Genomic DNA, 57,734 nt, shown 5'->3' with positions numbered 1-57,734 from the left:
AGTTTCGTTTGCGCCGAATCGCGTTAGATGCCTGCGTCCGAGCGCGAGGCGTGTTGTGACTTCTCGATTGCTTGAACGCGATCCTTCAGCATCAGGACCTTGAGGTGCTGCTTTGTTTCTGAACTCCTTCATGCCATCGTCGATTCGTCTGTATGACTGGGGTGTCAGAGCCGCTCAGTCTTCGTTTCACCTCCGAGTAGTAGCATCGATCAGAGAGCGCTTTCGATGCGCTCTCCAAGACGTTTCCGATCATGTTTATTCTTCACAGCGCTTGAAATTAAATACTGTACTGTAGTATCATTTTGACAGGTGTAGTGACCGACTCCATGATCCACAGTCAAAATGACCTGCGTTCATTTGTTCAGCTGTTGTATCGAAAGTTTAAGATTCCTTTCAAGACCATCATTGAAAATCAGCAAAATTTCAAGAAGGAGCTTCAAGCAACATTTTGATTTCCTACATCGCGTATACTGTACCGGTAGTACTTTAGTAGCAGCGCACGCAGTCTTGTTGTAGTCGCTGCGTTGCAGCAATATTTTTTGTGGTTTGTTTTCAGAGTCAATGATGGCTAGTGCTGCTGTGGGTGCAATGGCTGAATTCGCTGTGTCGGAGGCAGCTGGTTCCGTGGGCAGTACCGAGAAGACACTGCAGTTTCCCAGGCAGTTGGATGAAACCTGTGTGTTTTGCCAACTCTCCAGTGGCACAGGGTTGAAAGTGCTGCGATGTTTACACATTGCGTGCAGTCAGTGTATCAAAGAACACACGAACACAGAGAGCTCGCTAACCTGCGCTAGATGTCAGTTGATGAGCGAGGCAGCGAGTCCAGGACAGCCACTACCGAACAGCTTAGCAGACTGGCCAAAGCCAATCGATTCGGCGTCTCGCAAAGCTACACATACATGTATGTGCCAAGACAGTGACTGTGTTGATTCTCAGGTGAGTGCATTTTCGCACTGCGCAGATTGCGATCAGCACCTGTGTGAGCCACACTCCCTGGTTCATACACGCAGTCGGCGACATCTTGGCCATCGTGTGACCGCTCTTCGCGGTGATCCAATGGCCAGCTCGGCCAAGACGTGCCCTCAGCACCCAGCACAACACGCGACACAGTTTTGTCCAGTGTGTAAGATAATTCTGTGTGAGCACTGCAGTAGTCACACAGAACACAGAGTGTTAGAGCTGGCCATAGCTGCACATGATGTTCGACATACCTATTCCAACACAACACTGCTGGCTGAAGAAAGTCACTATACCAGGTTAACACAGGAACTGTCTGCAGTGGAGCAAGAACAGGATGAACTACAGCACAAAGTCCAGGCCATTAGCGATGGCATTGGTGAGGAATTTGAGCGTCGACACGAGGAACTACGCACTGCCGAGAAGTCTCTTCGTGATGCTGTTGATAATCTGCATTGGAAAGAGACCAAGCCCATTGAGGTGAGAAAAGAGAAAATTGTGGAGAGCATGCGGCAGTTGCAGGTTGCTCACCATCTGCAAGCAAATCTCAGCGACGCTGTACTTGTCAAAGCATCGGCTACGCAGTGGCCAGAAATGTACGTACGCACACCTATTGCCGCAGAACTGGCCTCAGCTGCTGAATCACCGACGGTCACATCCATCCATGAGATCCACGAGACGGTAAAGAGAGACGCTCGCGAGTACGTGCAAAAGCACCTGAGCGCCTGTGTGCTCTCTACTCAAGATGTGGCCACAGTGCCTGAAACGCCACAGATCGATGGGTTCATCCAGGATTATTCTAGCAACATACTGGAGCATGGATGTCTTCTATTTGACGAGAGTGATAAATCGCAGAATGTCCGCCTGACTGATGAGTATCGAACCGCAACAGCTCGCATCACCCAAAATCCCAAATATCGGTCGGTCACTGGTGGTTGTTTTTTTTACTGGGAGAGAGAGTCGTTCGCCGTTCGCATTCTCAAGGCCTTCAATCCACTGCTACTAGGAATCGCAAGAATGTCGATACCCACAAAGCGAGACAATGGTTGGAGTCACGCTTCAGGATTCATCGGTTGGTCCAGTGTCTTTCCACACGATGATCGAGTATTAGGCGAGCGACTGGGACAACCATGGATAGAAGGAGATGTGATTCGTATCATTGTGGACTCCCCGAAAGGCAGGATTCGCGCTTGCCACGTGCGTAGTGGTGAGGAAGGCAGCCTGCCAATTGTGCGGTACTGCGATGAATATACTTTCCGTGCTGAGCTTATGGATGGCACATCCATTACCCTGATCACATGATCCATCCGCAAAGCCAGCCGGTATTGATTGCAGCTGCATTCATGAGTGCTGCCTGCTCTTTCAGTAACCGTAGCAACCATTCGTTGTGCTTTGTTACCATGACACTGGCCATGCCGACTGGAACCTTTGCTGCAGTTGTTGCCCTAGCAACGGTAGACGTCGTAACCGTCTCCAGTAGGGTCGCATCCCAAGAACGTTGTTTCTAAGGGATTAGCCTGGGACGTTCTTAGGCCAAAACAAAAAATAGGCTTGTTTCCGGTCGGCAACCCCTCAAAAAAGAGACTCGGTCGGCCGGAATGAAATTTTTTTTGGATACTTTTTTTTGGTTCCTCAATCGTTGTGGCATTGATGGACAAGAGCACCTACACATGTACATTGTACATTATATCATGGCAAGGATCAATGTCAGAGTTGACCGACTCACTGTTCTTGTACAGCATGTGGTGTATTCCTGTTTTCGTACATCCTGAGAAATCAAGCAAACAGTTCGAGTCCTTCCAGCTCCGTTATTCTAGCTCGTATCGACCCCGGAGGTTTTCGAGCCGACAGCTGAGAATCTCTGCTACCTTGTAGGTGTTTCGATTGTGGAATTCGGTTGAGACTTGACTGAGTTATGACTCGTTGAGTACTCTTGCACACATGGCATTGCCACCGTTTGTATACATTTGGAACCAAAAAAGTCTCAGAATTTGGGAAAAAGTGGCCCGGTCGGCTGACCGGAAACAAGGTCATTATTTGTTTGGGCCTAAGCAATCTGCCTGCATTCTTATAGCACGTTCTTAGAAACAGTACATACTGGATTATGTATGTATCGTACAAGCTGCCAGAAAACCAACACCGCCGTTCTTAGCTTTGGGCTGTGGTGTTCTTAGTATTTCAGGCTGGACGTTCTTGTGTGCCAAGTTATTCTGCGTGGGACTACTGTGCTATGGCCCAGTATGGGTGAGAAGCAAGTAAGTTGATTGACCCCCCCCCCCCCCCCCCGAGTCCCCGACTGCCTGTAGAGCCAGAATTACCGGCGTGCCCAGGGCATGCTAGCAAGGCTCAGTAATAACAAGAAAAAGTTGATAAGATTTCCGATCGTACCCCCCCCCCCCATCCCCACCCGCCATGTTGCTTGTTGTGTACGCCGATCCCGAGACCCTTGGTCCGGGGAATCCACCGCACCTCACCAGCATAGCTCGTGTAGCGCCCATAAACACTCAATGTTGTATCTCTGTTTTGCTTTCATTTTTGTTCCCCTTCTTCCGTTGGTACATGTTAAAGGGGAAGTTAAGGCAAAAATTAAAATTTCACCAGTTGTAGTCTTCGGGGTGCTGAGTCGAATGGTCTTGGTCCGAGAAAGCTGAGACGCTCCCTTCCTACTTGAATCCCAATCGAACTCGCGCACTTCCACCGAAACTGGGTGACTGCGCCCTACTAGATGGGGATTTGTATGCAAAATGTCACTAAAAGCGCCATTTCGTTCTTATAAAAGCCCGGATGACCGCGATTGGCCCATATGTTGTAGTCTTTTGGACGCTGAATCGATTGGTTTTGGTCCGAAAAGACTGCGATGCAGCGTTCCTCCTTTATTCCTAATCGAACATGGTTGAACAAGCGGTCACGTGCTCCTGCGTACACCAGTCACCTGGTCACCGTGCCTGCAGGGTACAACTTACTAGCCTGTTTGACCTTTTTTTTGGGTGCAGTCCTGTCACTCGAGTTGAACCTTGGTGTGAAAGTTGTCACCTGCTGGCGTGGTGACCAGGTGATTTGGGCACCCAGGAGCACGTGACCGCTTGCTCAACCATGTTCGATTGGGAAAAAAAAATTTGAAGTTTTTGGGGACGGTTGGCGGTTTTCGTGCTCTGAGGATCAGCCTCAGCGGCACTCCTACAGCATCCCTTAATAGGTAGCATAATTCGTGTTGTCTAGCATCCAAACTAGCATCTTTCTGAGTTGTCAGCTAGCATCCCAAAAAGCATCTTGGCAACATTTAGCTAGCATCTGCCGCTGGGGCCTACCTGCCACCATCCGACTATTTGGAAGGTTATCAAGTGTTTGAAAATGGAGCAGGCCACCACGGAACTAGAGCTTGAGCGGCTTGTGGCAGGAAACTCTGGTCCGAAGCGGAAGAAGAGATATCAGCAATGTGATTAACGGCTGAGGGCTCTGCTACAGTCCGTCGAGCGGCGACCACCAAGAGAGTTCCTCCGTGGAGTAGCACATAATCTGGCGTTCAATGTTGTCGAATAGGCAGAACGGCTGAGGGCTCTGCTCCAGTCCGTCGAGCAGCGACCACCAAGAGAGTTCTTCCGTGGAGTAGTGTATAATTTGGCGCTCAATGTTGTGTATAGTAAATACTCTCATATTCTTCATATTTTGCTTTCTTTCGAAACAATGCATTTTGGAGTGCATGCCTGATCAAATTCGGTGAAATGGGCTGTCGATGAAAACAGTGCTCTGTGAACTGTCTTTCGGTGAATTGGGTATCCTGTGAAATGGGCTGTCTGTCAAAAAGGTAGTCTGTGAAATGTCATTCAGTGAACTGTCGTTCGGTGAACTGTCGTTCTGTGAATTGGGTTTCTGTGAACTGTCAGGACACCGTCTAATAATGAAATCGCGAAATTTAGACAGCGCGAAAAGGAGATCCATGAAAGGTTTAGCAAGAATGCCACAGGTTTAGCAAAAATACCATTCTGCAATCGCAAAATTAAAACCTCGCAAACCTGTCCGGGTTCTGAAAACGCGAACTAAAAACGCCGCGAAAATGTCACTGTCCGGGTTCTGAAAACGCGAACTAAAAACGCCGCGAAAATGTCACGCTTTACAGTATATTTTTATCACAGTGTACATACACGTGCATGTACATACACGTGCATGTACATACAGTGCATGTACATGTACATACACATACACGTGCATGTACATGTTAACAAAACCCACATAGGTAAATTAGAAGTTCTCCATCGCCGTATACTGCGAATCATATTCCGTACTGATCGTTATACCTCAAATCTAGACTTGTATGCTGCTGCATCCATTACCACTCTGCAACATTACCTTGATGCTTCCAAGTGCACCCTGGCGCATTCAATTTTCCTTGACCAGCACCCTGCTCATTTACAGTCCCTTATGTTAAGTCCCGGTTTCGCTCAGTCGGCAGAGCAAGCGGTTACAGTAATGGATAAGGGTTATCATACAGAATTGCACATTTATTCAGAGAGAGAGAGAGAGAGAGAAAGAGTTCTCAGGTAATACACTGTAGTCTAGCATGAAACTAATCTACAGGGAACTGATCTGCGGAGAGCTGGTCTTAATCAGCAAGAAACTAATCCCCTAGGAAACTAGAAAGGCGGCAGCTTTTATAGGGTGAGTAAGTAAGCTAGCCTATGGTCAGGGGATACGTAGAGCAGAGAGAGGTAAGAAGAAAGGTCAAACTACAAGGTACATGATTGTGTGGGCAGAAGAATGGGAAAGGTCGGGACATGGCACCTGTGCAAGAGGAATACGTTGTAGAGGAAGAACTGAATAGAAGGGTGTACAATACATCGTATACATGTAGGCGTGCAATAATACCAGGAGGACAACTGTTGAAAGGGCATTAGGATGTACATGTACAGCTGTTAGTGTAGATAACTAAAAGTGCGGCTGAAAGTGAAATGCATCAAAAGGTCTCCAGTGTGCAGCTACTGTGCTATCTAAGGTCAACCTCGAAAGTGTGTGGGAACAATAGATGAATACAGCGCATAGTATAGTATTAGTAGTGCATGTAAAAGAGGATAGAAGGTGAGGCTGGTGTAACAAGTCAAGTACATGTGCATGTCATATAATGTATGTATTCCTATCTAACACTTAATTGGTTCAATTCAGGTGGCACCACCCGAAGCTGCGTTCGTCTCCCCCTAGCTAGGTCTACCCTATTCGTCAATTCCCCTTTCTTTTCCTCCTACTCCACGTGGCTCCAACTGCCTCCCAGTGTTAGACAAGCTCCAGATATGCCCAAATTCCGTACCCTCGTCAGACAGCACTTCAGTATCTCCCAGTAAACAAAGTCACAGTCACCACTTCCGCTGCATAGCTCGCTGAGCATCCCATTGCTTTGTAAGTTGCTAATCCCTTCCCACTTTGTGTACGTGCTCTTAATTTTCTTTTTTTTCTCTTCTTCCGTGGTTGGTCTCACCCTCTCCTCAATTCAATTGGCTGTCTTGACATGCCACGAGGTGCAGAAATAAATAAATAAATAAATAAAGGAGGAACGCTGCTTCGCAGCCTTTTCGGACCAAAACCAGTCGACTCAGCGTCCAAAAGACTACAACATATGGGCCAATCGCGGTCATCCGTGCTTTTATAAGAACGAAATGGCGCTTTTAGTGACATTTTGCATACAAATCCCCATCTAGTAGGGCGCAGTCACCCAGTTTCGTTGGAAGTGCGCGAGTTCGATTGGGATTCAAGTAGGAAGGGAGCGTCTCAGCTTTCTCGGACCAAGACCATTCGACTCAGCACCCCGAAGACAACAACTGGTGAAATTTTAATTTTTGCCTTAACTTCCCCTTTAACCGACCATCGCAATAATTTCACGGTTTACAGTAAATATTTTAACGGATGGCGTGTACTTCAAACGGAGTAGCCCTTGCATTTGGCGGATTATTGCCGGCATAATATTTGGCATAATCTTGGGATTTCGTCAAAAAATTATGCTCCGGCATAATATACGGATTCCAACGTGTAAGGTCGGCATAATCTTTCGGTTTAGACAAAAATTATGTTTAGGGCATAATACAGCTTTGTCAAAAAATTACGGATTCCAACGTGTAAGGTCTGCATAATCTTTCGGTTTAGACAAAAAGTATGCTTAGGGCATAATTTATTTATTTATTTATTTATTTATTCAACATCTCCTGGCCCGTCCGAAGACTGCCAATAAACATGAGAGGTCAGGTGATAGCCAACCACGGCAAGCTAAAAGGGAAAAAAAAAAAAAAAAGATGCTGTCAGAGAGGGAAAGGAGATAGGGAGAGAAAAAGAAAGGGAGGCACATTAATAATACATGGGATCACTTCGGATGAGACAGTGTGGAAAGCTGGACTGTGAATTTCCTGATATCCTGGCATGTCTTAATGCTATAGTCTGTTTCAAAAAGATTAGCAATCAGGTTTTGGTCTTAAAAAGTATGAAGATAAGGGAAAATTGGACAACGAAGTACATAAAAGGGCTGGTTAGGGCACGGCAAATTGTTCTGTGAAGGTTTCGGAACAATTGGACCAGCCGTTAAGGAGTTAGAATTTCGGCCAGGTTTCCGGCCTTTTCCCATGGTTTACAATTTGCCCTGGAAGCCAGTATCGATTTTTCTATCAAAACCCACGATTTATCTTTTCCTTTCTGGCCTTGTGGTTATGGATGCTGTCTGCTGACCATGAAGTTGCGAGTTCAAATCCCAACCTATCTTCAACTCACACTTTTTTCATTGTTTTTTTGGTGATCAAGCAGACTTGTTGTTGTTCACGGTTGTTGTTGTTGGAGCTCCCGCTTCCTCTCGAACTGACTGACACTTGATTGGCTCACGCCATGTGAACACACCCTCAACACTGAAACGGTGTGAGTGAATACGGAAGTCATTGCGCTGTAGCTACGTGTTGAATACACCGGCACATCGATCGATCGATTTCTTTTTGAGAATTATTTTAGTATTTCAAGATCGCCAATTATTATTTATTTGAATTTAGAAGTCAACGCCGTCTTCTATCAGCTTCCACAGGCGTCTGCTTTTCTCAAAATGTTGTCGAAGTCGTTTTCGTCACATGGTGAGAGTAAATTGCATCGCAGCTCAAAGAAACTATTTGGTCACATAACATATTGGGACCCATGCCGCTCGTCAGCCTTGACATTTACTACACTTTCGACATGTCCTCTCTGACTCCAGTCCATAATCGATACGAGGAAGAACTCGTTTGTTGTGAACCAGACGTACACGACTGTACCGACATCGACCTGAGTGAGTTGTCATTTTTCATGCTTTCGCGCGGAATATTTCTTCGAGTTCACAGTGAGTTTTTTGCAGGCAGCGCTCGAGCGCTCATACGGTAAGACGGCAAACTCCCCGGGCGATCACCAGGATTGCTAATCTTTTTGAAACTGACTGTAGTAGGCAGGTTAGACCAAGAGTACATAACCCCCCAGAGTGTGCAACGCCTGATCCAGCTCTGTGTAGGGTCTTGGTCGAGCGGAATCGGATCTTCTGATGTCATGCGTACACTTCACACCAGCGCAAGGCCGGTCTCGAGGCAGGGCACCATTGTTTTTGATCCTAGAGTACCCGCGACTCCCCGGGTTCCCCTCAGATGTGTACGGTATTATGACGCAAAGATCCGATTCCGCTCGACCAAGACCCTACACAGAGCTGGATCAGGCGTTGCACACTCTGGGGGGTTATGTACTCTTGGTTAGACCAAAGGGAGTATGCTGAGAAGAAAGGGGATTTCAAAAACAGAGAGGAACTAGCTCGGGGCAGTGATAAGGCATTGCGTGTTGGTCTAGTGGTAATACAGCTTCGTCAGAAAGCACTGGGGCCGCGTGTGTGTATGCGTGGTTTCCCAATCCTCTATGTACAGCGTGAATACATAGTGGAACCGAGCATAATTCAGCATATTTGTTGGCATAATTGTGGCATAATCAAAAGCATAATTGGACGATTGGCCGAGCATACTCCGCCAATGGCTAATGAGGGGTGAATTCCCCGAAACACTGTGTATTGAGCAGGGAGTGGTGCTTTCTTACAGGTTTGCCGAGTCGAAGGTTCGATGGACTTCTCGTGTGCTCTGGATGGCAGTCGTGAGTCAGTCAAGTGTCAAGTAAAGTCGGTGGAATAGCGCGAGCTCCGGTGTGGGGAGCAAACCTTTCTGAATAATAATAATCCTCCGTAATATTGGTCGCTTGGTGCTGGTATGGTGCCATTGGTGGCAAGCCGCAGTGAGTGGTGGTACGACTCCAGCTCCCCTGTCACCACTGGTCACAGTGCCAATCTTCTGTCAAGCCTGTGTCCTGGTGTCCTGCCCTCGTCCTACCTCCGGAGCTCCAGTGACTTCCTGGACACAATGGCTGAATGGGCGATCAGCGCCGTGTGTGGTTAGCATCTGTGCACGTCGTGTGACTCACCATCACAGCATGTCTACGTCTACGCAAGAGCTACACGGACGTGAGAACTGTGGGCGTGTCGAGGGTAGGACTTGTTTGTGTCATTGCTGTGTGGTATCACTGGCTGTCTGGCTCTGTTCACTGCACATACATGTACAGTGTAGAGCACTATGCAGCCTGAGGATCAACTGTTCATGTACATAATCATTATGCACGGGTGTAGTTGTAGTTGTAGATCGAGACTGTGCCAAAAAGGCAACATTATTACCGTCCAATCTTGGTTTTCCGTTCCACCTGGTAGCGGTGGTGCGGGAGAGTCTGGAGACGGCGTGAACACTACTAGCAATCCCGGTGTGTCATACCACAGTCTCCACCTGTGACCGCGTACCGGGGAGTAATACTAATACAATCATGTAGTACCCGTATCTCTACCAGGCATAGCAGGAATACGAGTGCAGTTTACGGACTGTGTCGGTCTTGGCCTCTATAAAACTGCAGTTCCACCGCCGGGTTGGAGGGTCTCAACACGTCGTTACATCGGCACCAGCAAGGCTTGCCAACAATATCACGTCCGTGTTCATACCGCGTCGCATACATGTACCATGGTATACGTCACTGTATCGAACACTAACTTAGCAATTACTTGAAGTATTATTATCATGCTTCTAGCATTGTCATTAGTGCCAACAGTCAGACATGCACTGGACAGTCATGCAGAACTTCAATACCTCGCAGAACTGTGCCAGAACACCTTCCAGAACTGGAACTGGCTGGGTCTTCCGTGATTGTAGATTGTGGTACCGACTAAATTCCTTGATGGGTACATTCATCTGTTATCTTTGACAACCACTGTCATCACAAATAGCTGGTCACGGGTCTATGATGTCATGGTGTCCGTTTTCTGTCACCAAGTAAGTAATTACGGGAATGACAACCCCGAATGGCACGATGACAACCCCGCTGACAACCCGATGACAACCCCAAAGACCAGTATTTTGGAATTTCGCGCGCAAAAGCGAGCATTGCGGAACACGAACACAATGTACATGTATTTGTACTAGTTTGAGTTTGACTGAGCCTGGGCTCTGCCAATTACTACTTCAAGGCCATAATCTGTTCCATACTGTTTCTTGTACATGTAATTCCGCGAAAGAACTTGAGAAAACAGGTGCCACAAAAACACATCCTTCTTCCATGCGCTTAGCCTCGGTCTTTGCACGTTGCCCTATGATGCTATGCCTATGGGCATGGCCCAGGGAGTCGTGGGCTTTCACTACTCCCTGGTGTAGACTAATCTAAATGTCAACACAGAGAAACCATGGGACCACACGGGAACTTGCCATGCTCTGGTCTTGGAGCTGTCTTCTTTCTTCCCGCACCCCTTGCCAACAAAGCTGTCTACTGACTCAGATAAGCACTAACATCGGGTGAGGAAACTCCTGCGGGATTGCACACACCAGAATCAAGCCCATCCACTGCGGAAATCCATTAGTTGCCTGCGTCGGGCGTGGCACAGCCAAGACGACCGCTCCGCCCCAGCTATCTGCTTTACGTACGATTGCTGTTTGAACACCAGAATGGCGCTAGAGCTACATGTACCTTCTAGATCCTTAGCCTAGGGCAACCGCGTGCCCCAGAAGAACTCTGCGTTCCGTGCCGGCGACAGAACAGGAGTCGACAACGTCGGTGGCAGTACTAGTGTCTCGAGGGAGGCGCCTGGGCACAGAGTACAATGGTTATGTAGTCTATTGTCTAGTATTGAGTATTGTAGGTGCACCCTGCAGTGTATACCAAGGTATACCCTGGCTCTAGCTCCCCCTCCTCTACCCACAATCACGCCATGTATACATGTACTAGGTGCGACAATTGACGATGATCATGTGGCTGCATCATCTTGATCAAAACCCAGCCACTTGCACTCTTTACAATGCACTTTGGCCTACAATTATTACAAAGCTACATGTAGCCTTTGAGGCTTTGTACTATTGTAGGCCGCCGCGCCTCGTCCCACGACAACGCGTAGACCCGAGTACAGCCCAAACGACAAGTACAAAGACTACTAGTACTGCGTATAATTACACGTAAGAGACTTGAAGGCCGCTACTACAGTATTACTACAGTGTACTTGACACAATCTTTATTAGGAAACTTGAAATGGAGATGTGAAACACAAATACACCCATGTAGATGGAGCAGCAATGCAATACAATGTCCAAAAACTCAAGAATTCATTATCATGGGACAATGTTCGGACTACTACTAGACTAGCTGTAAATCATGGTAATTACTAGTTCAAAAATGTTGGGGTGGGAATCTCGAGAGTCAGAGGAGGCGCAACGCGTTAATTAACGTCGCACCACCCGGACTGCGGGAGTCCCATGCCCAGACGCGCCTCTGCATGCATTTCACAACTGGGACAAAATCCATTGTACTACAGTACATGATTGTATGTCATGCAGTGTAGTGGTGGCAATGGTCTAGCGCGCACTTGTGCATTTTATTGCGTGTATTTTGCCGGTAAAAGAGGCTTTGTTTTGGAATTTGGATATGGTTGTCCGTGTCGTCTACGTAGTTGTTACTAAATGTTTGTAGATTGTTGTGTGTATGCACATACTCATCGTACAGTACATGTGTAGTTGATTTACAATCATGTACTGTAGTGTACATGCACAGTCACGACATGACGTACATGATTGTATTATCGTGGCCAAGTAACACGTTATGCATCTACAGTTCCAGGCATGCATAGATTAGAATGCCTACAAAATCTTCGCCTACAAAATGAGCATAATAAATTAGTAGGCAGTGCCGCAGGGATCACGTCCACATGGTTCACGATCTGGCGCAGAACAGAAAGAGTTGATCGTCGGCCTGAGCGGCGTGAGTTCTTCGCACTGGCAAGCAACCGTGTGCCACCGGTTTTCATGGCTATCACAGTATACTAGTATCAGTCTCATATCTGGCATAGCGCATAGAATCTACGCAGTGATTGCATGCTTGGATGTGAGTTCGCACACATGGCCGCTCTGGCTCGACAATCAGTGCTGACCAGTCTGTCCATGTATGACGTCCAAGTGTCGGTCTCTCGCACTGGCTTGCCAAAAATTCGGGGCATTTCGCACATGTGCATAGCTATCGGCCAGCGTTTGAATCACACCATGGCAGACCCGTCGAAACCATGGGAGGTCTTTTGGATTGTTGGATCTCTACTACTAGTATTAGTACTAGTGTAGCTCTCAGTACCGTCGACGTCCCTCTTACTCTTTTCTTCACATGCTTGTGATAGTTGCTCGAGTGGCTCTCTCTCTAGAAAGTGCCCAGAACTACTTGGTGAGTATGATTATGAAAGGCCTTACACAGCGACGGCGTGAAAGTAGGAAGGCCTAGCGCCTACGCTCAGTGGCCGGCTCTCGGGTTTCTGCAAACATCTGCGCGTGCTGCAGCTCTACGGCGAGCGCCACAAGCCAAAACTGCGTGTTGCGGTGGCAGCGGCGGAGAACAGGAACCCTTGTCGTGGTAGGAGAAATTCTAAACGACCTAGATCGCAGGTACTAGGTTGACGCTGTGACAGTTCTGCTTTGGAGTGAACGCCGAACTGTGGACTGAAGACATTTTTTAGTAACGAACGTCAGTTAGCCGTGTGTCTGAAAGGGAGAAGATTAATTTTACTGCTGAGTAAGCTTGCTGTCGTCCTGAGTGGATTGTTAGAGCGATGGCGCAGCCACCGAGTGATTACGTTCAGTTGAAAGAAGGTCCTGTGCCCACGGAAGCCGTGGACTACGTTGAGTACGTTCCTGTCGGAGAGGATAGCCATGGATACACCGAAATGATTGGAAAGCAAAAGCAACAGCAGCTACAACAACAACAGCAGCAGCAGCAGCGCTACGTGAAACCCAGCAAGCCCGCCGAGAATGTGTTTGTACCAGTTCACCAGCGCCAGGCTTCACACAGCAGCAAGCATAGCTCTGAGAACGGTCGCTTTGACATGCCGGAGTATATGAACGCTGCCAGTGAGGAGAAACTGCCGCTGTCGACCACCACTCCCGTCAGCGATATTCTTACCCGGAACGGAGTTGGAGGCACGACTTCTTTCAATCCAACTTACGGGAACCTACCGACCGGCAAAACCGTGCAGGGTTCCCTTCAAGCTGACGATCTACCTCCTCCACCACCACCGAATGTTTCGGAAGACGCCGAGCTCCCCTTCTATTCTGGCGTATGCAAAGGACCATCACCCCAACCCAGTCCAGACCTGCCCCCCGCAGTCGTCAACAAGAAGGAAAAGCGCTTGGCCGATAGCGTGCTGTACACACAGCAGTCCGTTCCCAGTAAGGGCCACGGTAGCAGTTTAGTCAGCAGAGAAAGCACGACTACGACCGATTCGTCGGACGAGTACCATCAGCGCAAGCAGTTTGTCCGGACTTTGTTCTGCGCGCTGTTCGTGCTCTTTCTGATGAGTGCGGCGGCGATCGGTCTCTGCGTGTACCTGTTGCTTAGCTGGCCCAGTGATGGGAATAACAATTGCTCGCCGTGCTCTACTGCCACCACTCCGCCTGCGCCACAAATCAACAACCGTAAGTGAAGTGTGGTTTTTGCTGCTGTCATTCTAGCAGGCATAGTGCCAGTGCAGTGCAGTGGTTGTCGTTTGTAGTCTGTGTCCCCTGTTTACTGGTGACTACATGATTGTAGTGCTAGTGCAAGTGGTGTTTAGCCTTAGTTTAGGTGAGAGGCGCACTATGAGTAGGTCTACGAGGCGGGTCACTGTTCCGCAAGAACATCACAATGGGACAGGTGAAGTGTGATGGTTTTGTTCAAAAACCCGTTCGCGTTTCTCTGTTTTTATCGCACGGGGGTATCGTGTAGTGCTATGGCGTGAGGCACCATACCGGTGGTTCGATGGCCTGACACGCAGCGTTGTTCACCCGGAGGTGATGCGCTCGCCGGCAGAAGTACCATGTTCGAAGTCACGCTCGCTACAAATAATTGTACAATGGCTGGCTCGCTCCATTGTGTGTTACCGTTAGTGGTGGAAAGTCGGTAGTTGCCTTTGCATTGGGCCGTTCGCGATGAACTCGTCACACCACCAGAGGCTGGAAGAGATAGCAAAAATGACGCACTTTTAGAAGGCGATCGGGTGGATCTTCTCCTAAAAATAGGCGTGCTCTGAATCCTATAAGTCCTATCTCCAGATCTCGTATGGAACCACTTCCAAAGCTTCTGCAATCGATTCCCGTGCGCAGCGATTCGCACCAATGAAAATAGTTTTAGGTGCCGGTTATCACTACGATCGGAGCTAGCTGGGCATTTCCACACAGTCACAACTGATGCTAGCCGTCACGTCGGTGAACACCTTCGCTGTAGCCTGCATGCTTGCTTCCAGCACCAAATAACAGTTACTGATCTCGGAAATCACACTTCATGTCAAAGCAAAGTTATGGACTGATTTACTCGATCTGCTGACAGCAGATTGTGCTGTTTCGCTCGTTGTAAGGGAGCATCTCATAAGTTCGCATTTTGTTTCTAAACGTAACGCATTTCGAAACGGGGGTAGGGGGGTAGCGCCCTTTTCGAATAGAAAAATGACTGTTCGCACATTTTCTGGAACTGTACAATCTGCTACCATGCTAGATCCCTGCAGCAAATGAGTGTGTTTAGGTGGAGATCTACCTGTGTTTGCAGATCAGCTAACCCTTGCACTGCATGCATGCAGGCTACTCAGAGGTGTCAAATGTCACACCAGCCTGATCAAACCATGTACATGTACCTGGCCAGCGTTTACAGCAGTACAGTTGTTGTGGAGGAACTATGTTTATGTGCGTGTACATGTCATTGATTCTACTTGTACTCAGTAAATGCGGTACTACTGTATGCCATTCACGGCCGCTCTAGCAAAACATTCATATCCATGTACATGTACAATCATGTACATAAGCATACCATAGCATGGGGCATGGACGTGTACATGTAGTGTACAGTAGATAAACACAGAAAATGTGCGATAAGACTTTCAAATAGAGGGGGGAGGTAGGGGGGTAAAGTCTATTCGAAATGCGTTACGTTTGCAAAATAAATGCGAACTTATGAGATGCTCCCTAACTGTTTTTTTGTGATCGCTTGTAGAGTCGTGTGATTTTTGTACATACCTGTGCTCGCAGCGTATGGTTGTAGTTTGAGTGCCGCCTTGTGAATTAGTCAGTTGTGGAGTGTCAAATAGCCTGATTGTCATCTCTGAAAACTCTTTTTGTCACCACATGAATCAGACAATCCTATCACCAGTCTGTTGCTGCACTAAGTACCTTCAGCAGCAGCAGCAGCAGTGGGGAGACCATACATGGGATAAAAACTGTGAACCTGCATTTGAAGCAGAGGGGAGTTGGTCACGCCATGGGAAGCTGTTGTCCATGGTGGCATGTAAAGAAGCGTTCCTGTGCACTGCGTTTCATTCGGTGGGCTTCCCCTGGCCTGCTTGTGTGGAACAAGGACAGACTCTGGAGATACGGTCCGCAAATGCCCGAGCTAGGATGTGACACATCACGAGCATTGCTCCGAATACGCTCGGCGTGTGCGCAAGCCTAGTCTTATCCGGTGTTGAGAACTGCTGCCGCCTCTATGTTGCCCGTATACTGAGTAACTCATCATTTTAGTGTTGCATAGAAGGCAACTTCAAGTAAATAGTAGTAGTAGTAGTGGATATTCGTGGCAGAGCTAGTGAAAACACGGAAGTACAGGACTAGCTCACTGTACTAGAACATATGGGACAACGTCAGCACATGGGCCACAGAGTACAACACCTCTGGTCGGTTGTGACTAACAGTTTCACGCTGTATGGAAATCTGCAGACGACTAAACCGGACGATGTCAGCAAAAGACCTTTCTCGTGACGGTTTCGGTTGGCCATAATAAAATGATTAATAATGCACCGGGCTCATAGCGGACTGGCTGGTTACAGGCCTTCTACTCAAACTTGGGCAGTTTTTTTCTTCAGCCTATTGGCGAGGCTAAGTATTGCATAGGAAACTGCATGCCCCATTGCTTGGGTATTGATCCAGTCAGTGTGCAGGCTGGGACCGTCAGGACAGACTCAGGGCGGATGGCACTGCTTGGCGTGAAGGCAAAGAGACACCGTGATTAATACTGTGCAATAACACAGTGGTGGGTGTAGTAACATTTGTACTTCATATGTATTCTAGTAACATTTGTACTACATATGTATTCTAGTGCATTGCAACTATCATTGCTGGGCGACAAGATCAAGAGGGCCAGGGAATGTGCTCATTGTGGGCAAAACTAATGAACCAAGTTGTCCTGCTGTGATTGTTTTGGAGTATTCTTGTGACTCTTGTCTACCATGCATGTTGTGTATTATTTATTTCACTTTCCCGTGGCCTGGGAATATAGGCCAACATGGAGGGAGGGGGCTGATATAAATATATTAGGACAGCTTTAGCTGGTCAAGTGGAAGGATATGGGTATTTTGGTCTACTCTGTGCATGCAGCACTCTTCTTTTACTCAACATACATGACTCACACATAACGGGGAATAGATGGTATTGGAGAGTTAATTTTTTAGTACATGCGTTGAACGGACTGGCCCAGTGTTCTTTAGTCTGCGGTTAAAGTCAAGACTGACCATCACCAGCATTCTTTGGGTTTGACAGGGATTGGTAACTTTCCTAGGAAGTTTTACTTTGGCAGATGTGTTGTGCTGCTGAAACATTTTCAGGCACTCCTTAAGAGTCCTTGCTTCCGTTTGACTCCAATTATCACCATACTGCCACTGGTGCCATGGTCAAGTGCAGCCAGTGGAGAGGCAGGACTCCATTCTGAGAAACCTGTTGACATTTTGCATCCTAGATCAGCCTCGTGATCAGGCCGCAGCATTATACACTGAGGCCTTAGCTTAGGGAGGTGAGTGGAAAGGGCCCTGCATGGCTACTGATATTAAAGAGGCTATGTGATTACGTCATCATGTGTGGTGTTTGTATGTAGTGACATCACAAGCACTGGTTTTCTACTCTATACAAAGCATAATATTGTACATGATGATGTCATTCCTTTACATCATCATTTGAGGTGCGTTGTATGCAGTGGAATCATACAGAATGTGTACTTCGAATTATGATGATGTCATTTCAAGTTGTCCTGTTCTATTGTAATACATGATAATTATTGTAGCTTTTGCCATGGATTTGTACTGGCAGATCAGCCCATTTTAAAAGTAGTCTTTCATGGCCCGCAATCAGTATCGCCGTGTGGGCCATGTCAGTGTGGGCCATGTCAGTGTGGGCCATGTCAGTGTGGGCCATGTCAGTGTGGGCCATGTCAGTGTGGGCATAGTGTTAGTGTGGGCCATGTCAGTGTGGGCCATGTCAGTGTGGGCATAGTGTTAGTGTGGGCCATGTCAGTGTGGGCATAGTGTTAGTGTGGTACATGTCAGTGTGGGCATAGTGTTAGTGTGGGCATAGTGTTAGTGTGGGCCATGTCAGTGTGGGCATAGTGTTAGTGTGGGCCATGTCAGTGTGGGCATAGTGTTAGTGGTAGCAAGGTTTACAGAGGTTTGTGTGCATTAGTAAAAAATCAAAGAGAGAAAAATCCCATCCATGTTCAAGCCATGATTTGACTGAGTGTTTCCAAAGCCATTTAGCTGCAGCCAGGCACATGGCATTATGTTTTCCTATGGGGTACTTCAAGGAAGTACTTGTGGACAACAGCTCCCCGATGATTGCCATTGGACATGGCTAAGTGGCAGCCAGCTGATTCTCCTGATACCCAACTATTACTTGGCAGAGTCTGGTTTCCTGCGCACTTGTAGCTTATTACATTGTAATCCTGCTAGCCTATCGGCATGTGTATAATGACTTTAGCAAGATTTTGGCGGGAACGTGGAAATAAATAATGATATCCCATGTACAGTTGGTTCCATTGATGCTGGTCCAATGCATGGGGCCCACTTCAAGTGGATCTTAAGTAGAGCCATTCTTATCACTTCCTTTCCTTCAGCTGTCTCCTAGAACTCTTTGCCTGCTGTCTACTATCACCAACTACATGATGTACTAGGAGCCATAATAATTATGATCAATACAGCAAAGTAGTTTCCAATGAATGCCCGGATACTTTGGGACCAACCCTAGTTGAAACCATTCATGGCAAGCACACCAAACATCGAAAGGCCATCAAAAATACTTTCTTCAGATCCCTGACTAGCCCCCCCCCCCCAAAGCTTGTCTTCTCACCAACTTGATCAGATAAACAACACAGCCCGGAATGTTGTAAATCAAGAATAGTGTTGCCTGATGATTGCATAAGTATGAAACTCGGACGGTAACGACAAACTAGCCTTGCTTGCCCTTGTTGTTCCGTGTAAATCAAGAATAGGGAGGTTTCGCTCTACGTAATTACGTATGAAAATCCGTATGCCGTATGCGCCTGGGAGCGAGGGCAACTTTCATACGTAAATCTCTCTACGGATTTCCGTAGGAAAGCCGTTTCCTACTTTGGGTCCTCCGTAGGACTTAATGAAATATTTTTCGCACGTTCCGAAATTATCCCGGCAATTTTCAAAACGTCCCTTCTATTCCTAGTTTCCTATGCGACCAGTTTAGACATCCTACAGTACATTTCAAAACTATAGACGCGTAGGGTTTTTGAAATATTTCAAATCTGGCTGGAACTTTTTGAGAATAGTTTTCGGAATATTGCTCAAGATCGCTCCACAATTACTCTCATATAGTTTCTAAAGGATTGGATAACAGACGCCCAATTTGGAAAAAATGATGCACAAAGTGATCACAGATTTTATGTGGTATAGATGCTGGCATAACGGTTTTTGCCTAGGTACGCGTCTATAGTTTTGAAATGGACTGTAGATCCTGAAGTCTGGGCCATTTTCGATTGTATTTGTGTCATGTCAATCCAGTGCCTTCGTCTGTACTTGATCAAACCCCGGTAGTCGATGGGAAAAACGACTCCTTGGCTGTTCTGGCCGTGGAAGGCATGCGGTCGTTGGAGGAGAGGCTGGCACTTCTTGAACGGACGGTGAGTGCTGAGGTGGATCCCACGACGACGCCGGGGCTTGCTCGACACGACAGCAAGTTGACGATGCACGTGTGTGTGTGTATGTGTGTGTGTGTGTGTGTGTGTGTGTGTGTGTGTGTGTGTGTGTGTGTGTGTGTGTGTGTGTGTGTGTGTTTGGACAAGTATCGTAGTGCGCATGCATTGGTTGCACACACACAGAGGGCTCTCCTCGCTCAGTGTATTCACAAGCAGGTTGTGCATGCATGTACACTTTCTACACACAGGCACACATGACAATGACAGCTGTTTTGTCAAAACTGACTCTGCCTTCGTATATCAAAGACCACATCAGAAAGGGTAAGACAGCCCCGCTATGTTATGGGGTAGAGGTGGTGGAATGGTGTACTCTTTACACGTTCTGCTCTGCTTATAGCTAGCTGTTGCGCATCTATCACATGACCATGCAGGGCAGCCATGTTGTTTACAACTCCACTCAACCCCTGCACCCATGGGTCACATGATGTTGGCCGTGTTGGTTCCACTGTCCACATGCCAGTGCACTTTCTACACATATGCAACCGTGTGGCAAAGTTATTGGAAACCACTCTATTGTTCTGTACTAATACCGGTATGCACCTGTGATGATGTCTTTTGTTTCTTCATCCTTCCTCCCCTGTGCAGGTAATCCCATCCGAGGATTACGCGCTTGACAAGGGGGTCTTTGACAATAAGGTGCTTAGTGTGTGCTGTTGTGATACCTTGCTTAATGTGTGCTGTTGTGATACTTTGCTAACATTAAACATGAGTACAGCCAGACCTCGCTTAACCGCACACACACACACACACACACACACACACACACACACACACACACACACACACACACACACACACACACACACGCGCGCGCGCGCACACACACACACACGCATCCGTTTTCCACAAAAAATATCCTGATAGGCGAGGGAACCGGGTAACCGAATACCGGGTATGCTGGACGCACCACGTATGCTGTAAACCTGTAACCAGCTATTTTCTGCCGGATGGCGAGGGATCCGGATAAAAGAGGACCGGATAAGCGAGATCTGACTGTACAGGAACATTCGATACAAGTTCACAATTGTGTAAGGGGGGGGGGGGTGGGAGGAGAGTCTCCCCAAACCAGGCAAGTATTAAACTTTGCTATGCTGATCCCAATGCTCACTATGGCAGTTGTGCCCGCCGTGCATTCCGAGAACTGGGTGCGTACCGGCGTGTGGCCGATTTCTCAGCTGCATTGGCTTTGTGTGGCCCGCTACGCACTACGCACACCCCGCTGTATCTCATCAAAGTGCGCGCACGCACACGCACACACACACACACACACACACACACACACACGTAGCTACTTTGCTGGCTCGCGACGTAGGTGAGCTTTCTCGCAGAACTAGGCCCATGTGCACATTACTGGAATAGCTGCAGAGTTGCAGATAGTGACGCTCCACAAGAATGCAAGGCTCACAGTGTGTTTGAAGCCAGAGTAATATTGCACTTGTTTGAAATGATTGTTGATTGGGTGATGGCGGCGGCCTTCCTGCGGATGCGGAAAACTCTGTCTTATGGCGTCTCGCGCGAACCGTAATTTTTTTGTGATTGTCCAATTAAATTTGGGCTCTGGAGAATGGTGTGTAGTGTAAGGTATCCCGGATTAGCCGTGCGTGTTTACGGCCGGTTTGGTACTTGTACTACTTGGCAGTACATGCTTGTTGTATGCAGCTCAATACTGCTCTCCTTTTCATTCTGCTCTCTTTTCATACTGCTGTCCTCTCGTACTGCTCTCCTTTTCATGCTGCTATTCGTAGATTCAAAACGCGGAGGCAGCGCTTGCATCGCACCAGTCGTCCCTGAGAAACTTCAAACAGTATCAAAACAGTGTAAGTGAAAGCGAGAGTGAGTTGCGCAAGTGATGTATGATCTGCTGTCATAGTTTGGTGGCTACGTCGCGTCCTAAAGGTTAAGTAGTGTGTATGTGTGTGCGTGTGTGTGTGTGTGTGTGTGTGTGTGTGTGTGTGTGTGTGTGTTGTCGTAATTGCTCTGATTTCCTTGCACAGACGGTACAAGTCCTGGAAGCTATGTCTGCAGCTGTCAGTGAAGTGCATCAGAATTTCACAGAGGTATGTATGACCTTGACCACATTTGCACTGCCTGGACTGAATCTCACACTCTCACTGAGATTGGGTGGCTGAATAACCGTACCCCTGCAGCTCAGGACCTGATCCCCGAGACCTTGACTTTGTATTTTTTTGTAATACCTATCTGAGACTTTTTCTCCCTTTTCAATACCCTCACGGCTATAAAATATCTAAAATTTGATTATACTTTGGAGTGCTTCCCTTTACACTGTGTTGTCGCCCTAGCAAGTAATGAGGGATGGAGATATAAGCACCATCCGTACAATGTTGAGCTCACTGAAACAAGAGGTCTCCCCAACACCCGTGACCCGATGCTCTGCATTGATTCAGGTCTATCCTGACGTTTTCGCGCGGACCTTGATGCTCATATGACATGCTACAAACGCTCCACTAGTACTCCTTTATATCTGCATCTGGCTCAGCTCTCGGTCAGTCTGATAGCTTTGTCTGGTCCACATGGTCATGGTGTGAATGATGTGATGGCTGCTAGTAAATAGTGTTGTGTACAATTTGTGTGTGATTGTGTCTTTGCGTAGGCGGTGGCGGGCTTCGACCAAACGCTGCGTGACAGCCGGGTTTTCAGGGTAAGTGAAGTTTAGCGTTGGCTTGACGGGTTCTGTTATGCACATTACCAAGAGTCCATAAACAAGAGTATGCAACTGTGATCTCTTTTCTGTGGGCCAGATGCGCGGCGCGCTGCCTTCATTACATCATTCAGCTGCAGTCCGCGCACTGCGGAAAATCAAACACCGCACTTTCCCTCCAGTTTGAAATGAACTTTCGTACGGAACTGGAGTTCACGCGCCAGAATTCAGAGATTGTGTAGGTACTGGAACGAATCGAGCAAAAACGGATGGGCTCGTGCGAGAAATTGAGAGTTTGAATGCATGCTTTCAGAGCGAGATGAAGGCAAGTTACGTAATGAAGGCAGCGCGCCGCGCACTGACCCATAACCACAGTTGCATACTCTTGTTTATGCACTCTTGACATTACTGCTATCAAGAGTGAATAAGCGACCAAGGGAGTGCTATTTTATTACTCCGCTGCTCTCTAGAACTGGCTGGAAATGCCCAATGGGAACACTACACCGCGTGATATGAGTTTTTGCCGTTGGCGAGCCCCACGGAAAGGGTGTCGGGCGTTGAGATGTTCTGCTCTACGTTATAAAAACGCGGCGCAAAGAATCCTGGGAACTCTCTTCACGTTCCCGTAACGTAAAGAAAATCGATCCTGCTCTCCGTTCACGTGGAGAAATCACGTGGAATGTGTACTGGGAATTTCCCCTTCCATATTCGGCAGTTTTCTGCCTGCACTTGAATGATACCCAATACATCCGTACGCATTTTCTTTGCATGGGCCACAACATAGAGAACCTCATTTACGCGTAAAAATCCGGACCTAAACCATGCGAATCCGTAGACTCTAACCCAGACTCCTGCTCTCTACGCGGTTTCTCTACGTTTCACGTATAGCAGAATCTCTCTACTCTTAGGAGCTTACGTGTATATACTTTTGCTGCTATGCACCGCACTGCTCGATGAAATCCGACTGAGTACGTTAAGGGACCATCGCAAAAGTTCGCAGAAGCCCCTGAAACGAAGAGCATACGTTTGGGGGGGAGGGAGTCGGTGCGAAAATCGCAAACCGGGCTTCAATTCAAAAAAGTATTGACGACATAATTATAGGAGCTGTAGGATTAGCATGCCATCACAGCCGGCGTAGATCGCTTGAATGTGAAAGCAATATACACCAATCAACGTTCATTGTAATGCTCAAAGGATACAACTGCATAGCTCTAGCTGTTCTCGTTCTTAGATCACCCACTGCAAGGTGATCATCGTTGCATTTATAAAGTGCTGTACATTGTTACACACTGATACAACAATGCTTGTGTAGTATATTATAATAATAATATTATTATGTGTGAGCATCCAAGTGAAAAAATGAAGCCCATATTGTGACTGTCGTTTCGTTTGAGGGGGGAGGGAGGGGGTCAGGCCCGAAACTCACGGTCTTCGTTTCGGGGGCTTCTGCGAACTTTTGCGATGGTCCCTAAGCCTGCGCCCTGCACCAGTGCAAACGTCCAGTGCTCACAAGCCTGGAGCTACATAGCGCCCCGGCTTTACATGGGCTGGCATGATCAGATTTCACTGAGCAGCACTGTGTGATTAAGATACAGTGCGTACTGACATTGTATGTGAAGTAAAACCTGTGTTTGCCGTACCCTGTGCTAAGCGAAATCCCCAAGAGTGTGCAACTCCTGATACCCTTTCTATGGGGTTCGCCGACGGCGAAAACTCACATCACGTGGTGCAGTATCCCAGTTGTACGTTTCCAGCCCGGTTCTAGCGAGCAGCGGAGTAATAATAAAAGCACTCCCTGGCAGAAACTCACTGTGTGTATGCAACTCGTCCCGGCATAATCATGGCAGATTTTCAGATTGCGCACACGCTATACTTAGTTGTACGTAGTACAAAATGTACCTGAGACGCGCGATGCGAGTTTTCGCCGTCGGAGACCCCATATGCCGAGTTGCACACTCTTGGGGGGTTATTATACGCTTGGTGTTACTGACACTAACTGTACAATCCACTGGATTGACATAGGGTTTCCAGCGTGTTGTTGCTGCGAAGCACATGCTGTGTACAACAATATCATTGCTCCAAGCGTGCCTATATAAATACATGTTTGGCATCCGGCATACAGTACTGTGTACCTGAATGCTCTCTGTCTCTCTGCCTGTCTGTCTGTCTGTCTGTCTGTCTGTCTGTCTGTCTGTCTGTCTGTCTGTCTGTCTCTCTCTCTCTCTTTGGTTCCTACTGACTAGAACTGCAAAGCAATGCAGAGTAGATGTGTTGGTGATGCGACACCGTCGACCCTTGCTGAGTACGACACGGTTAAAGGGTGCTTGATGTACAAGGAAGAGGTGCCAGCGGTAAGCTCTCTGCCTGTCTCTGTGTCGTGGTGTGTGTGTGTGTGTGTGCGTGTGTGAAATTGTGCCAGTGCATCTAGTGTCTGCTTCTATCAAAGCAGCGTGCTGTCTATACTGGTTACCCCAGCAAGTGTAGGGTGTGCATAGGTAACTGTCTTGGCCGTTTTATGCTGATGTACTCCGTGTGGTGTAGACCAGGTACACATTGGTGGTCGATTAACATGGAATCGCCAGTTGTGTGGATTACTACCAGGATTAGCCAGTTATCTGGCGCTAGTCTTGCTCTTTCTCATTCAGATCTTGTTCGCTATCGTTGCCATAAGAGAAAATCTGTGGATGCACATCCAGTGCATTTGCAGATTTGCGTGCTTCTCTTGTGACGGGCATATACGTGGTACACTCATACCTTACTTATCCGGGCGCTTCGGGACCGGACACTGCCCGTAACTTCGAGGGTGCCCGTAACTCTGAATCACATACATTTTGATTGGGAAAAGGCCATCGATATGGCATATGACGTCAATATTTCTACGAAAAGTGACAAAAGAGTAGTAATATTTCCCCTGAAACTCGCCCAAATAGTGCCCGGTAGACCGAAGTGCCCGTAACTTCGAAGTCCGGATAAGCGAGGTATGAGTGTACATGGTGTGTGTGTGTGTGTGTGTGTGTGTGTGTGTGTGTGTGTGTGTGTGTGTGTGTGTGTGTGTGTGTGTGACTATGTTGAGTACGGTGGGACGATTTCTATCCGCACCGAGGCTTCAAGCCTCCCCAAAATGGAGTCGGGTTGAAAGTTAGCCGGTCTCGAAAGCAACGCGTCAAACTAACTCCACTGTCATATTCGTGCCATTGATTGGTGTACAGGCAACTGTTCTGGATCAACCAATGATCCATTCTCGTGAAAGGCATCGTATGTTGTGACACGTGTTGATGTGTTTTGAAGTAGTAATTTCACACACGAGGTGCATTTCATCGCTCTTTTGTACTTCCACTGCCTCCGTGTTGTGCACAGGGTCACGAGCTGATTTCAGTGAATTGTGAGGCGGAACAGTCTTACGTCGTTCCCATGCTGAAGCGTGAGAGCGACCTGAAAAACGTGACCGCCCCACTGGCGTACTCGTGCCATTGCTACATCCCAAAGGACCTGTTCCAGCCACGCGTGAATGTCGCGTGCTCGTTCCGTATGTACACATGCGAGCTGGCACAGTTGGTAACATAGGTATGAGCAGCTAACTGTTGGCGTCTTCAGAACTGCTGCTCGTGGCGATGATGGCCATGATCAGCAGCGGAAGCAATGGTCTAGGGCCAACCAAGATTGACCGGGTTGTTGACTTGTCTCGACCTTGGTTCGCTCGGCAGTTTGGACATGAGGTCAATGCTATGCTGTCACCACCGACACCTGCTTTAGGTAAATTCCTGGATGCTGCCCAGGCTTGTGGAGTTGAGATTGCTAACCGTGAACTTTTCGTTTTAGTGTAATGCATCTGGCGCAGCGGAATATGTGCACGAGGCAATCATATGAGGCTGATACTCGCAAGACTGAGTGCTATAATAACACCCATTGTGTTCTGCAAAGACTTAGCTCAGTAGGTTCAACTTTCAATCATTTGCCGCCAGTAGAGAAAAGGGTCTATAATTTTCATACTGTGTAAATAAGCCTACGATTCCTTTCAAAGCTTTTGTTTACTCTGCTGCTGTTGAAATCGAACATACATGATTATACAGGTACCAACACTTGAGCGATAGGTTTTTCATGTTGCTTGTCCTTGTTTCAAACTAAATTATAGTTTTTTTTTCTCTGTACAATGAATAGTGTAGTATATTGTATACCTCAGTTCTAGGCGTCTTACGGGCCAGGAATGGATGACTTATGGTTATGGTACTCCCAGCTTTCTGTTCTTTTGCATGCGAATCTGTTTGCAGAGCCGAAAAAAGACTTCACTGGCATATGTTGCCCAGCTTCAAGATTGTGCCCTGCAGAACCATGGTATTACAGTGTGGGCTGGCTGCTAGACCAGTATGGCATTTCCCTGGCATTGTACCCAGGCCAGTAGGGAGTCAGTTGAAAGGAGGGGGTCAAATGACAGGCAAAGGATACCGTAGTGTCTTGTATATAAGCCTTTTTCTCATTTAGAAGCCTGATTTTTCAAGATGCACAGTCGGCACACAAGCATGGTTTTAGTGTTGACATACATAGAAATACTTAGAAGCCTGTCTCATATAGAAGCCTGCAAAATTCCCCCAGAAAGGTCATAAACCGCGGCTTATAATATACACGACTTTACGGTACATAATGATATGGTCCTAAGAAAAGTACTCTATATCCAATGCAAGTACTAAAGTAGAAAAAGTATGTGATGCCCAGGGTACTAAATACTAAGAATATTGAAGTTGCACTGCACATGAGTGCACTCAGACCACTACATATACATGATGTGTGCAGAAAGAGTGCATGTTCTACAGTCAAGTACTGTAAATCAACAAATATCCGGCGCGTATTTATTTTCGGCTACCGTAGAATCCCGCGGATAAACCCAGGCCAAGTTCGAACATCACGAAGCTTCCTCGTACAAGCCCATGGGCCTACTTCAAGTAGGTCGTACCAAGAGTCCATAAATCAGGGACTCTTGGTCGTACCATGTGCATGTGCGCAGTACAAGTCCTGGAGTTTTTTATTTTTTTACATTTCAACACAATCATCAGTTGTTTTTGTTTGCACAATGGTTTTCAGCAATATCTGTCCCCACAGGATACCGCGATTCCGCGGACGCGGAATTTTCCGCGTTATTGGTTATCATCCGCGTTTTCGTGAGATTTCGCATAAATCCCGCGTTATTCATGAGAATGTACAAGAAAATAGTGCATGCTGCGCTGTTGAAAATGTACTACAAAGTCGTATGGGTTCATGAGTTTGTACGACAAAGTTGTATTCTTGCAGGGGACTGCACGCTAAAGTTGTACCAGCGACAGATAACTCGTGCATAATGACCGCATTAACCCGCATATTTGCCGCATAATGGCCTGTTTTCGCCCGCATAATTTTAGGATTTTGTCCGCGTTATTCGGTGGGGACAGCAATGTACTTCTCACTTCCTTGGTACTTTTCAATAGCACAATTTTGGTGTCAGTGTATAAGCCCACCGAAATGTACTTGTGAAACAGATAAGCCCATGGGCTCAGCTGCAGGATTCGGCCGAAATATAATATTATTCTTTCACATTGAATCTTGCAAACAAAACTTGTTCAATATTTCGGCCTTGTACCTTGCAAACAAGTATCAGTATACTGGTATACAGGCAGGGGTAGCACAGGCTGAAATTTATATGGGGCACAACAGTGTTTATTATAGCCTTTGGAGGCTGAAGACGTGTGAAGCTTAAACGCGCTGAAAATCATTTGTAGACTACCTACTAGAATTACAGTCTTTTTACGTCAAGCATCACTCATGTGAAATCTACACCGTGATTGTTTTCGTCAAATATCATATCTTCTCTTTTCTCTCTCTGCCGCGGTGCTTTTTGTCACTCCATTGTCGTGAGTTCCCTTTGGAACGTAGACGAGAATTATTATTATATTATTATCACACATTACTCGGCATGATCGCTCTCCTTCGAGTCAACCCAAACGAACTCACACTTACAGTGCACACGTAGTTTTAATTTGATTACCGGTGTACTGCCTTGACAGACTCTGTTGTACTTGCAGTATTAAAGGGGAAGTTAAGGCAAAAATTAAAATTTCACCAGTTGTAGTCTTCGGGGTGCTGAGTCGAATGGTCGTGGTCCGAGGAAGCTGAGACACTCCCTTCCTACTTGAATCCCAATCGAACTCGCGCACTCCCACTGAAACTGGGTGACTGCGCCCTACTAGATGGGGATTTGTATGCAAAATGTCACTAAAAGCGCCATTTCGTTCTTATAAAAGCATGGATGACCGCGATTGGCCCATATGTTGTAGTCTTTTGGACGCTGAGTCGATTGGTTTTGGTCCGAAAAGGCTGCGATGCAGCGTTCCTCCTTTATTCCCAATCGAACATGGTTGAACAAGTGGTCACGTGCTCCTGCGTACGCCAGTCACCTGGTCACCGTGCCTGCAGGGTACAACTTACTAGCCTGTTTGACCTTTTTTGGGTGCAGTCCTGTCACTCGAGTTGAACCTTGGTGTGTGAAAGTTGTCGCCTGCTGGCGCCATGGCGTGGTGACCATGGTGACCAGGTGATTTGGGCACCCAGGAGCACGTGACCGCTTGTTCAACCATGTTCGATTGGGAATAAAGGAGGAACGCTGCATCGCAGCCTTTTCGGACCAAAACCAGTCGACTCAGCGTCCAAAAGAGTACAACATATGGGTCAATCGCGGTCATCCTTGCTTTTATAAGAACGAAATGGCGCTTTTAGTGACATTTTGCATACAAATCCCCATCTAGTAGGGCGCAGTCACCCAGTTTCGGTGGGAGTGCGCGAGTTCGATTGGGATTCAAGTAGGAAGGGAGTGTCTCAGCTTCCTCGGACCACGACCATTCGACTCAGCACCCCGAAGACTACAACTGGTGAAATTTTAATTTTGCCTTAACTTCCCCTTTAAACACTACAACTACAATTATGTACATAGCATAGCTGCATACCTTACTGTCCTTTCAGAATCGTATACTCATGTGAACTACATGTATTGCAGTATGCACCCGCTTACTGATCCTCATGCACTTGTGAGACTCGTGGCAGCATTGTAGTCTGCAGAAGTGAGCCCAACTGTAGGCGCAGCTTGTTGTTCCACACTGTTTCACAATGCAAACACGCACTTGTACTGTGCAAGTGTATGACCACAGCACTCTCGATCGACTCCACAACTTTGCCCGCCGTCATTTCCACCTCACCGACAAGATGAGCGGCAGGAAATGTCTAAGGACTTCAACCAGAACTACTTTGTACATGTAAATAATTCCTTGCCAAAACGGCAGACAGCAGCACGAAATAATTTTTATCATCGATCGAAGACAAAACATTCAAAAAGTGGATCCACGGCCGGCCACTCAATTTTTATGGTTTTTTTGTGGCAGAGTATGGACCGTCATTTTGTTACCATGGGAATGTTCAAATAGAGCCTGCGCAAAATACAGTAAAATGGCGACTGCTGTTTTGTTGATTCTCTTTGTCGACGGGCAGCTAGCACGATGGTGGGTTTCTTTATGGCTCCTTCTGTAGTACTTGAACGACCTCGAGGAAAGATATGTTTGGCTCATATGTGTAGGTGAACATCCCCAAGACGCGGAGGACTCATTGTCCTGCCGCGAAATGCAAGAAGCACACGCTTCATAAGGTCACCCAGTACAAGAAGGGAAAGGATTCCCTCTTTGCTCAGGGTATGTTGCATTGGCAGGTCTGAGTCTTTTGAAGAGGTGGATATCTCGACAACTGTTATTTCGCCGTTATGTATTTCTATAGGTAAGCGTCGTTATGACCGAAAGCAGCGTGGATTCGGTGGACAGACTAAGCCAGTCTTCCACAAGAAGGTACGTGTTTGCCCTGAGAATCGGTGCAAATTTTGTTTTCAGAACTACTTGAAATGAAAAATGTACATGGTTGTTCGTGTACCCGAGTCAATGATAGTTCATGTGACAAGCTACTAATATTGGTTACATTTCCACCGTTGCGAGTTAGTGCTAGTTTTATTACGGAACATTTTGATCGTGATAATGTACGACCAAAGATTAAAATATATTTCAAAATAACTGTCCAGTAATTGTATACTGCTTTCACTCATAATGCCTTATGTGTTATTAGGCTAAGACCACCAAGAAGATTGTGCTGAAGTTGGAATGCACCGTGTGCAAGCAGCGCCGTCAGCTTCCCATCAAGCGTTGCAAGCATTTCGAGCTTGGAGGTGACAAGAAGAGAAAGGTAAATTTTGATGTACTACTTCTAGTTCCATTACAGATTCTGACTAGTGATCTCTCAATTGCCCTGTTTGCCACTGTAGGTGGATGTGCAGAACGTATTACTGTTCTTCCTCATTTTATGGGATATCTGTACAGACACAATGCAGTGTTCCCCCATGTATCCCTGTCTGCATGTGACTGATATTGTTGCCTGGTTTTGGGCAAGCCATCTTCAATGACCGGCATGGATCTAGCTCCATGCGATCAGCTTCTCATCACGATGCGAGACGAATACTGATGTGAACTCTGCAGCAGCCTTTTTGTTCTAACGATGCACGAGGAAGCTCTTTTCTGTAGCAGAGATCAGTTCAGTATTTCGTACCCACTTGATGGATTTAGATTGCCCATTCCGGTACATGTAATGTCTGTTCACATGGTTGCATTTACTGTACACATTTGGGAGAAGCATATCAAATTCCCACCTTTGTGTTAGCGACGGTGCAATTTACATCATCACTTTGTGTTTCTATGTTTTATTTATTGTTGTGTACAGGGCCAGATGATCCAGTTCTAAATGTTCCGTCAAATACAGACTTTGAAAGACAATATCAAGGTCCAGTTGATGTGGGTGTATGTGTGAATTGGTTGTGAGGCATCTTCGATTGCCTGTGAACTGATGCGTCTTCAATAGGGACCTTGCGTTTGCATGGCGTCCTGTCCCTCTTTACTGCAGTTGCGCTCTGTGAAGTCAGACCGGGCCGGGGTGCACATTTTGCGCCCTGTTTTTGCACGGCCCTTGACGCCCTGGGAGTGGCACGAATGCGGCTGGGTGTACACATGTACAAATACGATGATGTAATCAGAACTGGTCCAGGGCGTCAGCTTTGCACTTTGGGTTGGATTTCACCGAGCACAACTGTAGGTGTGTGCATGTGACCTGCACATATGAATGGTCAAAAATCATGTGCAGAATAAGGAGAGCTTGTAGGTTGTGCAACTGTGGATATTGATGAGTGCGTGGCACGCTGCCTCCATTACGTTACTTGCCAGTGTCGCACCGTGGTTGTGTAGTGAAGTCCATAACCTCTGGTACATACTTCGTTCTGGTTTTGGTTCCTGCCATTACTTCTAGATTTCAGTTGCATGAATTTTGGTTCAGTGGGACAGCTGTTTTCAATGTGCAAGGGAAGTGTGGTTGTGCTGGCTTGTTCCACAGTATGTACTATGTAGTTGCATGTCGTGATAGTGGTAGCGTGCTGCGCATCTTGCCCATAAAAATGGTTGCATAGTTGGAAACAGTTTTCTGATAATTTGAACCTCCACTTACATAGAAAATGTGTGGGATTTGTGCTGATAATTCGAAGTTAGCAAGGTGTAATTTGAAGTTCATTGTACACTCTACTGGTCAGTTGAGTTTGCATGAGTAGGCTGTGCCGGTCAGTTCAGTATCTGTGTCTAAGGTCCATAGCGCAACTATGCGTGACCATGAGAGCATTTTGACATACATATTGTCAAGAGTGCATAAACAAGAGTATGCAACTGTGGTTATGGGTCAATGCGCGGTGCGCTGCCTTCACGCTCTGAAAGCATGCATTCAACTCTCAATTTCTTGCACGAGCCCATCCCTTTTTGCTCGATTCGTTCCAGTACCTACACAATCTCTGAATTCTGGAGGGAAATTGCGGTGTTTGATTTTCTGCAGTGCGTGGACTGTAGCTGAATTATGTATTGAAGGCAGCGCGCCGTGCATCTGGCCCATAGAAAAGAGATCACAGTTGCATACTCTTGATGGACTCTTGATATTGTGTTGTGGGTTCATGTTTGAATACTGTAGAGGCAGAAAATTTCGTCCAACTCCAAAGAAAAGGAGTTCGTCCGGTTGAAAATTTCGTCCATGGATCATAAGAGTGTATAGAAAAGCTGGACAAATCGATATTCGTCCTACATTTAATTTAGTCCAAAAGCTCCTTGGACGAAAAAGACGAAATTAAATTCCGGACGAATATTTCTGCTTATACAGTAATTAGAAGTTTTTTCCTGGCATTTCGAGGTTCGAATTATCAGGATTCCACCTGTACCCGTTTATCATCTTTGTGTCTTTGTACACTGTTTCACCACGGGTCTAATAGGCAGACCGGCAGTACAGTAGAGTCGCACGCCGAAGTTTGGAATACAAAGAGCGCCACATCACGTTGGTGTTGGTTGTCTGGCAGCTTTTGTGCTACATGTGTTAAAGTGTTGTCGGGTTCAGCACCCATATGGTTCAGATGGTCCCAGACGGACCGGGGCCCTACCAACCGTGGATGGTTGTAGAAAGGTCTCTGTTTCCGAACACTGTGTCCTCCACCTTGTTTCATGCTCTCAAACCAACATGTGTGAACTATAACAAGGTTTATCTAATGCCACAGGCAGGCATAGTGGGATGGTCTAAGACCATGATTGAGAAACAGAGGGTACCAGGTTCAAGTCCTGCTTGGAAGCGGAAGGAATTTTTCCAGCCGTGCTGCGACCCACAGTTAATTGGGAACTCGTGGCCTGGCACGAGGGTAACATGGATGCAGCTAATGGGATTTCGGTCTTTGACCAATTGGTGGTGGGTCTGATCTACTCACCTCCCACCGTTTAGGCGCTGCATCTGCGCCTTTGATCCTAGAGGGTGGTGGCGTTCCCACGGCGGATGCGGAAAACTCGGCTTTCAGCCGAGTCTCACGCGAACCGTGAAATTTTTTTATTTTTTTTATCTAATGCCATGTGTAAGTGTGCATACGATCCGGGATGAATTACTGCAAAGTACGGCGAGAGCGCCCCACCTTGATTTTACAGCCAGGGAAAGGAAAATCGTATGGCAGAGTGCAACCGGCACAGTTTTTATGGTGTGAGAACCATAGTGCACTGAGGTCACACTTAGCGGCAGGTTTTTTGTGTGGAGCTCGTGTCCGCTCGAAGGTAAATTGAGTACGGATTGACTGCACAAAGTGCAATGTAGGTACTTGTACAGTTGAGTCGCGTGCCCAAGAACGTTGCTTCCTAGGGGTTAGCCTGGGACATTCTTATTTTTGAGCAATCTGGCTGCGTTCTTATAGCACGTTCGTTTGACCTACAGACAGGACACCACCTCCACGAAAGGACGAGATGGTGGGGCACTCTCGCGGTACTTTACGGTATAAACGATGCAGCGCTGGCTGTTGCCCCTCATCTTGGGGCAAGACTGATCGGCGATCTTGGAACTTTTGCAGCACTCAACCCATCTGCCCCCCCCCCCCCCATGTGTGTATGGGTACAGTTCTCGCCAGAGGAATTCGACCTCGTGAATTGAATAGGAGTAGCAGTCTGAGCACTGCGGAAATTCCGAAACACCCTACATGATATGGTGTGAATGTTATGCACTTTTGTTACTGCAACCAAAACTTGGAAGTGAGTTAGGTGTTTGACCCAATCAAGCCGCTTGAAAAACAGATGAGCAGGTATGAGCAATTGTGGGTTTTAACTAGTGGTGTGCACGGGTAGTCGGGTACCCGTGCTACCCGTGAGGACCTCGGGTAGACGGGTACCGAATCGTACCCGAAAACCCGAAGTCGCAGATGACATGTAGAAAGAGTAGAGAGAGAGAGAGGTCTACAGTGCACGTGTGCAAATAATTCACGCATGTCTACCCAGTGTGTAAGGGAAGGGGCCGGAGTGCATTGTGGTTTTACCATGGGAACATTACCCAATCGGGTACCCGTGCTACCCGTGGAAAACTACCCGATACCCGAAGAAAATGCTACCCGACTCGGCCCTAGTTTTAACCGTGAGACACTGTTTCCAGTTACTCAATGGAAGCCATGGTGTGGTGGGAAAGGAAGAATCTCCATAATTTTACCGTTAACCTGGGGGGGGGGGGGCAGTTTCGAGGGGAAAGGGCACCCGGCAAGCCCCCCCCCCCCCCCGGTGTGTAGCCCGGATTGACTTCAGTTGTAAGTTGTACATCGCATGCTGCATTCACGATCACACGGTTCAAGTATGCATGCATGAGTAGTATGTGTACTATGTGTACTACAAAACTAATATTTTTATATGCAATACAAATTCAGTGGAAAATAAAAGAGATGCGGCACGCCATCGGGCAACTCCTTTCAGACCGTCTGCGACGGTCTGAACTTCTCGGCCTTGTCCTGTGGCCGGCCGCAGATTATCCTGTTCGGACTGTGAGTGTATCTCCTACATCATGTTGTAGACATGTCTGTCGACCATGCATTGACATGCCCTACAGGGGGCTACCCAAGTCTGCGACACAATGAGCTTCGTGATGTGCTGGTGGAGGTGATGACTTCTGCCATCCCGGATGTTCAAACAGAGCCACCGCTTTTGCCGTTGGATGGTGAACAACTTCACGGCGCTACCGCTAATCGTGCTGCAGAGGCTCGACTGGATATCCGTGCAAGGGGCTTTTGGTCGCCACAGCAAGATGCATTCTTTGATGTGAGGGTTACTCACCCCTCGGCGTCTTTGCTGTCGCGACAGGAAGTCCTTGCACAGATTTCCCGGAATGAACATCAGAAGAAGCGGGCCTATCTTCAGCGTGTTGTCGATGTCGAGAGGGGGTCATTCACTCCGCTCGTATTTTCGACAAACGGCGTATGTGGCACGGAGTGCTCTCGTGCATTGAAGAACATTGTTCAGCTGGTGGTTAACAAGCATAGTGACCTTCAGTACGCTGTTGTGATGGCACAGCTACGCTGCAAAATTGCATTTGTTTTGCTGAGGTGATCAATCACGTGCCTCCGTGGTTGCAGAGCGTCTTACTTGAGGAAGAGAATAGGCCCATATTTTCTCGACCAATGTCACCTTCTGTCCATGTAACCGCCTTCGGTATTCATATGTTGGCCTATTTAACATTGGCATGCTCTGCGGATTTGTAGGCATGCTAGGCAATTTAAATATTATCCTGCAAAGTATTTTGTAGGTGCGTGACTACTACATGTACGTCATGTACTACAATTGGTACATGACTTAATAATAGCCGTCTGGCATGGTACAATAACCTTTTTTTTTTCTTTTTTTTTTAATGGCTTTCTCTTCTTCCTCGGATGGTTTACAATCTGTATCACAATTATTTGTGGGTTCAGCAATAAAGGATGTGACACCATGTTGTACTAGAACGTGGTGAAGCAGGGGCGTCGCACACCGTACGGTTGGCACGGTACGGTTACTGACCGTACCACCTTTTGCCCCAAGTACCCCGTGAATCAATAAAATGCACTGATTTGGGCTCTAAATTTCCAAAATTTTCGGCTCCGCCACCCCTCCCCCACGAGTAAATTGTGCTTCAGATGGCTGACCATACCACACTAAAATACCTTCCGACGCCCCTGTGAAGGTAGCATTGTCATGCACTGATCCATACTATAGCTGCACATTTGCATACACATGTACATGTACAGGACTGGTGTAAATCGGATTATCCCTGGAAGAGTTTAGTGGAGTTTCTCCTCTTTCTCCCAGCTCCCTGGCCCAGCGTCAGATCGGTTCTGTAGCCTCAGTGGCGAGTGCAGCCGTGAAGACTCAGGGAGTCAGGCTGGAAGCCAGCCGCCTGCCCTCCCCCCCCCCCCCCCCCCCCCTTTGTGACTTTTCCCTGGATCATTCATGGTGCACTTTGAACCAGGGAGTAGTACAAGTAATTTAGTTACTACAAGTCCTACTCCCTGCTTTGAACCGAACCGGTTCGGTAACAGACAACAAAAATCGCCACTAATCGCCCGTATATCGCGTATACGCGTACCGTGTTTCACGTTGACGTTGACGTTGACCTAAAAAATATTCGGTGACAGTTGACCATCCATCCACGGCCACGAGCATGCAGTCATGTAGTTGTACACAGCTTGTTGTACGCTACGAGTCCAGGGAGAAAACACACGTGACGATCCGGTACGCGGTGGATTCTACGCACGGAGTCCATCGAGTACGGGAGTCCCTGAATGGCGTGAACGCGCAGGCATGGCAGGGCTTGCGATATGCATGTGCCATGAACAGACTTCAGTGCTACAAATGACCAGGCCAGGCCAGCAGGGAGTACTAAAAAACCTTTTTTGGTACTCCTTACCGGTGGCGACCCGGGATCTCTTCACATTTTTCATTTCTTCAAGTTTGTTCAACACACTTTGTGGCCATCCGACGACGGCTTCAGTTCCGCGAGTTTACCACTAGATTTCATTCCAGTCTTCATTTTAGTTCGTCCAGTCCACACTGTCGTTTGTTCAGCTTTTACGCCTGTAATCCGCAGTATTTCGCTGAGCAGAACCTGCCTAACACCAAAATAATTGTATTTGCTCAGGCACTGTCTCTAGCCATTGGAAGGCAGGAAAAGAAGGGAAAGCCCAACTGAGCGTGTATCGACGGCCTGTTTCGTGCCCGTAGAGTTTGTCGGTGCTGGTCGGGAAGGTCTGCGGGACCTCTCCTGAGCTTCGGCCATGGCCGAGATCAATCCGAACGAGGCGGCTCGCTTCAATGAGCTCATCCAGGGAGCTATACCGAACGGACGCCAAGCGCTGCTGGACAGTCACAAGAACTTGGAGGAGCTGGCCATCTACTGCGAGGATTTCTATGACAGTGCCACAACCCCTCAGGAAAAGGTGTGTTCTCTGAACGTACACTCTTGTTTTGATCTTGTGAATATCTATGTCACTATGTGAAGCATATGCCCAACTTGGCTAACAATGTCGCAAGCCTGTGGCGAAAGACCTTTTTTGGGACGACCATGTGTCCTTATTCACGTGAACTTTGAAATTGCATTGTCAGAGCCGGCCGCTAGTCCCACCCGGGTAGCGCATTGCGTTGGTATATTTCGTGCTGCATGTACTGACTCTCCGCGAAGAAAACGTGTGTCCTGAGAAATCAAAATGCCAAAATGACACGCTCACATACACACGCACACTCGTACACACACATGCGCATGTACACCCACAAACGCATGTACACACGCACATACATGCACGCGCGCACACACACACACACACACACGCACACACACACACACACACACACACACACACACCACCACCACCACCACCACCACCACCACCACCACCACCACCACCACCACCACCACACACACACACACACACACACACACACACACACACACACACACACACACACACACACACACACACACACACACACACACACACTAATGAAGTCCAACTTTTCCTGTCTGGGTTCGCTAACACCGTGTGCGTTCTTAGTTTTTGGATTTGGGATAACATGGAGATCTACTACTTGTCCTGGCCTCCCCGGTGAGGCATGCTCCACAGCTCAACCCTCGGGTTCTGTGCTGCGGGCTGTCAGTGCTGGCAGTAGGCTAGGTTGTAAGGACTTACATTGTACTTCAACGGAATAATAATTATAGTATGATTGTACTGGAGGGTGTACCCAGTGTGCTGACAGTGCTCAACACCGCGGAGGCAGAGCGTAATGCAGAACAGAACAACAAGGACAATCAAGGCTTGTTTGCTGCGACTTGAAGTTTCATGCTCTCGCAATCATCAGGCAACACCTTGTTGTTCTGTTCTGTAGTATGATTGTAGATATACAATCTCAAAGCTGTTGGGCGTCACAGCATGTTGCCAGAAACTGGATGCAGCCATAAGCAGGAGGTTTTTGGCTTTGACTTTAGGTCAGGAGCATGCACACAGCATGCAGACTGTACAACCAGTGCCCAGTACAACCAGCGCCCAGTACAACCAGTGGCAGTGCCTGGCCTTGCTGACTTCCTGGACAGCATCCTCTGGCGAAGACGCTTCCTGCCGATATATCCACTGCAGCCAGCACAGTGGCGGCAGTTGCTAACCAGCTGTTGCTGCTTGCTGTGCCCTGCAAGGCTGTGTTGTGCCCTGCAAGGCTGTGTTGTGCACCACTGCACTGCCTGCAGGAGATTCAGTGTAATCATGCCGCTCATGGAGCTCTTTCACTAGAAAAAGTCAGCTCAGTGCAGCCTCTGTACATGCTATAGCAGTAGTGTTTACCATCCCATTCCCGCTGCACACGTGGGTACACGTGAGCAGTAGCAGCCTTGCTTCAGTCACAGTAGAGGTAGCGATCTGAATCCGACCTCACCAGCACTGAATGCTGGACTCAGCGCAGTGATGCACACAGTCACTGCTCTGCATGAACTCTGTGCTCTGTCAGCAGTCCAATGTGCACTGCGGTCACATGGTGTATGATCAACGCCTGTTCTGACCCGGTAGCAGGCACCCAGCATTGTGTATGATCAAGGCCTCTGCTGACTCAGTAGCAAGACTAGAATAGCCCTACGTACCGCATGTAGGAGGACATTGTCATTTTGCATTGGATTTTGTTCTCTGGATGAGTTGGTGTTGTACAGTGTACTTGTATAGTACTAATACTATTTTGCTTGAACCTGGAGTGTGTGACCCCGTACATGAAGATGTGCCGTAAATCTGTTTCTGGTGACTCACCCGGCTGGTGAGGGAACCGGATAATAGAGGAATAGGTGTGCAATATCTGACTGCAATAGGTTGAACTCTCGCTCAGCGAGAACTACATACCCGTACGTAGCCTTTATGAATTATGGCAACCTTCAACTTGACATGGTGACATAGACGAAAACCCTGTGTGTGTGTGTGTGTGTGTGTGTGTGTGTGTGTGTGTGTGTGTGTGCCCACACGTGCCCTGCGTTCTCTTTGATTCCCATCGCAGGACAAGGCGCTGGAAGACAGCAAGCAGTATGCCATCCAGTCTCTGGCCAGCGTTGCGTACATGGTCAACGCCATGGCTACACACGTCCTGGAACTCTTCAACCATCAGTATTCCCAACTCAACAACTTGGAATCAACCATTCATAATATCAAACAGGTAAGCCCCAACCAACCCAATACAGCTCAGCAACCGAGAAGTGTAGTGCAGAGTTCATGCTGGCAACTTTCCACATGGTGTTTGCTTTGCCCTGTGCAAACATAGGTGTGGTTGGCTATAAAAACCCAGCAATCGCCACGCAAAGTGGTCATTGGCTACCCCAGCCATGCATTGCTTGGAATAAAAAAATAAATAATAAAAACAACATCTATTCATGTGCTTGAAAGAGGTGGCTGCCTAGTCATGTGCCTGAATCTTTTCACTGTCTTGAAACCAAATTCAGTCATGTACATGTGAGTATCCTGGTGGTGATTGCCTGTTTGACTAACCGCTGCACTTTGCAGAACATCGACATTCACAAGGAGAAGGTGGCACGGCGAGAAATTGGCTTGATGGCTGCCGCAAAGCGTAACTCTCGAGTACACCGCATTACTGTGCCAGCTGAGCTAGATCATGGCCGTAAGTTCTATTTCAAGACGCGCGCGCGTGCATGCATCCACATGGGTGTGGGTACATTTATGTATGTTTGTGTGCGTGCGTGTGTGTGTAGGTGTGTCCGTGTGTTGTAAATCCTTTGCAGCTGTACTTACGCTGGTGACAGAAGCCCAGTGTCAAAAGTCACCCTGTGGGATGAGTGCAATCATACACACAATACTCACTCTCATATCCACAAATGTACTTAGAAGGGATACGCCCCCCCCCCCCCTTCCAACATGGTAGCCGCATTTAGATGCAAGCGTGCCATTGTCATTTTGTTGGAAGTGCTACTTCCATCCTTCCCATTGCACACATATTATGAAGTGACCTCCTCAGCTGTTCTGGACCTTGAGGTGTCTCGTGTTGAGCACTCCGGTGACAAACACACACAGTCATCAACTGGGTGCCTGTTCACCCCCGAGACAATAGTGGTCTATGCGTGTTCCTGTGCGGCAGCCATGGTACTGTCGGTCGCCAAAGAACGGGGGGGGGGGGGGGGGGGGGAGAATCAGCTGGCTGCCACTTAGCCATGTCCAATGGCAATGGGAGCTGTTGTCCACAAGTACTTCCTTGAAGTACCCCATAGGAAAACATAATGCCATGTGCCTGGCTGCAGCTAAATGGACCCCCGGCTTTGGAAACACTCAGTCAAATCATGGCTTGAACATGGATGGGATTTTTATCGCTTTGATTTTTTACTAATGCACACAAACCTCGTGTGTAAACCTTGCTACCACTAACACTATGCCCACACTGACATGGCCCACACGGCGATACTGATTGCGGGCCATGAAAGACTAGCCTAGACTAGACCATTCTTATTTCATGTATTACAGTGTATGCACAGTTGAGTCATCGTGTATACATGGTATGCTGTGCTTGGTGAAATTCTAGCATGGCCGTTCTTCGGCTCCGGGCAGTACTGCAGGTATAAGTGTGGCACAGACCATGTCCCATCATCAGTTTAGACTCACTCCACGCTAGAAAATCCTCTCTCTTTTTGTTACAGGATAACCATGCTGAGCAGTCAACCAATAGGATGCTTGTCAAAGGACGGTGTAGATCTCCTGTAGGACATCACGGGGCAGCCTACACGCCCACCGTGGATTTGTCACAATTTAGTGTAGATGGCCAATGGCAATAGTGTTGCCCCCACCCGCCACCACCGCTGCCATTCAGTATCTATGATATTACTATGGTGCATGCCTGACTGTTCCGTTGTACCTGTGATGTGTTTTTGGGCAGCCTACACGCCCACAGTAGATTTGTGACAATTTGGTGTAGATGGCCAATGGTTTTGCCCCCCCCCCCCCCCCCCCGCCACTGTCATTCAGTGTCTATGATACCGTGGTGCACACTTGACTGTTCCATTGTACCTGTACCTGTGATGGGTGTGTTTGTTGCTGGTGTTGAGCAGGCGGCTACCAGCGAACGCCGTACGACCTCAATGCCCTGGACACGATAGGGCACGGCTTCTCGAAATCGGATGGCATGCATCTACAGACGGCGGGAGGACGCCAGGGCCGGCGCGGATCGGCACGGGGCTCCTCACCATCGGGGGTAAGTCTTGCTACAACGGTCCCTTTATAAACCACCACCATTTGTCTTATGGGAATTCTGCTGGATTAGGGAGGGTGCTGGATTAGAAAATCTGATCTACTGCTGCTATGTGCATGAAAAGGACGTTTGGGTTGCTGACAATTATGCTGGTTTATAGAGGGTGCTGGGTTTAGAAAGTGCTGGCATAAAGAGGGCCGACTGTATATTGCAGGGTCCTGGATATTCTGACTGTGATGTGATGCATACCGTGACCCTTTGCTCCACGTCCTTGTCAGCCTGCCATAGATAGGTGGCGTGTTACGTTCGCTTCTGTGGGAGTTCTGTCACACACCACAATCATGTGCACATACTGTAGGTGCGTGCAGTTGCACCCTTGTGCTGTGGCTTACAAATACTGTAAACGCAGAAATTTTCGGTGGTCTAATATTTTCGGTATTCTCCAAAATCGATCGGCGGTTTGGTGGAGGGAAATTTTCGGTAAAACCCGGTTTCCAGGTAAGCGTACTAATACTACATCAGGGACTAATTTAACCGGTATCGCATCGCAATTTGCGACGCAAAACACAGTGTCTGCGATTCGAAGTTCGTAGTGAGTCGCGGTAAACTGCGACACAACATACAGCTAAGTATGGCCCTGGACATAGACTTGTAGTGCACGCGTAGCGCATGCACATGTGTAGCTTTACAGTGTGTGTGGCTGGTTTGGCGCCACGAGATGGCGCGCCATGCACTGTGACTAGATTAGACTGTGTGTGTGGTTGTCCAGCCTGCACTGCAGGTAGATTTTACACCATACCCACGCGCGGGCCGCGGGACCATGGCCATATGTCACACTATCTCCGCACGCGCACCGCAGCACGTGCACTTGGTCTTGGAAACTAACTAACTAATACTTACTTGAAGTGCAGCCCAGGAAGCACGAGGCGAGTGTCGACAAGTACTTCACCTGCTTTTGAGATTTAGACCGCGTTGCTTCACTAGCAGTAGGCGTCTCGACCGTTCAGGACTTATCTTTGTAGAATTCTGCTAGCCTTATTGATGAAGCCTCTTCACTGCCGGCATGTCTGTGAAGCAAGGTACTGTGGACAAGTGGATTGCTGAATTTGATCCCAAAAAAGAATGGATTCGCGCAGAGTCGAGTGGTGGAGCTGTGACCAAGATATTTTGCAAGATGTGCAGGGAGAAGGCGTCCTCGCTTCGTGGTTTGAGGCAGCATGGCGTTTGTTGACGGTATAAGTGGAAGTGCACTGAAGACTGCATTGTCGACGGAAAAAAACTGCTATGCAAAATTGTTGCGTTGCTATGCAAACATCGAGGTGTGTAGCAATTATTGCTATGTAATTTTTTTGAAGTAAATTAGTCCCTGTACATGTATACAGTACTGGTTCTACCGAAATTTGCACCGATTTTACTTCGAAGTACCGAAAATTTCCGCTTTTACAGTAGAATGCTGCACAGGCCTTGTTGTAGGCTGTGGTGTTGCTTGTAATCCCACATGCATGGTGTCTGGGGGTGTCTGTAGTCAACACTGCTCTTTTGTGCTCTGGCGTGCACGTGTGTGTGTGTGTGTGTGTGTGCGAATGTGCTGCCATTAGACTCGCTCCTCCATGCGCCAGTCTTTCAGCTCAAGCAACCCATATAGTAAGTAATAAAACAGTAGTGCAAGGTACATGTACACATAGGAGCCATGGCCTATGCTCCACATACGCCAACGACAACCGTGGGCGACGTGACGTAATAAGCCCATTGTGCATTGCCGAATATGGAAGGTATGAATAATGCACGTGAGGACGCTGGGATCAGCAATGCACTGTTCAACACCACTAGACGACCATACCCAGGTGGCTGTGCGGGCTGTGCATGGTACACATTACGTCATTGCGCAATGGGCTTATTGCCGCAGTTGTAACGAGTAGCTCTGTTGCAGTGCTATATTGGATGGGTTACTGTCTGTGCTAGATTGGTGACGGTACTTGGCAGCAGTTGTGAGATGTAGTGTGTTAACACTGACAGCTGCATTTGCCAATGTCCTACAGTTACCACAAGTGATGGAGACTTTCAGAGCCGTCGACTGATTTTGACGACATTGTGCGTAGTGCATACTAGTATTTGGTAGAGAGACAGATGGAGAGCTCAGGACGCCACGGCTTAGTCGCCATTGGTGCTGCAGGTGCACATCTGTCCAGACCCCACTTGCAGCTACTGTATGTCTGTTTGCGTGCACATTCGTGTTCGTCTGTCCCCGGAAACTGAACTCCCAACTTCGCTCACTCGGAAAAGTACATACCCACCCCAATGTGCATTCTGTGCTTGTGCTGTTGGACCATCTTCGCAGAAGGTGTTGATGGTATATGCCTTATTTTTGTTTCTCGTACACTGATAGGTATGCAGGAGAATCCTTTGTTTGTTGCTTCACCAATGGCTCCGGTAAGTCTTGGTCTCAGGTATTCGTAATTTCGTTTTGGACCATATGCTGTATCTATGTGCGCTCAAGTCGAATACATTTTGCATGGACGTCGGGAAAGGCGTTCTGTCTATGCTGTTTTTGGCAAGAGGTGGCGAGGAACTCCTGTGCTGCAGGCAAAATTGTGTGTGTCTGTCTGTGCATACGGTGCAGTGGTATGTGCCGTCGATTTCCAATCGAGAGGTTGCGGGTTCAATTCCCGATGGTTATGGTCGCACACTTCTTTCTTCTCTTTCTCATTCTCCTGGGTGGTTACCAACAGCCAGTGTATGCCACGCCGGCGTGTATGTGGTGTGGTGTGTTTCTGTCGAAAAAGAGAAAGAAAAAAATGAAAAATGGAGAGAAAAAAAGAAAAAATAGGGATTCACTGGCCAGAAAAAGCCACTTCAATCAGTTGTGTGGTGGATACCAGGCTAAAATTAGTGGCGGTCAATTCATCGGCCTTGCAAGCTGTTGAATGGTGTAATCCCAGCACAAGTTTCTATAGGCCCTTCCACATTATGCTTTTTTTGTCGTTAAAATGTAAATGCAAAATGCAACATTTTTAGCCCAAAATGCTTTTCTGAATTCTTGCCAAATCACCCAAAAACGCAAAAATTACGTGTCCGTTGCCATGGCAACCAAATTCCATATTTGAAAGTGTGTAAGGTGTCGACTTGGAAACCAGAAGTTGCTGTAGTGTCTGCACACAATTGAGTTTGGACTGGAGAAAGCGAATATCTTAGCCCCTAAAAAGCCTAGCGTTTTAGGCCTAAACTTCAAAAAAATGCTCGAATGAGAATGCTTTTTTCCCCCAAATGCAAAAAAATGCAAAACATATTTAAAAATGTGGAAGCTAGCTAGCTAGCTAGCAAACATAGCTGTTCGCTGTCATCGCTTCCGCGATGGGCATGTCAGAGTCTGAGTGTGTCTGTGTGTCTGTCTCTCTGTCTGTGTGCACTTGCTCTGTGTGCAGGCTGCGGTGGCTCCCCCCACGATACCTGGTGGCGGCGGCAGTGGTAGTACTGGTGGCACGGTATCACCGGCACACTCCGGGCACAGTATTTCAAGTATCGGTGCACCCATGCCACCAACTTCACCAGCTCCACCGCCCATGTCTGCAGCTCCACCACCACCGATGGCCCCGGCACCACCACCAGGAGCTGCCAGCGGTGTACCGCCACCGCCAATGGCCCCAGCAGCCCCGCCGCCGCCACCAGGAGTTCCCGGTGGGGTACTGCCACCACCGCAAGTGCCGCCGTCAATGCCGGCAGCGCCTCCGCCACCACCAGGAATGCCCGGTCCACCGCCGCCACCAGCAGGAATGTCAGGTTCACCAGCACCTCCACCACCACCGGGAATGCCTGGCCCGCCACCGCCTCCACCGGGAATGCCTGGCCCACCACCGCCACTGAATATGCCGCCGCCAGATGAGGTTCGGATATCACTTTCCGGACTACCGCCGATGCCTAGAAGTCCGCCACCTCCAGACATGCCAACGGGACCACCGCCCCCACCGGACATGCCTGCCCCGCCGCCCCTGGATATGCTGCCCATGGGCATGCCGCCGCCAATGGCACCGCCTGTGGCTCCGCCGAGCGCTCCGCCGAGTGCACCGCCGAGCGCTCCACCCAGCCTACCTAACAGCTCGCCGGCCTCACCGCCAATGTCGCGCTCTCCACGCTCCAGCATACCGCCGCCGCTGCTGCCTCTGGACGTGATGCCACCGCCACCGCCCATCGGCGACGTAAGTAATGTGTGTGTGTGTGTGTGTGTGTGTGTGTATGTGTGTGTGTGTGTGTGGGCGCGCGCGTGTGTGTTTCCTGTGACTGTCCCAGTTGGTTCTAGATGTTGGGGTTGCCACAGGTTTGAATAACATTATGACCTTCAGTGAAGGACACCTATCAACTAAGTACTCTTTCATATGTACACCTTTCTTCAGTACCAACAGTCCCAACAGCTGAGTGTATGGGTACAATGAGGACAGCTCTGCGTTAAATGTAAACATGTCCCCGGGGCGTCCGTAGTTGAGGGTCTACTCTACATTGTGCAGCTAGTGTTATTGAATTCGGCTGAATGTCCAAGGGAGGGGGGGGGGGGGGGGCACACAGGGTTGGTGCTTGCCTGCACTTTTGAATGTGCAGGTGTGCGTATGCGAAGAGATGCATGTAGGTTTGGAATCGCTCGTCATGAAAATTTTACATGTAGGCCGCTAGCTTGCCCAGAACATGTTCAGAGGATGACCGGACTTGTGGTAGACTGCTTTGCCAAAAGAATTAAAACATCCCCCCCCCCCTCCCTTTAGTCTTGCTCATGCTAGTCATGTTGACCATGGCCTTTTGATGCTCTATGTGCTGTGGATTTGCTTGAAGTGGTGTACTTATTCTGGTGTTTAAGGATAACTTTCCAGAGCTTGCATAGGGCTTGTGTTCTTTATCTTGGCACAGTGATCATTATGCGCTAATTATCTCGTCATTCAAGATTGTCAAGAGTAGCAAATAGTAAAAATCATCGGCTTATATGCAGTGGTGCTTGCTTGGCACAGCGCCAGTTGTGGAAAGTGAAATCCAGCCTCATGGATATATCTGCTCCGGGGCTGCATGGTCCTGGCACTACGGGCACCTGCCCTGTAGCGGGGTGCGTATCTGCTGTGTTCGTGAGGCTGGATTTCACTTGCCACCGCTGCGCATACACGTAGACACTGATGGCTGCAGGCATGTACAGCTGAGCAGTTTCTGTCTCGCTGTTCACGGCAACGACTACGCTCACGCTTCGTCTCACTCTTGCTTCCACTTGCTGCTCACTGGTGTGTATCGTTTGTTTTTGCCCCTTTATGGACACTTGGTGGTATTGTTACCTGTGCACAGGAGGATGAAGATATTTACCTAGCCTTCACACCCGAGGTTTGTACTCACTGTACTGTTAGAGTAGTGCTGCTGCTGCTGCTGCCACTGCGCCCTTTACCACCGTCATGCCTCAGTCTTGCTCCTTGTCACCTCGCCCTTCACTGCCATGTTCAGTCTTGCTCCCTGTCATCTCGCCCTCCACCGCCATGCCTCTCAGAGTCCTGAACTCGAAGAGCTGTTGTCATCTGCCTCCACCGGCCACTCCTCGCATCGCGCCACTCCATCTTTTCCTTCCAGTGTTGCGTGCGCCACACCACTTCTTCTCCTTGCGCCGCTCGCTGAATTTCTATGTGGCTCCATCTCGACCTGTTGACTACGAGGTTATTCCCCAGTTAGCCCGTCACAACTCCTGCACGCTTGATTTCCAGTCTACATCAGTAGTGGCATGTCACATGTAATCGGTCATGTGACAAGCATCCAGTAAAATCGATTGCTCGTGTAGCTTGCCACATGACACAGCCTGTGGCTATCATTAGCGCCCGTACAAAAATACAAATGTGCGGTACCTCTCTTGTATCGAGGACTTTTATCATTGGCTCCAGCGCACCCACCGTCTGTCGCAGTGCTGTGTACATCAAGACTAAGGATGTAAAAAGTGTGATCACACGCACACAAGATCACTTTCCTTCACGAATATAATAATACCTCGTGCTCTGCTCGTGCTCTTGCTCTCGTGCAACGGATTTGTTAATACCTCGCGCTCTGTAAAAGTAAAAGAAGAACAATAAAACTCGCGCAACCAGCCTAGTTATTGGGCAAAGGGGTATGCAACATAATATGCTGGATGTGCCATGTGCTTCTTACTCACAATTCACAGTCCTTGCATTTCTAGGGGGGTTCGCTTAATGCGAGAAAGGCCAAACAAAAGTCCCTTTGGCTTTCTTACCCATCCGTCATCATGCATTCCGCTTGTGAGATACATTTGAAACTATCGACTTGTGATGCTGATCTGATAAGATTGTCATCAAGTACATGCAGATTGCATTAGCCAGTAACCATGGTAACATGGGTTATATGTACCCGTTGTTTAGCTCGCCTTGCTGCCATGCTGCATATGCAGTCAACCTTGCAAGCAGCAACCCCTGGATCGTGCATGAGAATATTGTAGTTATTCGCCAGTCGTCACTCGTGAGGTTGAAAGAAAATTAGGAGATAAATAAATGGTCGCTAGGGCTGAAGATTACGCCGTCATTGGCGGGTTGTCGTTATTCACAAGGTCTTTATTCACGAGGTTGACTGCATATGTATTGCCAATGAAACTAAGCAGCAATGCAGCAAAACCGCTGGGAGAATTCGTACGGACGGTAAACCAAAAGCATAATGCCATGTCATTGTCTTCCTTACTGCCATTCTTAGCTGCATTCTGTGTTCTGCATGTAGTTGTTGCATCACTGATTGATTGTTGCGTTTGTTCTTATTCCTTGTGTGTATGTGCGTACGTGCATGTTTGCGGTACAGTGGTGAGCGCTATGATGCAACAGAGAGAGAGAGAGAGTGTGTGTGTGTGTGTGTGTGTGTGTGTGTGTGTGTGTGAGAGTGTGTGTGTGTGAGAGTGTGTGTGTGAGTGTGAGAGAGAGAGTGTGTGTGTGAGAGAGAGAGAGTGTGTATGTGTGTGAGAGAGTGTATGTGTGTGTATGTGAGTGGGTGGGTGTGCGTGTGTGTCCTCCTCTGATCAACCCTGTGTGTAAACTGCTAACTGTGTAATCGGTTATAACGTGCGTAATGTCCTAATACCTCTGTTCCCCCTCGCAGCCAATTGCAGAGGATATGTATGAAGACTTACCGCTGTGTGCACCACCTATGGACATTCCAGAGGAAAACTACGATAGCTTCTACTCCATGAATACCAATGATCAGCCCCCGCCACCACCCGAGGATCTCTATGAAGATCTGCCGTGTGTTGCGTAACGCTGAAACAGCTCTTGCCCCCCCCCCCCCACGATAGTATTGCACGGGTTGTTTTTATTTTTAACTTGTGCCCAGCTCCGTGCCATCACCACTCTTGATCACAGATTATTTAATAGAACAGTTTTGCTAACTAGGCGTGGGACTGTTTGAATGTCTCCGCCGCCTGTCCGGGTCAGCTTTTTCTCCAGCCCGATCCACGTGTTTTTATAAAGTTAGGCCTTGCTCTAGCCGATAGCAGGTTCAGCGTGTTCGATAGTAGTATTGTCGTAGTAGAAGAAAAAGAGAAGCTTCACAGTATTCTGGTCAGTTTCATTCTCTTTGTAGTTTTATGCTCCCTTTTCTAGTTTTTGGTAAATTATCTTCTCCTTTCCTACCACGTCATTCTTCAGCTATACAAACCTTTGTAGAGTGTGCGCTGGGTGTTTCCTTAGCCAGATTTTCAGCCCATAAAGAATCAGTAAAATAAATTAACATTCACAGAATTTTGAATTCTAAAATTGTGACTGCCAACGAAACTTGCACTACAAACTCCTCCTGTGCGAGTGTTAACGATGTGCATTTCCTTTCATTATTACAATAATATTCCACAAAATGAAGTCAAACATGGAGTGAATCTGTGTTGTTTAACTTGCGTGCGTGCGTGTGTGTGTGTGTGTTCTCACTTGAACTTGCTATCGTTGCCTACGCATTTGGCAAGGTCAAGGTGCGTGTGTGTGTGTGCAGCACTACCACAGTGCGTCATGTATTGCTGAAATGCTAATCTGATAAACGGATAATAGGGATGTGAACCATTTGAGAATTACACAGCAGTTGTTAACGCATTTGCCATTTGGAGACATGGCTGTAAATGCATGCCTGCCAACCAGGGAGTAGTAAAAAGCCTTATTTTACTATTCCCAGCTGCCAACGCTACAGCAGTCGCGTGCCCAAAAACGCTGTTTCCAAGGGGTACCCTGTAATGTTCTTATTTTCAGCAACCTGGCTGCGTTCGTGAAGCACATTCTTGGAAACAATTTGTACTGGATCATACCGGTGTGTATCTCAAAGCTGTGAGGAGACCAATGCTGCCGTTCTGAACTTTAGGCTGTTGCGTTCTTAGCATTTCAGGCAATTTTGCGCATTTCACCACTTGGTGCTAGCCGGCCAAGCGAATCACTAGCCAGAATAGTATATAGTCACAGAAAACCATGCGGGAACAAAAGTGAAATTCTTACCATATACCGGTAGTGGGGCTCACAGCTGCTCTCCGTGTGGCTGGTGTCAGTTGCAAGCGCAAGCCACACGACATCGCGGCAGTAGATACATGTTAGCAACAAGATGCGGCATGCGAGCAGCAGCCGTTCACCTCAGCACAGTTTCATTTCCATTGAACTTTGAATATGAACCACTGAGTACGTACATCAGGCTACAAATTAGCTCTTTGCCTCGGATTTAGTCATAGCACTACGACGGTATTGTCACTACAGCTGAGTCACTAAACCCGAGCCAAGAGCGAAGTCGACTAGAATAATAATGTCCGCTGCCACGTACATGTACACCAATTGCAAGCAACCAGTTACCTTGTTCTGCATGTGAGTTCCTCTTAATTTTAACAGCAGCCCCAAGTGCCCCGGGAGAAAGACCATTGGTCTGTTGCATCCCCTAGTAAAGTAGGAATAAAATTTAATTATGAACTGGTTCGAGGGAAATACACGAACGGGAAAAGTCGGAAGAAAAAATTGACTGTTACCACCACGGCACCAGGATTCGAGCCAGGAAAATTTAATATGAGTAATAATAATCCATTGCGTGCATGTTACTGTAAGACATATATAACGAGGAAGCAAATCTAACGTTTTAACGGATGACATTTCTTCGTTATAATAAGATCCGCTGAGGCCGTACTGCTTCATATATTATGCTGTGTGTGGATATGACAGGATACTGCAAGATCGTTAACATATCTTCTCGTTAACCTATGAATTTTGGACAATCGTCAAATTTGCGACTCGTTATAATAACATGTCTCACAGTAGGTTGTAAGTACTTCAGTACATGTAATGAACATAGCTAAACATCTAAAACCTGCAGAGAAAGGTATTGTCTGCTTGTTCACACGTTCATGCATATAACACATGCATATGACACATGCATATGACACATGCATATGACATACAGTACTAGTGGTGGGGCAACAGAATACATTGCTGCGTCGGTGCTGCTTTGTAACTTATGAGCAAGAGTACATAACCACCCAGAGTGTAACTCCACTATGGATGCTGTCCCGGCAGAATTTTGAGTTGACGTCGTTTTTTAGTATGATGCCATGCGTATTGTACGCATATTACCAGACGTGTCCTGGACCTGTGGTGGACAAAGCCCTATTCGATTCCGAACAAACTAACTGTTAGTTCAAGGGAACACGTGTGGTGCGTTGACACTCCGTACAAATGTCGCAAATCATTGGTGCAAGGAGCAATGCACCATCAAAATGACGTCCGAACTTGAAATTCCGCCGGGACAGCAGGGTATGCGTTAGTAACTTAGTTGCACACTCTGGGGGGGGGGGGGGGGGCGTATGAGGTTGAGAGGCACACTCAAATGGATGCTGATCCCGAGCACCAAGTGCCGTTCCTTGTGGTTTGTTGTCATGTCTGAGGCAATCAAAGTGAAACTCTGATGATAAGATCTACCCCGCCCCGCCATGGGCACCAGGAAAGTGTGCTCATATATCCAAGGCACTTCTTATACTTATCCCAGCATACTTCAGTGCAGTATGGGTCAATACACCCATGCTGTGGACAATGCACTACTAATAATTAGGGTGCGTTCAGCCTACCGATAAAAAGTGACGGAAGGGAAAATTTCCAAGGTGATTTGATCACGTGACGTTACTGGCACGTTACCGGCGGAAAAGTTCTACAGCCGCGGCTGCTGCGGCAGTAAAACTTTTCCAGCAGTAAAAAGAGTGCTCAGGCTGGGAAAAGGGAAAATCCCTTCTCAGTGCCGCGGTGAGAGCTGCAAAGCTTACGTACCGGTAACGTTAGTTTATCGGTATTGTGAATGTCCTTCACGGTTTATTGCCAAAACTACCCCTCACGTGAGCAAATCACCATGGGTACTCACGGCACTCACGGTACCGTAGTGGAAATCAGCCCTAAGCAGGAGCATGTATGCACCACAGTGTGCTGAGCAAGAGTATGTATGTGTACGTAGTACTGCGTACTTGTACAGTGTACTTAGCAAGAGTATGTACGTACTGGCTGCGTTCGATTATGCACTATTCATGAATCGATTCAAGTGCATTCAAGTCGTTCGATTTTCATGTCATGAGCCCTGGAATCGATTCGGAATCCATTCACCCTATTCACGTGGGGTGATGTGAATAGGGGGAATCGATTCGTGTGCAAAATCGAACGCACTCACTGTGTACTTGTACAGTGTACTGAGCAAGAGTATGTCTTTTTAGAGTACACTGTATGTAGTACTAAGACTTAGTACAAATAACGTTATAACCGTGTTCCACGGCACCGGTAGTGGCATTCAATGGACCTTATGCCATTTGTACAGATCCACGAAATCCCGTAGAATCCCGTAGACCCGGTAGGGTGTTGAATGTGCAGGACCCTATTGTGTTTTCTGCTATTTCCACTAAGAAATGGGCCCTGAAGGCAATTCATACGAAACCTTTTTCTGACAATGATCTAGCTAGTCATTAGTTCTAACCAAAGTGAAGAAGCTGGAAAAGCGATTACTGGTCATTGAATTATGCCGCTAAAAAAAGGTCAAATGCGCATGCATAGCACACAATAAACACCCTACCAGGTCTACGGGATTTCGTGGATCTGTACAAATGGCATAAGGTTGATTGCCACTAGGGATAATCCCTAGGGGCAAAATGGCATCACTCATAGCAACATTTATTTTAAAAACTTTGCACCCGGGATTATAGTTTGTGGGGTTGACTGGATAGGACAGGTATTGGATCCTTCAGTTACAGTTAACTTTGCGTACAACGACACTCGGTGGGGCATCAGAAAAGTGTCCTGATTCGCGAAGTGTCGCTATACCCGAAATATCATTATAATTATGTACTAGCGTTAGATGGGACTTTGCTCTGGGCATGGGAATTCTGTCGTTATTCATGAATAATTGTCGTTATATCCACAGTCGTTATTAGCCAAGTCGACTGTTCCCTGCACACTACAGTTCACCCAAACACAAGTATACATATACCGGGGTGTGCGCTGTGTGTTGACTGCAAGTAGCACCTTTAAAACATCAGCATATTCGTATATATGTATCAGCATAACGTCATTCATACCTTTGCATCCACGCTTGCAACGTCTGCTCCGCTCATTCCCCAGTCACAGGTGAAGAAACCAGTGCTCCTCGCAACCAGGGCGAGAAATGATGATCGTGCAAGTCGTCGTCGATCTACAGGTAGGCCAGAGTCTTTGTTTCCATACGGCATTGTGCACTTGCCACACTCAGTAGAACAAAGAGAAAAAAAGCATTTGTTATGCTACAACAATTGCACATACATTAATTTTGTGACTTGGCAGTTCAAGCTTTCACTCTCTCATACAGGAAATTTACACCAATACTATGAAAGCATGGTTACGAAACCATGGTTACATATTATTGTTCATACATGTAAAAAAATGAGTAAATTATCGTGTCCGTTCCCGAAGGGAACTCACGACGGCCGCTAACACCCGGTAAACCCTATGGATGCGGCTAATGGGGTTTCTCGGCACTTGTGCCAATGGTTGTGAAACTTATCCACTCACCCTCACCGTTAGGCGCTGCATCTGCCACTAGGGTTTACCGGGTTCATACATGTAACTGCTGCAAAAGAATAATCCATGGTAGGGATTCGAACCCAGCACCCTGTCCGGGTTCCTGGGACAGTGCCCCAACGACAAGGCTACGCCAGTACAGGGGATCACATACCTGTGAACAGGGAGTCATAAAATACCAGTATTTTACGACTCCCTGGTCGTGACCCTTCTAAGTTCTAGCTACACTTACACTACACATGCATGCTGTGTCATCACGTCGTACCTATCGGGGTACGGTGGGTCACGGGTTCGAATCGGAGAGTCGTCAAATACCTTGATTCGAATCCCACTCCTGAATCCTTCTTTTGCAACAAAACCGTGGACAAGTAGCCATAGATACATGTACATAACCATGGTAACATGATCGGGAAACTTGACAGTGTACAGCGGCATGGAGATTGCAGTTGAAAGCGGTCAGGAGGCATGCAAAGCATGATATTAAAGGTACTGTAACTATCGTTAGAAATGTGTTACTGTGTGGTACGTACAATACGCAATGCAATGGGTTGCTCAATGCCAGTACCTACATGTATGTCCTCATCTCAAGCAGGGGGGGGGGGGGGTACTAAAACAGGATTTTCAGTGCTCCCTGGTCTCGAGCAACTCAATGCACTGCAATCCACCATTGTTACCATGGAAACTGTGCTCCATGCTGATGGCCTTCTGTACCTTTGGTGCAGTAGCTGATCTGCCACCACCTGGCCCGCCACCGGAGGAGCCACCACCACGTCCGCCAAGTCCCATAGACGACTATGACGGAGAGAAGGAAGATCCCGCGTGGGCACCTGAGCAGTACATTGAGAAAGGTGAGAGGAGAACAAAGAGCATACATGCACGCACGTCGCACCGGATACATACACACTCACATGCAGATACGCCTAGCACATACACACGAGTCACAGGAAAACCACGCGTCTTGATTGTCGTAACTTAAAGTTTCATGCCATATAGCAATCTTCAGACAACTGATTCCTAGCACATACATGTATACATGCACATATACACACATACACACACACGCACACACAGACAGACACAGACACATACATACACACACGCACACAGACATGCACACACACGCACACACGTATAGCACATGTTGAACACATCATGTGATGTGAGCTTTCTGCCATGACCTGCATGTGCAGCAAGTAGGCCCTGGGTTAGGGACAACCCGGATAAAGCATCAAACTTTTCCAAAACCTATTTTTGGAATTTGTTCATACCCCAATCTGGTGATCCTTGTGTCAATATTCGTATTGTGCACGCCATTCTTGTTTTTGAGATGCCAACGAATAGCATTGCAGAGTTCAAAACCCTTCCCAAATTATCAATTTCGATCCGTGTGCAAGTGGTACAATGCACTTCAGGTTGACCGTTAGGGGACAGTGTGGGGTGCACTCTTGCAGTGCGCCGCATTCAAATCACTTAAAAAAAACGAAATTGTGTGGGCTTTACTTCGCGACGCCTGATCATGGGGTGGTGGCGTCCCACGGAAGCGGAAAGGTGGTTCTTGACCAGGGAGTTGTACGACTCCTTGTTCTTGACCTGCCCAGTACGCGAACCCGTCGATTTTTATTTTTCATTTTGTTTACTTCATATACAGTGACCACGATGTATGCGTACGAGAGGTGTCGCAGTGACGAGCTGTCGTTCGACGAGGGCGTGATCGTCTACGTGACTCGCAAGAACGCCGACGGCTGGTACCACGGTGTGATAGAGCCCGGCGTGGCCGGCGTCTTTCCCGGCAACTACGTGGAGGAGGACTCCTCGCAGATGTAGCTCTATTCGATGATCGTGATGATATTGCATGAGCTAAGAGGTTGTGACATCGGCGGTAGTTGGATGGCGAAGAAAGGGCCTGCTCCAAACCTCGCTATTGCCAATGGTGAGAGTAGGTGCAGCATAACGTTACATGTATAGGCCGCAGCAGAAGCCGGCACGAAATACAACACCCTGTACATACCGGTAGCGGAGACTCGGCAAGTCTGCGAACGGCACTGTTTCAACGTTGCGGTCCGCCGTGGACTTATCCGTGAAGCTCGTCCAACGTGGTGAACTGACTATCACCCCCTCCCCCCCCCCTCCATATTGGCCTATATTCCCTGGCGAATGGGAAGGTGACATAAATAAATAAATAACTATTCCACACATACTCAGTAAATGCTCAAGTCATTCGTGTAGGTAGTGGCAATACAGAATTCTATTTACAGTATAACTGCATGTAGTGGCTATCGAATGCCGGCCCATGAAGATCGGCCCTACTGCCAGTACAGTATACGATATATGCACGTATGTAACTCTTTGATTAGTTTATCGTGCATGGATGGTCTCGTAGCCAGCATGGAAATTATTACGATTTTTAAAAGACTCAGTTTCTGTTGAAAGGATTGTTTTGTATGGACAATGGTGATATTAATGTGACAGCTACCATGATAGCATGCATAATTATACCATTGCACGTCTAAGTCGATGTACTGTGTGCGAACTCGGTGCTGACTCTCGAATAGAAGCCCCTCTTGAGCCTTGAAGACTCCTCAGACTCTTTGGGATTGAAAAATAAGAGCGGCTTTCTAACCGAGTGAGTACGGTACTTGGCAGGCTAGTACATTGCACACATGTACACTGTACAATCATGGTATTAGATAAGAAAAAACTAAGACAACTCTGGAAAGGAGTTTGAAGTTTGGTTTGGAGAGACTTTGAGAGATTTTCTTTTTTTTGTAGCAAACTAAGACAACTCCCCTATAGCCTAGAATAAAGAGGGTCAGAACCGGGTCTAACACCCATACGGTTCAGATGGTCATAACGACCGGGCCGCGGGGCTCTACCAACCGTGGATGCTTGTAGCAAGGTCACTGTTTCCGAACACGGTGGTCCCTGGCTGCCTTGTGACATGTTGTCAACCAACAACATTGTACAATCATGATGATTATACTGGTATGTGTATGTATGCGTGAACTGCATGGGGTGCTGGACAAATCTTGGCATAGGGTATTCTACAGGCAGAATCACACACAGTTTGTATTACTATTAGGAAGGGCAGGCTTATTGGGGGGGGGGGGGGGGTTAAGAGATAGGCATATCGGACATATCGACATGTAGGAGGTCGATAGACTGAGAGCCGCACATGATATGGGGAGATTACAATCATAATCAAGGGTGTCGGAACCGCACCGGCCGGGGCGGCCATGGCCGCCCCACTTTTTCGGCCGTTTTTTTGTTTTGTTTTTTGTTTTTGTTTTTTTGAGCACACTGCAACAAAGCGCGATGATCTCACCGCAAACGTGGCAAATCCTTGTCCCCGATCGTGGTTTGTTGCAGAATCAAAAGTCCATGTACACTGAAATGGCACCAAATGCCTGGGAATGCTTGCAATTGGCTTCAATTTTTGAATTTTTTCCCGGGGGAGGGTAATGTTTGTCCCCGATCGTAGCATCTTCTTGGTCTTTTGCAGAATCAAAAAGTCTTTCATTGTAGTTACCGTACACTGAAATGGCACCAAATGCCCGGAAATGCTTGCAATTGGCTTCAATTTTTGAAATTTTTTCCCGGGGGAGGACCCCGAACCCCCTTCCATGGCCGCCCCACCTCCAAAGTCGGTGCGACGCGCCTGATAATGCAAGTAACACACCTATACCATACACGGTGTCGGTCCCTGCAATAACAACAAACACTGACCTCTCTATGCAGTAAGTACGGAACTCGTCACTCGATCAGGCATGTAGGCAGCCTAAATTAGGGCTCAAACGATTAGTCCGATTAACCGGTTGCAGACCGGTTACGAAGAATTAACGGTTAACCGATAAAGATAACGGTTACGCAGTAACTTTTCAGTCAATGTTTCAAGTATCAGGTCGTTGCAAAGTGTGCACTTTCGCGGGCTGTCGCACGCGTATGCAATTTCTGGGCTGTCAACTTGGTCATATCTGGTCTCTTGGTGTGAGAGTATGTATGAATGAGCATGCAAGAGAATGTACAAGTGTGCGTTGTACTGAATAGGGTACATTTTTTGAATGAGTATAGTCAAATATAGAGTCCGCAGGATTGCCGTGGCTTATAGGTTATAACCGGTTAACCGACCGTTAGCTTAGCAGTTAATCGTCAGGGGTAAAACCGTGACCGTTTGAGCCCTAGCCTAAATAACCGCCATAAGTAAGCATAACGTCCACACTTAGTCTGCAGTTCAGCTCAGTCTTATCATGGTCGAGTGCGGAGAGAGCGTTACGCGTTGCGCGCGTTACTTACTTTTGCCAGTGAGTTCCGGGCCGGCGAATGACGACGGTTCCGAACTTCGTCATGCTCCCTGGCCGTGTGGAAAGACGCGGCTACCGATATTACTGGCAGTATATCCGCTCGTGCGCGAAGCTGTAGAATGCTGTCAAGCGCTAGACCGAG

At 47.7% G+C, this 57,734-nt stretch overlaps 4 protein-coding genes across 9 annotated transcripts; all 4 read left to right on the top strand.

Moving 5' to 3' along the window:
* Nucleotides 1-564: 564 nt before the first annotated feature.
* LOC135823525 (uncharacterized) lies at nucleotides 565-2,259 on the top strand. The gene has a single exon (XM_065336368.1). The coding sequence runs from the start codon at nucleotides 565-567 to the stop codon at nucleotides 2,257-2,259; it is 1,695 nt and encodes a 564-aa protein (XP_065192440.1).
* A 10,350-nt stretch (nucleotides 2,260-12,609) lies between these two features.
* LOC135823178 (uncharacterized) lies at nucleotides 12,610-26,457 on the top strand. Its single transcript, XM_065336026.1, has 8 exons — nucleotides 12,610-13,952; nucleotides 19,295-19,413; nucleotides 20,074-20,124; nucleotides 21,234-21,305; nucleotides 21,483-21,545; nucleotides 22,100-22,147; nucleotides 24,391-24,498; nucleotides 25,505-26,457. The coding sequence occupies exons 1-8, from the start codon at nucleotides 13,091-13,093 to the stop codon at nucleotides 25,709-25,711; spliced, it is 1,530 nt and encodes a 509-aa protein (XP_065192098.1). The 5' UTR covers nucleotides 12,610-13,090; the 3' UTR covers nucleotides 25,712-26,457.
* Nucleotides 26,458-29,560: 3,103 nt separating this feature from the next.
* Nucleotides 29,561-30,972, top strand: LOC135823177 (uncharacterized). Its single transcript, XM_065336025.1, has 5 exons — nucleotides 29,561-29,664; nucleotides 29,739-29,850; nucleotides 29,933-30,000; nucleotides 30,272-30,388; nucleotides 30,920-30,972. The coding sequence occupies exons 1-5, from the start codon at nucleotides 29,662-29,664 to the stop codon at nucleotides 30,938-30,940; spliced, it is 321 nt and encodes a 106-aa protein (XP_065192097.1). The 5' UTR covers nucleotides 29,561-29,661; the 3' UTR covers nucleotides 30,941-30,972.
* A 5,459-nt stretch (nucleotides 30,973-36,431) lies between these two features.
* Nucleotides 36,432-55,789, top strand: LOC135823175 (abl interactor 1-like). Of its 6 annotated transcripts, none has more exons than XM_065336021.1 (10): nucleotides 36,437-36,977; nucleotides 39,064-39,219; nucleotides 39,564-39,678; nucleotides 41,114-41,256; nucleotides 42,852-42,897; nucleotides 43,640-43,683; nucleotides 44,676-45,446; nucleotides 52,866-52,935; nucleotides 54,020-54,142; nucleotides 54,943-55,789. In XM_065336021.1, exons 1-10 carry the CDS (start codon nucleotides 36,816-36,818, stop codon nucleotides 55,116-55,118), a joined length of 1,806 nt encoding a protein of 601 aa, XP_065192093.1. In that variant the 5' UTR covers nucleotides 36,437-36,815; the 3' UTR covers nucleotides 55,119-55,789. The 6 variants fall into 6 exon arrangements, with proteins under 6 accessions (XP_065192094.1, XP_065192096.1, XP_065192093.1 ...); XM_065336020.1 differs by having other exon boundaries at nucleotides 54,017-54,142; XM_065336019.1 differs by having other exon boundaries at nucleotides 36,438-36,977; nucleotides 52,860-52,935.
* The last annotated feature ends 1,945 nt before the right edge of the window (nucleotides 55,790-57,734 follow it).

Source organism: Sycon ciliatum, chromosome 8, assembly GCF_964019385.1.
Source record: "Sycon ciliatum chromosome 8, ocSycCili1.1, whole genome shotgun sequence".
Classification (NCBI taxonomy): domain Eukaryota; kingdom Metazoa; phylum Porifera; class Calcarea; order Leucosolenida; family Sycettidae; genus Sycon; species Sycon ciliatum.
Note: the sequence above shows the minus strand (reverse complement) of the source record. Positions and strands in the feature narration are given on the sequence as shown.

What these genes read in the sequence shown, in the direction of transcription:
- LOC135823178 (XM_065336026.1), top strand. Translation starts at nt 13,091, where the DNA reads ATGGCGCAGCCACCGAGTGATTACGTTCAGTTGAAAGAAGGTCCTGTG. An exon ending in GTGACAGCCGGGTTTTCAGG is followed by an intron (nt 22,148 to 24,390) that starts GTAAGTGAAGTT and finishes CCTACTGACTAG; the next exon opens with AACTGCAAAGCAATGCAGAG. An exon ending in ACAAGGAAGAGGTGCCAGCG is followed by an intron (nt 24,499 to 25,504) that starts GTAAGCTCTCTG and finishes TGTTGTGCACAG; the next exon opens with GGTCACGAGCTGATTTCAGT.
- LOC135823525 (XM_065336368.1), top strand. Translation starts at nt 565, where the DNA reads ATGGCTAGTGCTGCTGTGGGTGCAATGGCTGAATTCGCTGTGTCGGAG.
- LOC135823177 (XM_065336025.1), top strand. An exon ending in GGATTCCCTCTTTGCTCAGG is followed by an intron (nt 29,851 to 29,932) that starts GTATGTTGCATT and finishes GTATTTCTATAG; the next exon opens with GTAAGCGTCGTTATGACCGA. An exon ending in AGCCAGTCTTCCACAAGAAG is followed by an intron (nt 30,001 to 30,271) that starts GTACGTGTTTGC and finishes ATGTGTTATTAG; the next exon opens with GCTAAGACCACCAAGAAGAT.
- LOC135823175 (XM_065336018.1), top strand. Translation starts at nt 36,816, where the DNA reads ATGGCCGAGATCAATCCGAACGAGGCGGCTCGCTTCAATGAGCTCATC. An exon ending in TTGCTTCACCAATGGCTCCG is followed by an intron (nt 43,684 to 44,675) that starts GTAAGTCTTGGT and finishes CTCTGTGTGCAG; the next exon opens with GCTGCGGTGGCTCCCCCCAC. An exon ending in CGCCACCGCCCATCGGCGAC is followed by an intron (nt 45,447 to 52,859) that starts GTAAGTAATGTG and finishes CTCATTCCCCAG; the next exon opens with TCACAGGTGAAGAAACCAGT.